Source organism: Ruditapes philippinarum, unplaced genomic scaffold, assembly GCF_026571515.1.
Source record: "Ruditapes philippinarum isolate M1 unplaced genomic scaffold, ASM2657151v2 ctg123_1_1_1_1, whole genome shotgun sequence".
Taxonomy (NCBI): Eukaryota; Metazoa; Mollusca; class Bivalvia; order Venerida; family Veneridae; genus Ruditapes; species Ruditapes philippinarum.
In genome coordinates this window covers 515,592-587,680 of record NW_026864861.1, presented here as the reverse complement: position 1 = coordinate 587,680, position 72,089 = coordinate 515,592, and the positions used below count along the sequence as shown (strand labels likewise).

At 33.1% G+C, this 72,089-nt stretch overlaps 3 protein-coding genes across 4 annotated transcripts; 1 reads left to right on the top strand and 2 right to left on the bottom strand.

The window, feature by feature from the left end:
* Positions 1 to 9,603: 9,603 nt before the first annotated feature.
* LOC132727077 (protein rtoA-like) lies at positions 9,604 to 12,762 on the bottom strand. The gene is made up of 2 exons (XM_060712491.1): positions 12,497 to 12,762; positions 9,604 to 11,728 (listed from the first exon to the last, which is right to left on the bottom strand). Exon 2 carries the CDS (start codon positions 11,725 to 11,727, stop codon positions 10,276 to 10,278), a length of 1,452 nt encoding a protein of 483 aa, XP_060568474.1. The 5' UTR covers position 11,728; positions 12,497 to 12,762; the 3' UTR covers positions 9,604 to 10,275.
* An 18,403-nt stretch (positions 12,763 to 31,165) lies between these two features.
* On the bottom strand, positions 31,166 to 39,813 carry LOC132727066 (metalloreductase STEAP4-like). Of its 2 annotated transcripts, none has more exons than XM_060712477.1 (2): positions 39,758 to 39,813; positions 31,166 to 33,985 (listed from the first exon to the last, which is right to left on the bottom strand). In XM_060712477.1, the coding sequence occupies exon 2, from the start codon at positions 33,975 to 33,977 to the stop codon at positions 32,478 to 32,480; it is 1,500 nt and encodes a 499-aa protein (XP_060568460.1). In that variant the 5' UTR covers positions 33,978 to 33,985; positions 39,758 to 39,813; the 3' UTR covers positions 31,166 to 32,477. The 2 variants fall into 2 exon arrangements, with proteins under 2 accessions (XP_060568460.1, XP_060568459.1); XM_060712476.1 differs by lacking the exon at positions 39,758 to 39,813 and adding an exon at positions 39,450 to 39,702.
* A 6,470-nt stretch (positions 39,814 to 46,283) lies between these two features.
* Positions 46,284 to 68,437, top strand: LOC132727075 (cullin-4A-like). The gene is made up of 21 exons (XM_060712488.1): positions 46,284 to 46,739; positions 48,094 to 48,314; positions 49,357 to 49,425; positions 50,451 to 50,524; positions 51,626 to 51,788; positions 52,546 to 52,635; positions 54,004 to 54,086; positions 54,765 to 54,832; positions 56,194 to 56,312; positions 57,405 to 57,480; positions 61,490 to 61,618; positions 62,039 to 62,143; positions 62,493 to 62,603; positions 63,481 to 63,566; positions 64,318 to 64,425; positions 65,277 to 65,390; positions 65,788 to 65,893; positions 66,403 to 66,476; positions 67,017 to 67,115; positions 67,730 to 67,882; positions 68,262 to 68,437. Exons 1-21 carry the CDS (start codon positions 46,460 to 46,462, stop codon positions 68,355 to 68,357), a joined length of 2,424 nt encoding a protein of 807 aa, XP_060568471.1. The 5' UTR covers positions 46,284 to 46,459; the 3' UTR covers positions 68,358 to 68,437.
* Positions 68,438 to 72,089: the final 3,652 nt, after the last annotated feature.

Here is a 72,089-nt window from a genome sequence, read left to right as displayed (position 1 = left end):
TTAAATTGACATTATCTTTCGTATGTGTAACTCAAGAATTGGAATCTATTGTTTATGCTGTTAATATAAAACGTAAAAGTCTTTATCTTTTCGGAACGATTGTCTTTGAATTATGAGACCGTTACACGGTTCTTCTCCATTTTATTTTTAACGATCATTTTCATTTTTTAAAATTTATTATAATCTAACAAACGAGAATGCAACACAAAATTGCGTAAAAATATTCATATTTCCTTATAGACTACAAATGGTAGTTTTTACGTTTGACATAAATGGAAGCCAGAACAAAGCAGCATATCTCAGAGAATGTAATTGCTGAATGACACACACTGTTTTATAAGGAAATTGTACGGGAAACGGATTTAAATAAATTCCCATTAAAATAGTTCATGTGACAAAGCTAAATCAAAAGATTGTGCCAACATATTTTATTTTCTAAGAAATAAACAGGATACTTTAATGGCATACAACATTTCAAGCATTTGTAAACTGAAAAATGATTTCTATCTGTTCAAAATACAAGCTAAGCATTAAACGTGCTTTTTGTTGCAAGCCGCAGAAATTTTATGCAATTCCTTAAATTAACAAGTAATAATAAGTGACTAAGTCTATAACTTGCTCGATCAAAGGTAATTCAAGGAAATTTCTTTTTAAACCCTTCATAAATTATGCGCTATAGCTGGTGATTTAAAATAAGGTTACATTTCGTCTCTATATTAATTTTCTTGAAAGCTAAGCTACTTTTAAATGATAATTTAATATTTGCCTAAACAATAAATACAAAACCTTGGTTTTATCTCTTACAAAAAGAATGCCTTTATTTCATTGCATTTCCTAATAATTGCATCTTACTTTATATGTATTATTGTCTCTTTTCAACGTCCAAATTGGCTTGAATAATTTAAACTCGCAAACCAACAATTAACTTTTGTTGTCTGTCAAGGTGTACTTATTTCTTCTGATGTCACCTGACATACTGTATTTCTGTCATCTTTTCTTTCGACAATATCCATTTTTATTTTTTCTTAACTTCTTTTACATGATGACGATAAAAGAAGTTCATTAAAACAGAATGTGAACTGATATTAAAATATTTAATTATTTTAGAAAAGAAATGGCACTTTAACAACCAGTAATAATTTCATACTACATTTCTGTCGTCTATTCTTATAAAAATGTATTGGAGCTTATTAAATTTGAAAATCATATAACATTGCAGACGAATTTGGTCATAAATGGTGAAATCTTAAAAACTAAGGAAAGCCTAGCTGTAGTTTTATTTCTCCAGTTTTTGAAACATTCGGGGAAGAAATAACTTTTGACGAGGATATGAAACAAAACTACGTCTACCCACAGACATATACTTCAAAAAGGATATTTTGTTTCAGAAAAGGAGACAATCATTTTTATATTCGTTCAGTCTAGAGGAATTTTTTTTTTCAGCATAAAAAATGTTGGTTTTCTACCGAATTCCTAATTAAATATTTTGTGTTTGATCGCAAATTAAAGGTAGCAATTAATGACTAATGAAAAGCGGTCGACATGTCGCACTTTATACCTTGCTAAATGCTCTTGCAGTGTTTTTGCCTGCATATGACTTGAACGTTCATTTCTATATTATTTCAATATATTTTATTGTGGCAGAAGAATAATTTAAACGACTTATGCCATAAGCTCAGCTGCAGCTGGCATTATACATTGTATGTTGCAATTGCAATCCTTTTTATTACAGTCTAAGGGGGGTAATTCATTCCGATTAACATTCATAATAAATTTTGATTTCCCTCCCTTTGAAAATAAGCCTGATAAAACATATTAATATAAACAGTAGTTAGTATTATTTACTTATTATAGAGTGTGTATCACTCAAGGATAAATAGTAAGTGTTTTAAATAGAGACTTATGCTAGGGTCAGATATAGACATATAGCAAATTGAAAAGTACGTAACCGTATTTTAATAAACTGTGTGATCTTAGAATAAGATAGCATAAACATTTCTAAGCTAAAGTTAAATGGGATCAACGATCCGGTTTTCTAGTTATCTTTGAAAGTTTTATAATGAGAAATCTTGATTTTTGATTTTTAAATGGCCGTCTTAATACCCTTGGATACCTTTTTTTCAAAGTCCGTTATCGTAAGTTTCTCGCCTTGTACCTTAGCACAAAGACAATCTATGATTAAGAACCATATGCCACTTTTTTAATAATGGCACTTATGTGCTACTTTTTGGTTGTATGATCTGTGCCATATGTACAATTTTGGCAAGATTGACTTTTAAATCATGATGGAATCAACAGAAACAATTAAACCGAGAATGCAACATATTTTATTCTGCCATGTGGGAAGATTTTAAAGGATGTATTTAATGTTATACTTCCGCAACGCTAGTTGGTTAAGATAATAAAAAAAGCCGAATGATATATATTTTGTAACTATGTAAAACCGTTCAATAATTGGGACTTGTGCCAAGAGTCCTAGATCAGAATCATTACAAGGCTGCAAATGATACTCACCTACTTGTGACATGTGGCGACCAACGTGATGGTATAAAGCGTACAATGTACACATATTATTTTCTATACCCATTAGAAATGGGTTGCAGCAGGTCCAAGTTAGTTCAACAAATGAGCATGAGAGTAGCGTTTATTGTTCAATATGAAAAAGTACAATACAAAAATGCACAGACACAACACAACATGGATATGGATACATAAATATTTACATGTAATGTGCAACTTATTTGCATATTTTATGTAAGAGTTACGTACGAGTTATGCCATTTTCATTTCATATCATGTCGTGTCAAATCATATATTTAAAACATATTAAATATATATAAATAGTATACTATACTGGGAATCTGTAATACATGCATGTTAATCAGTGATAATGTTGAAACAATGCAAGCACACAAATACTAAACATTTGAAAAAGTGACGCATGGAATTCAGATTTTACAATAAACTATACATAAACATCACTAAACTTAAGCTAATGCAGAAAAATATGTACCAGAACTGAAGAGATGAATACACATATAATTTACACACAATACTTTTTGAACAAATTAAAATTTAAAAATCCATAAACTGTACGAAGGAACATTTGCACATCCAATTCACTTTCAGTTATCAATTGCCTAGGTTAAAAGTAAAAGAAAAAAATCAAAATATATTAAATATTATAACTATAATTAGATTGAATTATTGTTCAATAAATTCTAAACAAAGACGTTAAGTTCCTTTGCTCCCGTTGATTTAGAAAAACATATCGTCGTTTTCACGATCCAGAATCTACATAACTCACTCATTGTCAAAACAGCTAGGCAAACATTCTTTTAATTTTGATCAATAGTTTATGGAGACCTTCTCGAACCTCGGGTAGTCTTATCGCATATATCAGTGAATCGGTGATTGTGTTGAACATAAATAATGTCTGAATGATTGCCGAAATTAGCTCTGGTTGCTTTGTCTCCAATCCTAACACGTACACCCAGATGAAAGGTAAATTGCAAGCTATGAATTTCAATGTTATGGCCAATGCTGTGATAGTAGCTTTACAGTCGGATTTAGAGCTAGCTCTACTTGTGAATTGTCGCCGATGAATTTTCCAGATGATAACAACATACAATGGCGGGATCGATGTAAAGCCAAGTGATGTCACTTGCCAGATAAGAAGATTTGTGTTAACTATATTAATATGAGCTTTATACTCAGGTTTATTGAAATTGAAAATAAATGTCACTGTTGCAACAGAACATGCCAATGCCCATGACAATAGAACAATGGCATTTCCTCGGCATTTAGATAATATTATTTGTACATGTAATGGTTTGACAACGGAAATTAAAAGAGATATCGTTATTAACCATATTGATAAAGGAGAAATTATGCTTGGTATCAAATATAGACTAGCGAATATATTATCAGGTACATTAGATAATTTTAGTCCTTCTTCCATTATATAGTCATTATATTCTGCAGTCATATTATTAATCCTTCCTGATGTTGACGTTAAATTCAAGATCGAAGTGAAATAATCACTTATAGACATATCAGCTGAAGATGGTTCCTTAGAAGGTATCCGCTGTAAAAGTTCGTCAAGCATGTCGGAGTAAATAACTCCAAGAAAGTCATTATTGTCGAGCTGCAGCGGAGAAAATGTTGAACCAAAACTTTGTATCTTGAATGGTGCTTCTAGCTTTGTCCAATGAGATGGAAAATTCCTAAATTTTAAAACAACGTGACAAACTGAAAGAATCATATCCGAAAATGTCAGACTCATCACAAATTTAAGGTGGGTCCTCGTGATATTACCGCATAGTGAAATGACGAGAAGAAGATTTAAAATGCACGATATTACAGCCAACAAAAATGTTGCGAGAAGGACCTGATCTATTGCTGATTGATTAAAAGATACTCTGTGAACTTCTCCGTTGATCTGTACATAATGTTTTTCTTCTTGGTAAAAACTCATGGTTTACTGTGCTTAGTGTCTGTAAGTCAACAGCCTAAAATACAGAATTGTCGCTATATTTTATAGTTTTGTACACGTGTACGAGACTCCTCCTGTGACTTATAACGGTTATTTCCATTGGCTGCTTCCAATAACCAATCAAAATAAAATACGACTGCCGTTCACGCTAGTTTTAACTGTTAATTTCCATTTTCTCCAAAAAATCTTTATAATTAACATTTGACTTATTAAAATGGTAACAGTTTTCTCTCTTATGTCATCCCATATTGTCGATTTTCGACACGAATATATGAAAATGCGAAACAAAGTCAAATTTGTGTTTTCGCATTCTCGAAGTAAAAAACACAAAAAGAAAACAGAATAACGCAAATATACGAAACATAAAATTTGCTGTGTTTTTTAATTTCATCAGTTTTGTTGGCGAAATTGCAATTATCAAACTGTTTTGTGTTTTTGCATTGCTCCATTGTCGCATTGTTTCATTTTTACATTGTAAGGTTAAGCATTTTGCGTTCTAGCTATATTCCACAGTGCTCATGTGGAGAAACGCGTAATAGAAATAAAGGCATGCTTCATTATGATGTAATAATGGAAACATGGATGGATTTGGTAATCTTACCAATTTTATTAATTTTACAAACATCCTGAATGAAACAATGCTAAAATTGGAAAAGCGAAAATGTAATAATGCGAAAAAGCAAAAATACGATTACACAAGCACTTGTTTTTCGCATCTTTGTTAAAAATAAGCACAGGCTCGAAAGAGGAAAAAACAAGACATTTTCTACGTGTCGTATTTTGCCTGATTTTGCCCTTTTTGCCTGGATAATGCGAAAATGGGAAACACAAAGATACGATGAAGTTAATTATGATAGATTTAATACATATACGAAGCTCATAAAGGTATCTAAATGATATTTTGACTTCCTTACATTGTTATTCTTTCAAGAAATACTGTAAAATTATTTACATAATTAATCATAATTTGAATAAAATAGGATCAAACAAATAAATAGCATTAAAAGGGACTTACTCACTTGCATACGACGCGTTGTCTTTTATAAATGTGTCGGAAAATTATTATTATTAAAAACTTAATTTTGGTAAGAACAAATTTCAAGCTTACTTCTGAATTTAATGTTCGGCATTGACTACTGGTATATTAGAATTGCTTTACTCTTTCTGGTTTAATCCAGTTTATCAAATCCTTTCAAGACATGACCTAAAATTAGAAATGCTCATGCACTCGCAGACCATTTTTTTGGCATTATATACGAAAGCATAGATAGCAAGATATACCTGAATGCTCAGTATGACAATGCATGAAATAACTAAGAAAGTTTTTAAATGCTAGGAGCCTATTCATATGAAATTATCATTTTATAATAAAAGATAAAATTTTAGATAAAAGTTAGTTAATTTAATTTAATTGTCAGTACGAATAGAAAATAGAACGCAATCCATAGATTCTTATTGTTGTATGGAAGCTGTTGATGGTCGTCTTCTGGCTGTAAAACTTTATATCCAGCCATTGTTAGTTGCAATGTTTCATCAAGATAGTTATGTTCATCAAGGTGAAATGGGTAATTGTGCTTACAAATCAAACTTAAATGGCTTTATATTCTGTATAAGCAATTAACCATGTATATTATAACGAGGTAATTCTATTGGACAACACAATTGTCTGGTATAAAGCATTTTTGTTTAATACTTTTGTTAATATTCAATATTCTCACGAAGTTTAGTTGATTAATTAGTGTTTCTTATAAAATACACTAAATTGGCCTAATAAGTTATTATGCTTACAATGTTATAATCATTTCTAAACTAATCAAACTATATTATGATTTAGAATATTGTATATGGAATAAAGAAAACAAATCACAAACACCTGTGTTAATTAGATATATTTCTTTATAAAGATCATGCTTCTTTGAAATTCATTCTCTATTTATATTTAAATTCAATTATAACAAACAATCATGATTTTTATATCAAGTCATAAGTATCTAATTAAATTTATACAATTCAAGAATGATTACAGTGAATAGAATCTAATGTACACGGAGAACTTTATTTGCGCTAACTAGCGTGTCAAATTCGCCAAATTCCTGTATCATTTACGCCATCTATTTTATAATTATTTTCGCCAAGGTTTTTGCATCATTTGCAGCATTTTGTCAGTTTTCTTTTATGAATATGGAAAGGTTATATATTTTGCCGCTTCTGTTAGCATTTGTCCATTATTGTCGTCTCTTCGGGTATATGTTATATGCTGATAATATTGTTTGTTTGTTTGCATACTGATTTCTCTTTTTTCCTCTGTGAATTTTATTTTAGATTCAGACAACGCTTAAAGTAAATCGCTCTAATAATTATCATGTTTAATTACTGCTTGATTGTGGAAATTCACACTTTGGTTCGGCATGCAACTTACATTATAAATATTTATGGAAATACTATTGTTTTAACCTGTAAGAGGAGCTGGTTTTAGAAATCAAATGAACCATCGAGTATAACTTCGCTATGTTACTTCATGCTATAACATTATTTTCAGTCATTTTGAATAGATAAAAAAAAACTTAAAACAACTGTAAAATGGTTAAATATAAAGAGCTTGGTTCATTCAGCATGTTCGTGTAAATAATTTCCCATCAACGCTCTCTATTTTTAAGAGGAACATACAGAAAAAGGAACATACAGAAATGTGGTGTTAAAGCAAGACAGCAGTGACCTTCAGAGGGAAAATTTAGTGTGACACTTCTATATCATGAAGAATAACCTAGAATGTTTCGATTGCCAAATCCCGTGAGTCCAACTATTGTCCTCTACAACCACATGGGTATAAGAAATAACCATTGCCGGTGCTAAAAGGCGAGGACGGTAGCTTGCACTTCACTTTCCAGTACTGTCCATGAGCATGCTCAATCAAGCCGAGCCTGCAATATTTTCAATTTTGCCTTTTAAGATGTACTTTAGGGACTGTTTTCTATTTTATCTCCTTCCCGCAAAACTGTTATAATTAGTGTACGTTATCATAATCTGTCATGCATTTGTCAAGCTGCCCCTTTTTCCGCTTAAAGGTGGCCACGAAAGGAGCGGAGCCCTCTTAGCAATAAAAAGACATTGAATTGTATGTATGCAGCTATTAAAATATGACTTCTAGTTATTCCTTTGACAAGACCTTTGTTCTGCTTTAGCCTTTTCAGCAGTAAAATCCGTCATAACAGTACGGATTAAGGTTTACTGAATACCAAGACCTTTTAATTGAAGGACCTAAGTTTAGGGTGCAGCGGCCGTTTTCATGTTTAAATGTTAGGTTATACTTTTGCATTGAACTTAGACGATGAAATATATTAAAATCTGATGTGATTTAACAGAGGTGATTGGGCGATTCTGCAACAGTTTTAATTTTGTTTTAACTAGGCGATCTTTAAACCTCTTCACCTTTACTAATTTGTTAATTAAGTCATTGTGAAACGAGAATTAACAAGCTACGAATAAATATAATTACATGTATGTCTCTTTTGAAAGAAAAATGTAAGAAATAATCAAATCAAATGTTTAAGGGATTGGACAAGATACCAGTAGGTAAGCATCATATTTATAAAAATGATGTCACATGATCACATTGAATGCTTTTATGACTTGAATAATAAAATATCTAATATCTAAGAATTGGAGAGAGAGAAAGGACATTCCTAAAAGATATCTATTTTCATTTTATTCTATCAAAATCTAGGTAAAATACAACTCATATAGTTAATCTGTTTGTAGATGCAATCAAGTTAAGCTGTTCTTTCAATATAGAAAAAGATATAAAATAGTGTTTCCTTTTATTTACATTTATTAAGACAAACCAAACTTTTAGAAAGGACAATCATACAACAAACTTTTAAATTCGATTTATTTCATTTACTTATTTTATAGCGAAATATTGGCTCGATTATTTTCAATGAGTTATGTCAGTGTCTATTTCTTTTCTGTGTCCAGTTGTTTTAACCATGTCATGAACTGCACTGTCTATTAATTGATGGTCGTTCTGTTGAAGTGAAACGAATTTCCATGATGATACACAAAGATGACGTAATGAATGTGTGCTTTACACTTTTCAATTTATGGGCTTTTATACAAATGACAAAATGTGTACCTATAATAAAAATACTTGGTTTAATCAAAGGAAACAAACTAAAACGGCATTTCATTGATATATTAGTGTATGAATACATAGTACAATAGTAATGACATCAAGACATGAATTTGGAGAATTTTTGATTTTATGAAAGGTACTTTTCATTCTGAAACCAGATTTGCTTCAAATACAAGTCATAATTGGTACCAAAAAGAGCTTAAATGTGTTATAATTCAACGACGTGGCCGTTGTTTTACAGTTGACTAGTTTAATAGTTTAAATCTTTAATAAGCATATCTTCTTATTTTATTTTGTCAAAAATCATATTTTATATATATTTCATATTTCTAATAATCGGGTGTTTGCTTAATTTGTGTAATAAGAAGATTAATTCAGTGAATTGGATTTCTATTTCATCATAAATCATTTCAAAACCGATGTAATTACCATAGGTGGGTCATCTTCTCGGGCTTGAAATCTGGCAACGCCTTTCTTTTCATCGGTATTTTTGTTATGCTCACCGAATTCTATTTGTTAATGTGTTAACCACGGCGATGGTGATAAATGCTGAAATTTAGAGAAGGCACAGAAAGCAAAATTTAATGTCACACTATATGATCAAAAATCCAACATTAGTAACATTCAGGTGATTAATTTTATTAGTTTAAATGTGTTATGAAAAGCTTATTAAATTAAGACAAAAGCGTAAGTTCATTGGTACTATGAATCCGAAGAAAATTCTTTTAACAAGAGTTTGTATTAACAAACTAACTAAAATTTTAACTGATTTGTCATGTTAAGACATCGTTTTTGTAAGCACAAAATGTAATAATTATAAAACAACGATTATACCACTGGATATATTTAGTCCGATATGTTCAGAGTTAGGGAAGCAGGTTCCGTTGTGTAACATCATGAAAATTTATACATGCGCTGCACTTGTACCCACTCCAGTGCAGTGTCCAATTTTGAAAGCTACATTTGTTATACTGATTTTGATAGACCGGGAAAAGTATTGGCACATTCTTGTATAAACTCTTAGTAAAGTGTAGGAGTTTTTTTAAGTTATAGAAAAGTTCACGAATGGAAAACCTTCAACAATTAACAATAAACAAAACATTTTATCACGTCTATTTTATATATATGGTAAACCCTTCCATTTGAATACTCCTCTTTTTTCATAAAACTATACCCACGAAAAGAACTATCCGTTTCAATGAAGAAGAACTTTCTGGAATAAAAACATAATATAGCATAAATTTTATTGGCATTAAATGGTACATATTTATAGACATAACAAAAATGATAACTAATGTTAGAAACCTAAAACATTGCACAATATAGATTACTATAACATTATAGATGTTGTACTTACATTGCAAAATATCTGGCTCACATTCGCTGTTATCCATTCCCATGTGTTTCCTTCTATCTTAACCAACAAAGGATTTTCAGCACCACGAATTTATTTTCCTGACATACGCGTTTTGAAGAGTATTCTCCATTGCAAAGGTGTAGTTCATATTAAAGATTTATTTTCCTATAATCTTTATATCTGATGATACTATTGTAATATGAAATCATTATGTGACTATGGATTGTTTACATTAAATATGATATTTTAATGGACTATAATACAATTTATTAAGCTACATGATGTTTTGTATTATATAAAAGAACTATCCATACCTTTTATTGGAGGTTTGGTTGTGGTAATTACGGTTGTAATAGGGGGTTTTGTCGTACTTCCAGGTGTAGTTGTAACATTTTTCACGGGTTCTTGAGTTGGTGTGTTAGTATCGCTGCTAGAGGACTCACTAGTATCGGATTTGATAGAACTAGTTTTGTCAGAAGTTCCACCGGTACTTCCCGTTGAACTATTAGATTGACTCGCCGACGATCTTGATCCTGAATCTGAGCTTCCACCATTAACTCCACCCGAGGAAGTCAAGCTTCCAATATTAGAATCACCAGACGTTTGTGAACTTGTTTTGTTAGATGTTCCATCATTACTTCCCGTCGCACTGTTAGTATCGCTGCTAGAGGACTCACTAGTATCGGATTTGATAGAACTAGTTTTGTCAGAAGTTCCACCGGTACTTCCCGTTGAACTATTAGATTGACTCGCCGACGATCTTGATCCTGAACCTGAGCTTCCACCATTAACTCCACCCGAGGAAGTCAAGCTTCCAATATTAGAATCACCAGACGTTTGTGAACTTGTTTTGTTAGATGTTCCATCATTACTTCCCGACCCACTACTAGTATCGCTTCCCGACCCACTACTAGTATCGCTTCTCGACCCACTACTAGTATCGGCAGAGTTAGATTGGTCGTCGGACGTGTGAGATCCAGAAGATTGAATGCTTAGCGAATTCTCCGCTGTTCTGACGGTTGCCGAATCAGCACTTAAACTTCCACCATTGAATTCACCCCAAGGAGTCCAGCTTCCAATATCAGACGTCCCAAAATTTTGCGAACTTGTTTTGTCAGATGTTCCATCATTACTTCCCGACCCACTACTAGTATCGCTTCCCGACCCACTACTAGTATCGCTTCTCGACCCACTACTAGTATCGGCAGAGTTAGATTGGTCGTCGGACGTGTGAGATCCAGAAGATTGAATGCTTAGCGAATTCTCCGCTGTTCTGACGGTTGCCGAATCAGCACTTAAACTTCCACCATTGAATTCACCCCAAGGAGTCCAGCTTCCAATATCAGACGTCCCAAAATTTTGCGAACTTGTTTTGTCAGATGTTCCATCATTACTTCCCGACCCACTACTAGTATCGCTTCCCGACCCACTACTAGTATCGCTTCTCGACCCACTACTAGTATCGGCAGAGTTAGATTGGTCGTCGGACGTGTGAGATCCAGAAGATTGAATGCTTAGCGAATTCTCCGCTGTTCTGACGGTTGCCGAATCAGCAATTAAACTTCCACCATTTAATTCACCCGAGGCATCCCAGCTTCCAAAATTAGAATCCCCGGATGAACTGTCAGACGTTCCAGAAGTGTCAGATCCACTTGTTCCATCATTATAGAGATTTATATAAGTACCCCATGTTGAATGAGCCACAGCAAAAATTATAAAGGCTCTTAAAATAGTGTTCAACATTCTGTAAGTAATTAGACAATGATTTTAAAAAAAATAATATTTAATAACATGTGAATTAGTGAAAATATGGATATTTATTTTATTTTACCCATGCAATATGGTGCTATGTCAGTCAAATATATTTCAAACTTTTTAAAAATAAATATGAAATATAAATATGAAAGTGGGCGGACTTCTTTCGCAATTTTGTTTGAAAAATCTGATTAATACAAAACAACATTTTTGTTGAATTTTGTTTTGAAAACTATCTAGAATGATAGAAAATGGTCTAGCTAAGAAAATAAATCCGAACACTATTATCTTTGATTCAGTTATTAACGCTGCACAGAGTTGTTTACGTAACGTCACAATGAAGCGCCAAATATCGCGTGCAAAACAAGACGCATCTCTAATTAAAATATTACTGCGCGCTGTACAATTGCAGCAATCAAGGTGGTTCGTAACCCTTTTTCTTTGATAAGGAAATGAAATTAAAAGGTTATTTTTTCGTTTATCATGAAATATGGTATATATTTTCACTCAACATAATAAAATGCCACATATTTTCACTTGACGTCCCGGCATGTGGCAATTTATCATGTGTCGTGAAAATATCTTCCGTATTTCACTCAAACGAAAAAGTTTCCTCTTAGTATTGTTAAAATATATCACAAAACCAAAGCTTTCCAAGTGTTTCGCTGCAGTTTGAATTAATTTAAAAGTATTCCTTGTGTTAAAGAATTGTGATAAAGCAACTACAAAATAATCAAAATATAAAAAAAAATCTTACGTTTGCAAGCTAAGGTCCACAAAATGGAAACCCACTCTAAGGACTGCCAGGTTTCAAATCTGTACACACTACGGCTTTTGGGGTTGCATTATATGCTATTTGATCAACAGAAATCTGCATGCTAGCCAATCATTCCCGTTACATATGTTACACTGCTCAATGACCGCTGTTACTGGCGATAATACCTTGTAATTCTCTAATTACAAGGTATATCCCTGTATAACAAGTGACTATTTACACCACATTGAACAAAAACAGTTAATATTCTTGTAAAATTTTCAGTAATCTCTTATAACGAGGCAAAAAAATCCTGCACAACAACTGATTAATCACGTCACATTGATATGCTGGCAAGATCTTTTGATCTTATTTACATTATGAAATGAATCGCCAACGACAAAAATTCAAACAATGAAATTACTTGTATTCAAAATTAAATTGAAAATTTGTGTTTTAATTTGAATCATCGTGTGCTCAAATTTGAAATTTCTTTCGATTCTTGTTTTGTATATGTGCATTTTTATGTGACAATTTTTAATTTATGATAAATCAATATCTTCTTATGTTACACATAGATATATCTTAAGGACTTCGGGGTTTGCTTTAACTCCTTGTTGAGTTTAATCTAGGGGTTTGGATCGTCGGACAAGTGACGATCCGATCCAAACCACGATTCAGCAGTTACAATTCACAAATCGAACCACAAATCTTTCGTTATTAAGACACCCATAAAACATGTACATAAGTTATAAAAAAAACATGTTTATTTAAAAAAAAAAAACAATACTAAACATTAAATATATAAATTTATAAACTAGGTTTATGTTTTTATTCTTTGGGTGAGTATTTATGTTTTGATTTTTAAAACCAATTACTTCCTAGCTCAGCATCATAGTACATGGTCTTTAACCGGCAAATTGTATTTAGGTAAACTTCATATAATTTATACTCCAATCGTATTTTTCTCGATTTTAACAGTGTAAGAAACAGTAAATGTATATAAAAAAATAGATCGCGATCCACGATCTCTGGGATTACGAATATTCAAACTCGATTTTTCACTTTGATTCGTGATTATCCGAGTACTCGGATATTCGCCCCAGCCCTAGTTTAATCTCTTGATAAATCATGAATTTTGCATGGTTATCTCTCACTAACAAACCCTTATGAAAATTCTAAATATAAAATTGTTTAGATTGCTTCTGACTTTTGAATTTTCTGTTAGACGTCACAATCAAATCAAATCAGATTTAGGATAAATTAAGTTCACATAACTAAACACATTTTCATGTTCATGCATTATCAGATGTGTTGACCTAAACAGAATGATAATTTATTTCGCGTTTCCTCTTCATATTGTTGTTGAAGATGGAAAATGATTACAAACATTCAAATCTCAGATACTGTCTTTTTATATATATTTGAAATATTACAAAAAGAATACAAAAGACCTTTTTTCTTGCTGATAAATAAATTGCGACAATTTTACAACAGCTGTTCCAATGATTTTTATGTTAGGCCGGTTGGTAAGGGGGGAATCTTTAAAAAAAAAAAACATATTTTGTTCTTAACATAATTTGATACTTTTTAGTTTTTACCGTCAACTTACGTGCAATTGTCCATTACCGACTACTACATTTCTGTGATTATCATACGCAGAATGCGCATGCGCGCGAAAAGGCTTCATCGGGTCAATTTACATAAATCCGAGTTGAGACATAATGTTGCTCAAGCCTCAAGCAAGCGACCGTACAGTTAGGAAACAACACCAATGATGATTTATTTGTCATTTTTTCCTCAACCACTGTATTTACACCAAAAACTGTTTAATTTTTTAAGCTCACATGATTATTTTTCAAAGTATCAAAAGGATTTGCTCGTATATTATATGTAAAGCTTAAAATCGGTGTCCGAAGTCAACAATTGTGGCCTTTTTTTAAGAAATTTCACGGACAATTACGCTTTGTCGTAGTACTTAAGCCAGAAATTATATATTTTATGTAACTCCTAGTTATAAAAGTAACAATTCCTTAAGTTTATAATTGGTCTTTATTGAACTTAGTTATCAATTTTCAGTTCAAATCGGCGATTTTTCGCGTTTTGCTCGCTCGCAAGCGGAAGTTTTAGTGGACAAGGAGGGTACGCCGTGATAATACTTTGAAAAGGGGACATGATATTATGACCGGAAAGTAAAAATCTTTAAAAGATATAGACCGCGTGTCATAATTGTATAGGGGGTCCGTATACTTTGTAACACAGGTGCTAGGTGAGTTACTTCATAATTGTATAGGGGGTCCGTATACTTTGTAACACAGGTGCTAGGTAATGAGGACACTAGCTTGTACTAGTCACTTCTGTCTGTTAACAATTAAGTCGATCCTTTAATATTTTAATTCTGCCGCTATTGGCTTTCTTTAAGGATGCCGTCTTTTTTCTATTTGATATAATAAAGAAAGCATAATCCGAAAAACTAATGTAAATAGCTAATATTTTATTCAATATGAAATACAGTATTTGATGATAGCAACTGATTTGTACAAACTGTAAACTTGTTTAACACAACAGAGATACAAACACATAAACAAATAATGTCTCATATTGTTTACCTACAATTTGTAACAACCAATACAAACATTACCGATTTTATATTAAATTCAAATTAACTCAAACTTGTAACACTAACACAATTTATACAAACAAATAAAACACTAACATTTTGCAAAATAGATGGATGCTAAAATAGTATTAAGTGTGAACTAGGTAAACGAGAAAATGCCAAGTGTACATTATATATTTCTGTAAAAATATCACGTTAATAACAATCATTTGTAACAAAGAAATCAAATGGATTAAATGCATTAAATGAAATTATAACCACATAAAAAATGAAGAATACATGCGTGCAGCACAGTAACAGATTGTTTCATTACAATAAAACTTTATGACATACATTTTCATAATAATACCAATTCGCCATAGGAGTATGTATTCTAAAGATTATCTACACATTATAACAAACTAAAAACATGATCGGAAAGAAAACAAAAATCTAAATTGTTGACAAAACTCTTGCATTATCAAAAAAAATGATATCATTAATACCGTTCATTTAAATTTCCTCTTCAGTTTTCATGGCCAAGAACCAAAGTAACTCATTATATGTTCGGACAGCGAGACAAACGTTCTTGAAAAATTTTCAAATGTTTCTTTAGACCTTTATGCACCTCTGGTAGTCTTATCGCATATATTAGAGAATCGGTAATTGTGTTGAACATAAAGAGTGTTTGAATGATCACCGCCAATAATTCGGGCTGTTTTGTCATTAATGATAACACGTATATCCAAATGAAAGGTAAATTGCACGCTACCAATTTTACTGTGATGATTAATGCTGTGAGAGTAGCTTTACAGTCGGTTTTAGATCTTGCTCTACTTGTGAAATACCGACGATGAATTTTCCAAATGATTAAGACATACAAAGGTGGGATCGATGTAAAGCCAAGTGATGTCACTTGCCAGATTAGCAGATTTGCATTGAATATAGTAATGTAAACTTCATACTGAGATTTTTAAAAGTTGAAAATAAATTCCGTCGTTGCAACCGAAAATGAAGCTGCCCATAACAACAGAACAATGGCATTTACTCGACAGTTAGATAATATCATGTGTACATGTAATGGTTTTACAACAGAAATTAAAAGAGACACTGTTATATAAACCATATTGATAAAAGAGAAATTATGATCGGAATCAAGTACAGGCTAGCAAATATACTATCAACTATTAGATAAAATATCTCTATTTCCATTCATGTATAGGTTATAGGTTATACAGAGTGTTAAGAAATTAATTTTCGAGCGAACGAGGTGAAGCGAGAAAATTAGTTTCATAAAACTGTGTATATAACCTATAACCGACTTACAGTTAGCCCCGCCGCACTATGTAAATAGGCGAGGCCCATTTAAACGGCTCATTTAACGTATTTAATACATACAGTTGAGTTATAGCACAGTATGGAAAATATAATCTGATTTTATTGACCTGTCAATTATGAATACATTATAGCACTCATTTACATATTCGATCCCACTTCGGTTTTTTACGTTTATTTTACGAGAATTAATATGGAGTGTATCACTTACGTTTGGAAACCTCTCACTAGATTAATGTAGGTTCTTGTAACATCCGCAATAGCACAGTCGGTTAAGTGATTACCTAATGCATGAGGGGTTCGAGGTTCGATCCCCTTTTTTGACATTCGTTTTAGACTTATTCTTTCTTTATTTTTAAGTATATTCTAATGAAAATGGTCAAGCGCTTGCAATTTGTCTACACGGATATGAACCAACTAAGACACTGAATTGTCACATTATATTGTATAATTACATTTATTGATTTTAATCGGAATGAATTTTCAGTATTAATTCTTAAACATTGTTGTATACAAATGTATAGTATTTACAAAAAGGTGCAAAACATATCAAAAACGGAACAACCATAACTTAAAAACATGTTGAAAATAGTTATGAATAACAAAAATACTGGACATACTCTGTCTCGATCCTACAACACGTTGAACATTCAGATAAAATATACCAGTGGTTTACACTATAACGGTCAGTGTAAATATAACTTCAAAATAACAAGATGAATTTAATCACATCTTACTGCGCACATCTCACGGAATTTACCGAACATTTATCGAATATTAATATATTCTGTGCATTGACCATATAATCAGTATGGAATTGACAGGTTAATAAAATCAAACAATACTTCGGCAAAATTTAAACAAAATAGAGCGATTTCATTGGTATACAAACTTTGGCGAACTGTAAATAGCTATTATAGTTGACAGTTTTATCATTGTTCATTAATTCTGCTGAAGTTAAATTCATTATTAAAGAGAAATCATCCTTAAGTATATATCCTCCGAAAAGGAGTCCATTGAAAATATATTTCGTAAAAGGTCGTCAGGCCTGTTCGATTTTAAAAATCGAAGAAAGTCGTTTTCGTCGTCGAGGTATAGTGAATTTCTTGAAGAAATTATCCCATTCGTTGGCAATGGTGTTGCTTTGATGCCACTTCACTGAGATGGAAAACTTCTAAATTTCATAACTACATGACAAACTGAAAGAATCATATTCGATATTGTAAGACTCGCCACAAATTTTAGGTGAGTTTTTGAGATATTACCGCACAATGATATGATGAGAAGAAGGTTAAAGATACACGATATAACAGCCAACACAAAAGAAGCGAAACGCACTTGATCTATAGCTGGTTGATTTATATACACTTCATGAAGTTCCCAGTTGCTGTATGGAGCGACATCTTCAGTATTGACAGAGCCCATAGTTCTGTGTGTTCAGTGATTGTATATGTCAACACTCTTTTACAAGTAACTCAAATGTAATATTATCACAGACTGTCAAACACTTTCTCAAAACCATTCCTTGCTCTAGCGAGTAATTTAATTGGCTGCCTCCAATATCCAATCAAATAGTATCCTGTTCTTTCTATTACATTTGAGATGGAAAAAGATATGGTAATACTCAGTGGAAAAAGAAATATTTCTTAATTCTGAAATTCAATAAAATTAGGACAAATGCATTAATCTGAGACAATATATATATTCTATTTGAATCATCCATATAACAGTATTGCATAAGCCACGTGAAGCACGAAATTTTGAAAGTGATAAAAGTATTCGTTAGGTAAAACTGAGATTAGATTATGTGTGAAGGAAATTATGTAATTAGCCATAAGCTTGTTGTCGGGACAGAATTTACGCATTTGACCTGTGCAGACCAAGGTCACCGTTCATTATTCATTAAGTACATATTTTATTTTTTTTTTTCGTAACATTGATTAATTGTTATGCCCATGACCTGTTAAACATGAGCTGCTAAATACTGTGTGTGATATTGCCGACATCAACTCGTATATATTTAACAGACCGAAGGTGTGGTTAATAACACGCTACAACTTTCAATGTTATTACAGAGATGATGTCGTAGTAGACACAATAAGAACTGATTACAAATACTTCTGTAATCAAAGATTTGCTAATGTTAAAGGCAAAAATACGGTATATAATATCCGGTATTGTCAATGAAAGTACAATGAATTCCGCATTAAAAGCCGGCTGACAAATGTGTTGTTCGGTATTTTAGATGAATAGTTTGCATATTTAGAAATGTATGCATCATTGCATAAATAAAGATGAGATTTGTCTTTTATGTACTTTTGTTGATGTTGAACTTAAATTTATTAAATTCCTGCAATAAACCTTCCATCATGTCTATGTAACCGCTTTCAGCAAGATCGTTTGGTGACAAGTGTTCATCCGCAACAGCATTGAAACTTAAAATTCACTCAAATGCGGTGCAGCTAAATCCCAGCATTATGTGATAAACTGAAAAGATTGAAATCCACAGCACAAATGTTAAGGAACGTATTTGATACGTTTCTGGTTCATGTGATAAACTTTATAAATGATAAAACCGCATACACTTTCTAACAATGGATTATATTAGCTGATACAAACTTCAATTATTTGATATAAACATTGATGTTCAATATTTTTCTTAACATCCATTATGTACATTTAATTGTATTTCTTTAATTAATGTTTTATTTCCATTCACATCATGTCCGTATTAATTTATACACGTATAATAGTAATGATCATTTCTAATTAATTTATTTCTATTGTTAAGAATATTTCATTTATTATAAAGAAGCAAAATAATAAACACATGTTTTTATCATATCTATATATCATTTAAACAGGAGAAAATGGATCATGTAGCGAAACAAAGAAGCTCTTTTTACAATTGTTAATTTGTTTTCGAAAATAAATAATCAGATATTTATCAGTTTGCATATAACAATGACATCATACAAATCATAAACGCCTGATTAATTCTTTATAATAATATTTAGATGTTAATTTTCAAATGACAGTATAGTATCCAACAATCTAATATAACTTCTACATTATTTGAACCTAATCATATAGTAGTAAATCGGATATATTGTAAGGAAGGTAAATTTGAATTGTATATGTTTATAATATGTTTATTGAATGTCATAATCACAATATCACCCGGGACCAGCTACCAAGATATTGTTTCTTTAAATACAGATATTTTCTATCCTCCGTTACATTAGGTCCACATAACGCCCAATGATAAATATTCAAATCTGTTTTGATTGTCCTTATTTTATGTTTAACATGAAACTTAATCGTGTCCTCTAAAATTGTAGAATTTTCAGAAAACAGTCAATACTCTTATATATGTAGTAATATTGCCTCCTTTACATCTAATAAATGTTTTGCCGTGTTTTACATAATTATGTTAAAATCATATATTTTTTGAATTCGTTTGCTCATATTATTGTAAAACTGATGACGGATGGACCTCCGACACTTAATAAGTCATGTGACGGAGGCAATAAACGAGGTTACTTACGGGGCCCGTAAAATAACATGAAATTTATGTTCTTCAAATATAAAGGATGTCTTTGCATCTTTACATCACTTGATTAGACACTACAGCATATTTACTTTTAACCCTTACCTTACTAGAACGGAAAGAGGTGTACCATTGCCATCAGTCAGTTAAGCTTTATGCTGTTGGTAGCTCACAAATCCCTTAAACCTTGAATTGGATGCTTCAAATTCAAAACAGGACAAACCATTACTAAATTCAGAAGGTTTATAATTCAACACGTGTTTCTTAAAGCAGTGCTCCATAACAACGTAAGTAAATGAAATTGTGGCTTCTAATAGCATTTATTATTGGTTCACTCTTTTAATATCTTCCGTAAAGCATTCAAATCGTGTGTATGTTTTAAGAATTTCTTGAGCACATATTTATCACTGTTTGTTATGGTGGCTGATTTGGTAAACTTTGTGCGCGTTGCGTTGTCGATAGCGACAACACAATCTATATGTCGCTTCTTGTCGCTAGCGAAACGTGTCACACTGTCCTCTTGTCGTCCTGCCTCTAGCGAAGCACGCCAAACGATGCGTTGTCGTGCGACGCGTTGTCGCGATGTCACCCTGTCGCTTAGATTATAAGCCAATCATATGATTTGAACCGAGCGACAATGTGACATCGCGACAACATACCGCACGACAACACGCCTTCTGGCATACATCGTTAGCGACAAGACGACAAGACGAAAGTCCAAAATCAGCCACCATAGTTTGCTCTGTTTGAAAGAGAACAATAAGAATCTATTTGATACAAATAATTCAACATGCAGTTTTGAATGCTAGCACGATCGATTGTATATTATCATTATCACCAGATGTATCCATGGGAGTGCGTGGCCGAGTGGTCGTTGACTTCAAACCACTTACCTCTCACCTCTAAAGGTTCGGGCTGCGTAAGCGTCTTCGGATTCCTTTATATGAGAAAGCTATCCAGTTAGCTTACGGAACGTCGGAGCCCTTCGTGCTTGAAATAAAGCACAGAGGGGCCCCTGGGATATTTCTCTACCAGTTAGACTGGAATTTAGCTATAATGACCTTTACTGTGTTGGTGCGACTTAAATCTCATTTAATAAAGAGATATATCCACGATAAATATGGGTACGTATTGTGATATTTTTCTTCGGAAACATTTGCTTAAAGAGACATTCTGTTTGGAGATATTGTGACTACACAGCTGATCATATTCTACACAAGAAACTTATCCTAGTGAGTAATTAATTAACCTTTTATCAATGCTGTTTTCATTTCAACAAAAGTTAAAATGTAAAACATGTAGGTAACTGGATATTTTTTTATCCAATGTTTTCATTGGTATAAAAGTATGATTTTATTTTATGCTTTTCAGTGGATTACCGATCTATCCGTGAAAATGATATTTGATAATTTTTCAGTGAAAATTATCAAAATATAATTTCACGCTTTTCGATGACGAAACTACTTTTTTTTCCACGTGGTTCCTCAATTTTATTTTTGCTGACAAATCTGACATTGTCAATGCTATTTAGAGAAACACAAAGCTAAACTTGATATATAACTTGAATTTCAAAAGTAATAAAAAGAAGAAAACCTACTTCAATTCATTCAAATTACCAATCACCAAATATCGTCTCTAAATCTTTGGTTTAATTTTTACAGTCTGAAAAATACAATTCCTTCCACATGCAAAACTGCTCTTGGTGACATTTGGGCATATTTAAGTATCCTACGAGCAATAACTGCTTAATTCAATATGGAAACTTGAAAAGCAATGGCAGCTATCAGCCCGAAGAATAAGTAAACAACCCAGCGTTCGTAAGGCAACAATGTCTGTAACAATCCTCTAGTTTTCTTTCTTCTAAAATGACATAAGACTAACAAATCCAAATGATATCCCACTGAATCAAACACAATTATTTTCCTCCCTTTTAAAATTGGCGACATTTCACAAAGCCGGTTCTATATAAATTCGCAGTGTGTAACGGAAATAAGGTCGGATGGAGGACCAATCTTCTACTAGAATTGTTTGTTTTTAATATTTAAACCAGCGATCATTCATTATTTTAATAAAATTTATTATATCAACGGCATTTAAAGTTGTTTGTCGAACTTATCTTTCAGCCGAAGACTTCTTGTATTTTATGAGAAATTCGACTAATAGAGGCTTCCAGTGGGGAAAACAGATTTCAATATTAAAGTTAATATTAAGGAAATTCCGTTTTAACTTGTTTTTAAGCATAAACTAAAAAGAAAATGTGTTTGCTTGTTGTGTAAGATGTAATTTTATTTCATCTCGTGAACTTTAAAAACAGTATTCGTACTCGTGAGAATACTGTTTTAAAAGCCCACTCGATTAAATGAAATAACATCTTACACACAAACAAACAAATATCCTCTATATCTGTACGAGTGATGAACTTTATATTCTTTAGCGTTGAAAGATCATAGTTATTACACTTAATTCTAAATCAGTTACGTCAATCTTTACAATGAATATATCTTACATTAAAGCTGATGAATACAAATGTTCCGCATTTAAAAGCATTTATTTCAATCCAAGTATGCCCTTTATATTTCAAATTTTGTTTCATAACTCCCACATGTCAATATTTCTAGATGCTATTTATGACATAAAAGTTGATACGTGAAAGGTTGACAATGTAAAGAGGATTTAAAGGTCGTGTAGCGTGTACAGTGCAGCATCTGCAGATCACTCAATATGTTCGTTGTTTCCCGTTGTTTCCTTAAGTCATATGGCGCCGAAACAGGACAGATAATTTTGGCTACCCTTTGGTGTAACAAACTGTAACAATCGAACCGTCTTCGGCTAGTATCTATAATAACCTCGGAGTTAATATTTTTACCACGTGGTTTCAGATGTGAGTGTAATCTGTTTTATAATGTAAAACGAATGTATATATATGACAAATCCGACTCAATATCAACAGGTTGACATTTTGTACTTTCGGCTTCTACAACCATAATAATAAATGTATGAATAATGTATTGTTTGCTTTTGTATCTATAGATCAACTTATTTTAGGTGGACTTTTACTTGATATATTGGAAATAAACTTGTCAACAACTCCCAGCATTAAATTACTATTTGTTTACATGTTTAGTTTCTTAGCGTATGTTAGACCGAAATACCGTATCCGTTCTGTGTATTCATAGTTTTGTGTTTGAGGTCCTTATCCGAGGATTTACGGAAAGGGCCGAAAAGTTGCGATTGAAATTGTAAGCAACACCAGCGGTCAAAACCATCTCACCTGTTTGAGCTAAGAGATGGATTAACTCCAATAATTCGAACCTATTTAGTCGCCTCTTACTACCAAGCAGGGTTAAACGTTGGTTGCAATTGTGATACCTCAACCCGTAAAGCCAACCCCTTAGTCACAAGGGGCCTAGAGTGGTCTAATATACTGTGAAGTCTGCAGGGATTGCACTTTATATCGGAACTTCCAAGATAATCATATGTTTTTGCAATTATTGGCCATACATATTATCATTTTAAACTCGTAGGTTACAATACTATATTCTCTATAAATCTAAATAATACGCCCACAATGAGCAGCAATTCAGTAAATGTCAATGCAACATGTGTGCGTTTTGAAATTGCATGTTCCAAACTATAATTATTTCCTCTACGTATTTGGAATACGTTATCTTTTTGACGTTTTTTTACCGTTTTTTAAATCAGTGAATAAAAAGACTTATAAAAGGGAAGATCTTTTACTTTAGTTTGATTTTTGTATTTGCGCTATTCAGATTTTCCTCTTTAATACGGAAGGTACTCAATACAAACTTCAATGTCATTAATTATTTTTTCTTCCTGGACAGAATAATTATCGCTTTTTTAACCAATACCCGAACTTCCCCCAGTGAATCACCGCCGTTTAAACCAAAACCCGTACTTCCCCTGAGTGAATCATCTGGGTTTTTTTTTTAATATTTAAAAAAAAATGCATGTCCTTTCCTTTTATGCATATGAATGTAATATAATAATTTTATTTAAAATGTAAACGTTTCAATAACGTTTAATATGCATGCGGGGAAACACATTGTATACTTTGTTTGGGGAATATTTGTCAAATTACGCTCTCTACTACTTGTAATGGGAAAGGTAGGCAATGTGATTGGCTGTAAGAAAAAAAATTAAACTTGAGCAGTCGACAGTGCTGACTTTGGTAAGACATATGTTCAGCCTAGCGTGCCTCTTTACTTGTAAATTAGTTTCGCAGGGTAAAAGGTGCAGTGTTGTTTACAGTTTTGTCTTTTTTACATGATTACTTTTGATCACACGTGTCGGGCTTGTAATGTAAGAATTACTGGATGTGTGGGTTCAAGTCCCGTCAGGGACAAGTCGTGATTTCCTTGAGAAAGAAACTTTAATGTCATTGCTTAGAGCTCATAACATATTGCCAGGTTTTCGCTAAAAATGTATCTGTCATCATATTCTTAGCTTATTCAATGTTTAACCTATTTTATTCTACAGTTTTCAGTTAAGGCTTAAGACTTACATTTGTACTACGTTCTCAAGATTTAAAAGTGATCAATGCGATAAGTGCATCAAAGAAACACTTTTTATGGCACAGCACACGTTATTTAAATCACACTAAGTTCATCAATCCAATGCGATTTTACATTGAAATGAAAATACAAAACAGAAACTCAACATTGGGTGATAAGCAGATAAGGCTTACATACAAATATAGGACAATAGATGGTTTCATATAAATTGGTCTATTTTTTAAGGGGAATTCTGTGGTAGTGAGTCTTGTTTCGTCCTATTATTGCGTGTCAATAAATCGCTTTTTTCGATGCACCTACTGCACTAATCACAAAGACTAGACCATTTTTGTCCTTCTTTGCCACTATTCTCAAAATGCTTGAATTTTTTGTCTAGGATAATTTTTGTGAAAACAAAAAAAAAACAATGCTTTCCGAAATGATAGCATTCGCCTAGACAAGCATATCGTGAAACGTTTTAGCGAAATAAATGTTGTTTTTTAATCTTTGTGAATAAAATAGATTGATTTGTGTTAAAACGTCTTTATAAATCGAATTAAAATCAGTCGACTTACACATCATGATCTCACTTATCGGAAACCCTTTTACATTTCCGTTTGATCCTTTAAACTTTAAATTAACGTTTATAAATTTGCAATATTTTTTTTTTGGTGTGTGTGTGTGTGTGTGTTTTTTTTTGTTTTTGTTTTTTTGTTTTGTTTTTTTTTAAGTCGCTAACAAGTTGTTCCAGCCAAAGAGGTTATATTAAAAGATATATCATACAGGTTCATGACCCTGTCAAAGTTAGTGAAGAAATATTTCTTTAGCTGATCAAGCGATCTTGTGTCGCATAGGGAAAACAAATACTCTCTATTTGAACTGTTTAAAAAAAGTATGTATTTGATTGAGGCATTTAAACGTTTGTGAAAAAAAAATGCATTTAAAAAGATGCATTAAGAAGATTTTTATAATTTAACGAACCGTACAGAATGTTTGTATAAGGCTAACCTATTTCTCCGTATTACGATTGACGTTCGCTGAAAAGTGATATTGACCTGGTGATATTCATAAAAACAAATTATGTCAGAAACACAGTGTATAAACGAAATCACTGAACCCTGTCTTGCTAGCCTATTCAATTTAATGTGTACCACAAGCAAGTGTTCACTTTCGATCACTGTTCCCCTCTTTGGGGCATATATATTTCAACTTGAATCTTTCTTGCTATAACAGGAAGCAGATTTGTTGATTTACTATGAGGGGTTAAATCTAATATTTCGGTCTCGTCACCTTATGCTGTGTTCTCACCGCCGATCAGATCAACTCGATCAAGCACGATCAAGCGATCGGGTACCGGTCTAGCTCGGTCTGCATGCGTGATCGGGGGTGGTCGGAGCGGTCTACCTTGGTCGGCATGGCTCGGGCTTCCTACCCGAATTTTTTTGACATGTCAAAAAAATTCGAGTAGCGATCGAGTAGATAAGCGGTGGAGAAGCAATCGTATAGTGATCGAGTAGAAGATCTTGTTGATCGATAATAAATCGTGTAACGATCTAGTTTGGTCGGGTATACATCAAATTGGAAGATAGAGCAACTTCCAAATTCTGACAACAAAAATTCCTAGAAAGGGCAAAAGGCAACATGCAGTACGAGTAATAGGACTATCTGGACCACAACTGCAACTGCTCAATCTCCATCATGAACTAATTTGAACTAGGAATGTTTGAAGATTTATTCTAAACAATTCGGTACACGACTATTCACGACTCGATTACGATGATTACGATCTGGTCGGGTGGAAATCTGGCAACGATCGAGCAGAGGTCCAGTTAGTCTAGTTGAGATCGTGTATGACTCGCGTATAGGTCTGGGTGATCGAGAAGAAGTCGGGACTTTGATCTTCACCTAATCACTATGCAAAAATTGTTTACTAATCTTTAATTTCTTAATAAACCGTATAAATTACTTACATGAAATTGGACGTTCTACTTATTTCATATGTGAAAAAAAGATCATCCGAAGATACATGTCTCTATGATTTCGAGCACCTTATGAGATATATTTTTTTCAAAACACTTCAATTCTCGTTTTATCTTTCCCGATGTTTTGATAATTTAGTATTATCTCAATATTCAAGAGTTTGCTTACTGAAAGGTCACCCTTACTTTAAAATCATAGGTCAACAATTGAACTTTTACGGGTCAAAATGGAATACTAGTAAAGATCCGGTTAAAAAGTATGTACTGATATTTTTCAGTTATTCCAAAATGTAATATACTCGTACCCTTATAAATATATATTTGGCTCAAGTTTGTCCTAAACTTGTAATGAAATGATTTAATATTGGATGAAAGTAATCGGTATGAAGTGACTATGATCTACTTTTATCTATTTTTTTGTTGTTGTTTTGTTTTGTTGTGTTGTTTTTTTTAATTGTGTTCTGTTGTTGTTTTATGATTGTTTGTTGGGTTTTTTTTATTTATTTTTTTTTTTTTGGTTTTGGGGTATTTTTTCTTGATTTAAACGCCGAATACCTGTTTTTGGCTATATCTCTTTCCTGGATAACTTACCAGTAATGTCCAATTTCTCCGCAAGTACCACCAGTCTACCAGTCCCACGAGATTTCAGGTTCAGCATTCAAAGACTCAATGTTCGAGGTCAGTTGTCACGGAGAAATTACGCTTCACCTGAGGATAGAATCCCCGTACCCGGTATGAGCCACGTCACGACAAAACCAACATAGTGCGTTTGCGACCAGCATGGATCCAGACCAGCCTGCGCATCCGCGCAGTCTGATCAGGATCCATGCTGTTCGCTATCAGTTTCTTTACTTGTTATAGGGTCTGTAAGCGAACAGCATGGATCCTGATCAGACTGCGCGGATGCGCAGGCTGGTCTCGATCCATGCTGATCGCAAACCCATTATGTTGGTTTTGTCATGGCATGGCTCATATTACTAATCTCCCCATTGAGCTAAGCGGCCGGACATTCTTTAATTTTGATAACCTCCCTTAAAGCTGCATGTCTCAAGATGAGCCCATTATTTAAAGAAAATCAAACTTGAAAAAAATGTACTAAGATTTTAAGAAAAGTAAAAAAGATTCATGATTCAAATAATAATTTACCTTTTATGTGTGCTTAATCACAGACTTTGCAGGAATTTCTACTACGTGACTAACACAGTGAAGGACACATAATGAATGTTCCGGCCTCTTTTTTTTTTTTTGGTAATTTACGAGGATTGTCACTGCCGTTTGCACTTTTTTGGTTCACTTCACAATATTTTACTTTTTAACAGATTCTTTAAATTTTCATGAAAATTATCATGAATTTGGAGGCATGCTGTTTTAAAATCAATAATTTTGATCACTTTTTTAAAAATTTATAATTTGGATCACTTTTTAAAATCTATAATTTGAATTACTTCCTTTAAAACGGTTGATGCACTAATTAAGTAGCGCATGTAGTACGCGTTAAATTATTGATATATTTTTCTAATGACAATGTGGCCATACCACGTGACTACTGACTAACATGTATTTTTCTATGAAATAGTGTCAAAAAACATATGACTTGCTAGAAATCGCCTGTTATGCCAAATGAGTGTGTACCGTTCCCCTCGGCCCAGGCTATGAAAAGAAAACTGTACTCGAATGTTCTCAAAAACCATTCAGGGGTTTTCAGAATTTTGATATACCGTGGATAACTGATATAATTACGGGTACTCTGCGCCTTATCTGATCAAAATCGGTTGAGTAATAAATAAGTTATGAATAAAAAACATACCTGAATCGGGTGAAAAATCGGCGTGTTCCGTACCCGAAAAGTCACGTGGTATGGCCACATTGAATGAGCAATATCTCCTCGAGATTTTGACCCAGAACATGAAAATATCTCAGAATCTAGCTTAAGCTACAGTCTCACTTATATCCCGACAGAGCCCCGGTAGACGTTCGGGCGATCCGGGAACGACCGGGAACAACCGGGGTACATCCGTTACTCTGCCGACAACGTCCTGGATGATCCGGGAACATCCGGGAACATCCGGCATTCGACCCCGGAATAAAATATTTAATATCACCGGGGTGGTCCGGGATGATCCGGGAAGTATAGGTTTGCCGGCTTCATCCTTAGCTCTGCCGGGAACGACCGGGGTTACACCGGGGAAGCACCGTAGCTCTGCCGGCACAAATCGGGTATGATATAGCCGGTAGAGCCCCGGTGAATGCCGGCAGAGCCCCGGAGGATGACGATGGAGCTACGGTTGATCCCGGTAGATCCCCGGCAAAGCCCTGTTCATTTCAAAAGAATCACGACAATTTGCGATGATTGCACTTGTTTGTATTAAAACCCTTATCCAGTCTGGCATAAGGATTTCTCAGAAAAGCATCATGAATTACTATTCTGGAACAATAGATATTATTTAAGATAAAAACTATGTATCAATTTTATCATTTTCGCGCGTTTTCAATCCACCGGGGTTCTACCGGGGCTCTGTCTGGATCGTCCTGGGCTCTGCCGGGGCTCTGCCTGGATCGACCGGGGCTCTGCCTGGGTCAACCGGGGCTCTTCCGGCGTCATCCGTGAACTACCGGGGAAGCACCGGCATGAACCGTAGCTTCACCTGGGCTCTGCCTGTATGATCCGGAGCGCATCCGGGATGGTTAGTTGGGAACTACCGTAGTGCTGCCGGGGTTAGTGTGACGGCAACAATAATTTCACCCCGGATCGTCTCCCGGATCATCCCGGTAACTTACCGGGATGGTCATGTGCTCTGTCGGGAGTAAGTGAGACCGCAGCTTTAGCACGTCAAACTAATTTGACTTGAACGGAATGGTAGAGTAAATCAAGTATTTTTGTTAGCTTTTTGTGTTGACCACATACAATAAAGGTATTAGGCAAGAAAAGGAATATCATTTCTTTATTCATGGCTGTACGGCGATTCAAATCATTTTTGGAAATGCTAATACTTGTAGAATTTAACTCATTACAGTGCTGGAGCAGTGACTCCTAGACGCTTGCAGAATTCACGATCACAAACTATTTTCGCAATTCTGCGGATGAAAGGCGAGATTTTAGCGCGCCTTGTCCAGTATATTCCGGAATTCGGTATTTAGTGTGGTGCTACAACACGTTTGTTTAGTTTTAGTCGTTTTAAAAGTGCTCTCCCATTCTCTATATTTGTATTTCTTTTTATCTTATAAGTTAGTAACATGCTTTCCACTTAGGAAATAATGTAAAGTCTATATACCAATTTAAGCACAGAAAATCGTATACACTTTTTAACCACTTGTTTCATCTCTAAAAAATGGTTCTATTTTAGGTATGCTAATACATAAAGACGTTTCAAAGGAATTAGATCTCCTTTCTGATCAGTGTGGACACTGAGTTTTGATAGGGCGTTGGTTCAAACCCCAAAATATGCAATTTTCACTTTCCGATTTTTGTCTTTTTTTTCCTCTTTTTGTTTGGTCAGATTTTGATTTTTTTTTCATATTTTTTTTATAATATTTTAATATCTCAATATCTTTCAAACAAGATGGTAAACTTTTGTAATTTTTTTATTTATGTCCAGAATATAGTACAGTTTATTAATATAAAGTTTTAAATGCCTTTTGAAAAACAGTTTATCATCAACCTTCTACCTTAAACGCCCGCTTCGTATGAAACACAATTACATTTACATAAGAGTTATAAGATATGAGCCGCGTCACGACAAAACCAACATAGTGCGTTTGCGACCAGCATGGATCCAGACCAGCCTGCGCCTCCGCGCAGTCTGATCAGGATCCATGCTGTTCGCTATTATTTTCTCTACTTGTAAAAGGGTTGATAAGCGAACAGCGAATGCGCAGGCTGGTCTGGATCGATGTTGGTCGCAAACGCACTATGTTGGTTGGCTCATATGATCTGAATCTAAATCTCACATATAGAAAGAAATTTGAATGCTTTATTTGATAGCATTGAGAGCAAGACTGATAATTATCATCTGTACTCCTAAGAATAATTACAAGCATTCTGACAAATTCTTTAAAGCTGTAATACAGAGCTGACATTGTGATACATTTCTATGCTTTATTCAATCAATAATTATTTATTTGTTTGTTAGCTTACGTATTTATCTATTTACCTTATCTTGAAATATTGTAAATATTGATTTCTAGATTGCTGTGTTCTGTAAATTGATATAGCTTTATGTTTACAGTTATATTTGACTACATGTTAATATTGTATCTAGCTGTTTACAGTGTTTTGCTAATTTTGTAGTTATATGTTTGTATATATGTTCAGCTCTTCATGTACATTGAAGGATCTTACTGTCTTACTGTCTTAATGTCTACTGTTAGACATTAACGTGACATTTACATCTTTTAAATGCTCACTGACTAATGGCTGTGTCATTAATGATACATCGTAAATTTTCGTAAATTATCAACACTATTTATACCGTCAATTTTAATAAGAATGAAAGTGTGTTATGTATTTGATAACCTTTTTGCAGTTGCCTTAATATTTTACTACCAATATAAATTTTCTTATGTAAGATTTTGTTTATATAAAAAATAGAACATTGTGAGCCTGTGTGCGAGATATTGCCCTCTCATTCTCGCATACTTCACCAGTCTTTCCACAAAGCACACATCATGCGTGCATAGGATATTAAAATAAACGATTACTTAATACAAAGCTTTATTATTCATTAAAACTGAACATGTGCAGGGCTGTAATACAATATGGGTTGAAATTGCAAAGAAAATACAAGAGATCTATCATAAAAAAAGCTAAAATAAAAGTAAAAAAAATCTAGCAGTAGCTTTTGCAAATATTGCATATCATCAGATGAAAAACAACAAGAATGCCAAAGGCAAAACAAAATTATTTTAAAAATATATTGAAATTGTTAATGATTACTTATTAGTTAAATGGATTTTTGGGTATTTTTTGTCTTTAGCCCGTCAGTTATCAGTTGAACTTCCCGTTAAATTAACATGGAAGGACTGAAATAAATAAGAATTTTCATTTATCATTTTAGAATTGCAAACTGAAGTCGGTGAATTTCATTGGTCATTCTTAAATAAAATGTAAAGGACAGTTCTAACCATTCTAAAATAAAATGTAAAGGATAGTTCTTACCATTATAAAATAAATTTTAAGGATAGCTCTAAAATAAAAATTAAGGGATAGTTTTTGCCACTATACAACAAAATGTAAAAGATAGTTCTAAAATAAAATGAACAAGAATGAGAACAGTTCTTTAACTTTTTGGTTAAGTTAGAAATTATTAAAAAATGTATAAAGTCAAACGTAAAACAAGGTAAAGAGACAACTAAAATAGAAGTTGTCCTACTTTGAAATATCATCGATATAAATATGGTATAATTTAATTTCAATGAATACAAAATAGGAATTTTCTTAGCTACAAGAAAAATTATTATGTCCTTGTTATGCAAGCACTGCTAACATTTCTTTGTGTATTGAAATAACATAATTTGCATGCTAACCAGTTTTACTTCGGCCGAGTATTGTTTTGTTTTTTTTTAAAGAAACTTCTTGTTTGTTGTAGTCCATGTTTTCTTCATTAGATTTATACCTGCGCACAGTTTGATGTCTCATCTATTTAATTGCAAAATATTATCGATCTATTGGCATCCAGTACCGTCTATGTCGTCTTAAATTACCATGAAAACGCTACAGCGGCGCAGCTCAAAGAACGCAGAGATCGTTGACATTTATAATACACCAAAATGCTTAATACAAAAATTGATCTTGACCAAAATTTGCCAGAGCTAAGTATATATTTGTACGGTTTCATAGTGTTTTCCTTTGCTAAATATATCTCCATTTGGCAATATGAGTCATTTAATGTACATGAAAAGCCAGGAGAAGAAGTTGTAAAAGTGACTAGCACGATTCATCCTGAAAACATAATCAAGGAAAATGAAGTCAATTTTTGAAATTAAGTAGTATAGACATACAAATAAAATGATTTCAGTTTGCACATGCGCAATTAGGTTCATCTAATTTGATCATTGTCACTGTATCGGGACATTCATGGACTATATCTGTCATTCTCCCATTTCTTTTTTTATCCATTGACATTACACATGCCTTCATACAGCCATTGTTTGTAGGACGGACGCATTTGCATCGTTTCCCTTGCCTTACCCAGCCTTTCCGTATCTTCATGAGATGGTTATCAATACATGGTAAAGATAAGCACAATTTAAGCAGTATAGTTATCCATGGAATGACTGAAGACAAAAATGTGATTGATTTATAGATAACTTGTGGCGTTTTACCCCATCCTGGTATACCCATTATAAGCACATGCACAATGGCAAGCGTCAATGCAGCGTGTCCGATCTTTGATTGTATGAAACGCCATTCTCGCCAATTCAGTGTGTTTGTAACAGACGGTAACGTAGAGACACAGACAAAGCATAACAGAATGAAGGAAAAGATTCCTGTCATGCAGGCAGCTTCACCTTTCCAGGTCATCCAGTTGATGTTCTGATATTCATACGTTTTGGAAAGGTTATAAGGAAAGACAATTTTGGTAGAATGATACCAAGATCTTAAATAGGTTGGTGACATTATCAAAACTGACATTATCACGTGTATTGCTATAAGTATGAATGATACCAGTCCAAGTTGTTTGCGAGTTTTTAACCATTTGTCTAACCATCTTGGAAAACGGTTGTATTTTGTCCCATTATACAGTTGAGTTATTCCTGCAAAACTACTGGCTAAATATGTAACCGACAAAACCGTGATCCCTGTCATACATATTGCCTTGTTTAAGACTTTCACAAAAATTTGTTCCCATTCATAAACAGTTTTTTCTATGAAATATATGTATATAAGAAACAGTTGCCAAATGATGAAAACTACAAGAGTGAACGCCAATGGTCCTCTCCATCCTGGTAATAACATGAGCGGATGCTTTTCGATCCGCCTTGCTGCTGTCAGGCTCCCGAAATCAACAGGAGTGAAGCCCATCATTCGGGCGATATTTGCTACCGTTTCTCTGGCAAAGGTGTCATTGCCTGCAATGAAGACTTGACGGTTATTCGTGGCATAATCATTTTCCATTGTGTAAGCGGAAATGACGTTAAATGCTTTAACTACTGATGCGCACGGAATGATTGTTTGAAGGTCTTCTGAATTTGAATGAGTCTTGCTTGGCTTATCCCTGTTTGAAACGTCCACAACAACTTTTCCCTTTAAAAGCTCGCCGTGATGCTGAAGCAGATCTTTGAAGTGTTCTGCATGAATTGCTAAGAAAATTACTGTTGCGGTTTTAATGCATTCTTCAGTAGATACAAGATTCATATCGCATGCGCATTCCTTCTCCATTGATAATGAAATTTCGTCTGGTCTTCTGCTTCCTATAATGACGTCATATCCGGAAAAGTATAGTCTTTTCGCCAAAGCAATTGCAAAGTCACCAGTACCAAGTATACCCACGGATTGCCTTTGTTCTGCCATTTTTGTGTCTGGAAAAAAACAAGAATATTAAATATGGAAATATTTGATTTTGAAATTATCATGCTAAGTTAAAAGATCGGTACTGTTTTAATAAGAATGTATGTTTCACAAAAATAACATGCTATCAAATGTTTCTTGTCCATGATCATATTTCTAGGTATAAAATGTATTCGTCCCTGATTAAATTTTATTACTGAATAACTTAATAATAACTGAATAACTTAATAATAACTGGAAAAAAACTACTAAATTATGACTGAATAACTTAATACTAACTAAATAACTTCCACAATGCTTACTTTGACCGCTTACACTATTTTACACGAAACAAAATTTTGTTCCACTTAGCGATTTATTTTTAAACCAATTTCAGGATAATTCTTTCTTAACCGATTTTTGAATTTGCTGTAACCTTTAATTTTTGCATAGTATAATATTTAAATTAAGCATACGATTCTTACAAAAAATAAATTTTAGAAATAATTTTATAAATTGTTTATGTTTAACATGCATTCTAAAAAATCATTTACAAAAGAGTAGAAACTAAGCCATATTGATACATAATTTAAAATTAGATACAATGAAAATATGAACCGATAAATGGTTATATAAATATATCTGTACAGGCTATAAAAACATGGTTATAACTATTGAATGTCATTATTGATAGTAATCAATCATACATTGAAGTAAGACATAACTAGAGTTGTCAGTAGGACAGCTTGCTCGACTATTCATTCTCAATACTTGATAGTAAAACAAGAGCCTGGTTAATGTAGAATTTTCTATGTTCAAAATAGCCATAAATTTTGTCAGAATCCATGTTAAAGTTATCTGCTTTAGCTGGTGACATGCTAGTATGCTTATATACATGTGTAAATAAGTGTGCGCAGTTTCAACCCATTCCCTTCAGTATTTTTGGAGATATCTTCTTGCACGCAGAAACTTTACCAAAGTGTGGCGCAGACGCCGACACACTTGTGAGTCTATTCATCGAATAGTCAAACTAAAATCAGATGAACGCATGGATAAAGGAAACCACGCACGCATTGGCCATTGAATTAAACTCTCCTTTAAATTATCAACAAAGTAATGTTATCTATAAAACTTGCAAAAATATGCTTACCAAGCTAATCTCTTGGGGGGGTATTTTCAAGTATGCATTTTGTTGTATAAATTTGCATGCATATTTATAATGTCCGGATGAATCCACTGATTGTTTTGCTGATATAAATTTTGTGAATTCTGTTTCAAGATGAAGTCGCCATGGTTTATATATGTACTGTGTTATATTGACGATGGGTATTTATATGGTTTGCCGAATAAAATTGATTAGAATAACTGATTTATTCATGTATTATACTTTTCAAAAAAAAACTGTTAACAACGCATTGTTTTGTTTGTTTGTTGTTTGTTTGTTTGTTTAATTGTTTGTTTGTTTGTTTGTTTGTTTGTTTGTTTGTTTGTTTGTTTGTTTGTTTGTTTGTTTGTTTGTTTGTTTGTTTGTTTGTTTGTTTGTTTGTTTGTTTGTTTGTAAAGGTATGTTAAGCCTAAAAAATCAAAAGGTATTACATTTGATGCCATGATCCAGTTTTCAAAAAGTTACTCATTGGCAATTTAGTAACTGAGCCATCTGTTGTTTCTTTTGCATTTTGGCAATTAGTACAGTTACAATGATTTCAGTATTTTGTGTGGAAGTTAAAATACTTCTTTGCATTCATTTTTACGGTGTTCCGTTTGGACAATCGTGATTTTTTATTTAGTCTGTAACCGGGTTGCACGATGGTACGATGGTGAAAACGCGATGGCACGATGGTGAAAACGCGATGGTACGATGGTTAAACGCGATGACACGATGGTGAAAACGCGATGGTACGATAGTGAAAACGCGATGGCACGATGATGAATACGTGATGGCGCGATGGTGAAAGCGCAATGACACGATGCTGAAAACGCGATGGCACGATGATGAAAACGTGATGACACGATGATGAAAACACGATGGTACGATGGAGAAAACGCGATGGCACGATGGTGAAAACGCGATGACGCGATGGTGAAAACGCGATGCTACGATAGTGAAAACGCAATGGCACGATGATGAAACGCGATGGTACGATGGTGAAAGCGCAATGGCACGATTGTGAAAACGCGATAGTACGATGGTGAAAGCGCGATGGCACGGTGGTGAAAACTCGATTGTACGATGGTGAAAACGTGATGGTACGATGGTGAAAGCGCGATGGTACGATGGTGAAAATGCGATGGCACGATGATGAAAACGTGATGACACGATGGTGAAAACACGATTGCGCGATGGTACGATGGTGAAAACGCGATGGTACGATGGTGAAAACGCGATGGCACGATGATGAAAACGTGATGACACGATGGTGAAAACACGATTGCGCGATGGTACGATGGTGAAAACGCGATGGCACGATGGTGAAAACGCGATGGTACGATGGTGAAAATGCGATGGCACGATGATGAAAACGTGATGACACGATGGTGAAAACACGATTGCGCGATGGTACGATGGTGAAAACGCGATGGTACGATGGTGAAAACGCGATGGCACGATGATGAAAACGTGATGACACGATGGTGAAAACACGATGGCGCGATGGTACGATGATGAAAACGCGATGGTACGATGGTGAAAACGCGATATAATATCACGTTTTCACCATCGTACCATCTTGATGTTACCGTCGTACCATCGTGTTTTCATCATCGTGTCATTGTACCATCGCGTTTTCACCATTTTACCATCGTGCATCGCGGGCAAGGACGAAATAAAAAGTCACAGTTGTCCAAACGGAACACCGTACATTAGCGTTAAAAATTGTATGTCCCTTGATATAATTACTTTACGAGATGCCTATAGCAACGGATTAATAGTTCGCATATGCGTGTTATGAATGAATCAAATGAATACATGTTTATCAATAAGTGCTATATTTAAGAAGCACACACCATGTTTATATTTTTAATTCGAATTCAGTGAATGTTTAAGTAAATGAATAACTTTGTCCAAGATATAATGTTTGTAAAAATTAAACAAGTATAAGTTATAAAAATTTATTCTTATAAAAATACAACAACAATCAAATACATGCAGGTATTTAACATTACGCTATTGAAAAAAGTTCTTGCCTGCTTGGCAATGATCTGAAGTAATGATATTTAAATGAGTTGTGCGCAGAGCTATAATATGCTGTACATGTATTTGTATTTGTGAACATGATTTGCCCATATATGAAAAAAAACATTCCATATCACATTTAGTTAAAAAAAAATCTAGATATTTGTAAAAACTGGGATGGACGGATTATTATTCCGGAAGTACGACGATACAAAATGAATTGTGCCTTATTGTTCTCAAACTTCAAATAAAATGGCATACCATACAATTTTGCCCTTTTTAACTATGCGACATATGTAAATATTTATAAATCAGTTGTATACTGTACTACTTTAAATGGTTTATGATCTTATATAATTTTGTTAATAAATAAAAGTTAAATGAGCCGTGTCATGACAAAACCAACATAATGGGTTTGCGACCAGCATGGATCCAGACCAGCCTGCGCATCCGCGCAGTCTGATCAGGATCCATGCTGTTCGCTTACCAAGCCTATTACAAGTAGAGAAAATGATAGCGAACAGCATGGATCCTGATCAGACTGCACGGATGTGCAGGCTGGTCTGGATCCATGCTGGTCGCAAAGCCACTATGTTGGTTTTGTCGTGACGCGGCTCATATAAATAACAAGGTTAAACCACAATGTCCTTGTAATCAAGTAATAAAAGTCCAGCCAAATCTTTGAAAGAGACCACCTTGGTAAAGAGACTTTTGTTGCTACATTCCTCTCATTACTTGAAAGATATACTATGCTCATATTAAGGTGACAGATATTTATTGAAATCTGGGAATTTCTTAATGGATATGACTAATTTGAATTGAAAGCTGCACTCCCTTTTTCTGGTCTTTTGATCCTTTCTTAAAGTTTAAAAAACCGCCAGTTATTTAATGACGCGATAAATCGTACCATGTTAACCTATAGTGTGTAGTATTTACAATGTAACATATCTGCTCTGTTTGTGCTCATTAAATGTATATTAAAAAAGACTGTATAGAAATTATTAGTATTTTGAAATACCAAGTTTGAGCATTATAAATCTTTAAGTCTTATGATTTCAATGTCTTGTTATTTCGTTTGTGAATTCCTCTATACGTAAACATATATCATGTATGAATGTAATAGTAAACTTTTATACATTCAGTCCCAAAACATGAATTCCATAACGTTTAAAAACATTCTTTGTAAAGTGCAAACATAAATCTTATAACGTTATTATAATGTTTCTATAGCATGTTAAATACTTTCTTCACCTGAAAATAAATAACCTTTAAAAGATCCTGTATGTTGAAATTAATATTGTTACCACACTTTATTGAAATTTTACATATGCATTATGCTTCTTAAACAATTTTTAAAAAAAAATCATGAAAATAAGGATGAACCATGCTGCTTTAAATCCACATACAAACCAACCTGGAGGCGTGATGCTTTAAATACAACTTACAAATCAGCCTGGAGGCGTGATGCTTTAAATACAACTTACAAATCAGCCTTGGGGCGTGATGCTTTAAATACAACTTACAAATCAGCCTGGAGGCGTGATACTTTAAATACAACATGCATTACCATGTATTACTTTCTATCTTATATACGTGACGAAATTGTAACATGTGTTTAAATCCGTCACAGCTGATACACACTATACATGATACATTGTTATTATTATAATCATGAAAACATATTCTACCGAGCGCTTATATACAGTTTCGCAATCCGTCGTTCTTTAAAAAGATAAAAAAAGGAATGACCGATAAACCTGAACTTAATATAGTAACATGTGTAGTTAACTATGGGTCTATTGATAAATAATAAAATTAAATTTAACTTAAAGGCGCATTAAGCCAAAGAAAAACAAATATTTTTTTCTTTCTTTTTAAAGCGCAAACATAAATTTTATAACGTTTAAATAATGGTTTTAGAGCATGTTAGACGCTGATCATCTGATGAAAGTAGTTTAATGTAGCAAAATGTAATTTGACTTCCATACAAAATAATATATCCCTATAACAGTACTAATAATAGCAAATAATTTGGTTCTGGTAATTAGCAAATGAGTAGTTTTTTGCGTTTTTTGTTTGTTTTTGAAACTATAACATGACACTAAAAGTCAAAAGATGTTAAGAAACAAAAAATAAAGCATTTCTGGGGAATAATGGGGCCTCAAGTGCTTTGCATTCGATTACATTGATTACATTTTACTTTCAGATAAAATGATAATGATATATTAAAACTTGATATTAAATATATCAATTGATACAAAATAAATATAAAATGTGATATTTTACAAATTAATACATAATTAAAAGAAAACGAAATTAATTACCTTTTAAAACTGAAATGTAAATCAAATCACAAGAAGAGTAAGTCACGAGTTTCAGTAAGATTCCTTCACAACAATTTAGTATGTATATATGTATACTCTATTATTTTATCATAAAATAAAAGTTTGAATAAATCAACGTATTGTTTCATGTAAAGGAGTGTTAAAATAAGACTAAGTAAACCTTCGCAAACGCAATACGAAACGCAAACTATCTATATGTTTAAAATCAATACTATAAAAATGAATCTGGTTTAAAAGATCGGCCAATCAATTTTCAGTGGGCGCTATCAACCTGTGGTGGTACTTACTGATAAACGTTATAAAAAGAAGCGATCTGGATTGTTCCTCGTTCCCTTTATCCTTCCTTGATACGTTTATAAAATGGCCTTCTTTTAACACTGTCAACATGACAACGTTGTGAAAACATATTTTTTTATTATTTACTTAACCAGGGTTAAACGTCGGGTTGCAAAATTTTATTATTTACTTAACCAGGGGTAAACGTCGGATCGCAAAATTTCTTACGAAGAAGACATCATCAGGTAAAGCGTTTAAAAGCATTTCGCTGCAAAATAAAATAAAAAAGTCTGGCAAATAAATTATAAAGTGTTTATCTCGGTGACTTTTGCTATTACAATGACGGAATTGTACAATATGGGGCACATTATATTTGAATTTGGAATGGTGCAAGGTTTAAACGTTTCCACTGTGTAAAAGAGTTGTATCCACGCATTCAGCTGCTACTGAACGTGTAGAGCTCTGTCAAACTATACGGATATCCGAGCTGCGTCTATTTCAGGAATGAAATCGCAAAGATTAAATTACGCTAACCCTTAAACTGAGAAATGAAGCTATCCTGCTTGGATTTCTAACTTTCTGAATGAAAACAAACCCGTTTTAATATCACATCATTACTTTTAACATATTTTTCAAGCTCGAATGTTAAACAGGTTCTTGACACTTATATTGTACACCGCTGACATAACCGGTGCCGGTGTCAGTTAAGAAATCTTAAGTCGTAATCAGAATAGGGCTCGAAGCTACGGTACAGAGACACCTTAACAATTCAGCCACCACTCACCACTTCTTAATGTAATGTATTGTAATGTTATGTTATGTTATTTTTGTTTGTTTTGTTTGTTTTGGGTTTTACGTCACATCGACACAGTATAGGTCATATCGCGACGTTCCAGCTTTACTGGTGGAGGAAGACCTCAGATGCCCTTCCGTGCATTATTTCAGGCACGAACGGGCACCTGAGTAGAACCACCGACGTTCCGTAACCTAGCTGGATAGCTTCCTCACATGAAAGAATCCAAAGTCCCTGTCGGGATTCGAACCCACAGCGGTGAGGGGCAAGTGGTTTGAAGTCAACGACCTCAACCACTCGGCCACGGACGCCCCTTGTTATGTTATGTTATGTTATGTTGTGGGACATCGGTGTAGAGCAGTAATGCATTAAAGCTGTATGCCTCCAGATAAGGAAAAATGTTTCAAGAATGTCAATCTTGAGAAAAATGTACTAAAATTTAAAGAAAGGTAAACTTTTCACAACTCAAGAAAAAATCTACATGTTCTATGTAATTAATGACTGGTATTGCTGTATTTATCACCATATTTCTACTGCGTGACCTACGCAATTTTGCATATTCTATTCTTATTTTTGGTAATATTTCGTAGATTTTAAGTGCCGTTTTTAAAGTAAATTATATTCATTGTTCACTTGAAAATATAATTACTTTTTAATACATTTTATGGTTTGATTTTATAAAAATTAGTATGAATTTAATAAGAAATAATAAACAAAACAAAAACAAAAGAGAAAAAACACACTTAAAAGAGGATATCCTTTCCGTATACTATTTTAGCAGTTGCATGGTTGGATAATGGTTTGTCGAGCTTTTTATTTTTCATTTCTTCTTCCTTCAGGAGAAAAAACCTATGTTCATTGCCATATGCATGATTTAACCACATACGCAACGTAATCGTACAGTGTCTGTCAGATTGATTTTTGTATTTTCTGATCGTAAGATCAGTAAATACATAGCTAACATTTACGGTCTAACACAAAATTTCCTAACAGTCCTAACAACGCAAAGTAGTTCTCACTCAAAACTGCTTAAAAACCAGCAATTTAAAAGAAAGAATAATTTTTAATGTAGGCATTTAACGAATTACAGTGCATTAAAAGTTTAGATTAGTCAATAGAAATGTGAGGTTACAATCACAAATTTCGCGGATGAATATCTTTTTTACCCAATGAAAAATGTTCGGCTATTTCCGTAAAGCTTCGGATTATCATGAATATCATTTTAATCAATGAAAATGCTATTTTTAGCTATGTCGCTTAATGAATACTCCAGAGGGTAGTACACAAATAAATCTGACTGCCGAGTAGTGGAATATATACATGTCGGACTGTTTTGGCGAGAAGATTTCCGCTAAATTATTTTCATCAGTGTTAAACATTAGGTTTATCGTGAACAAAATACCTCGAAATTAATAAGGATTGCAAACACGAAATGGAAATTCTCAATTTAGAATTACATAATGTATTCGTTTTTATTCAAGGTATATATGTATTACTTCTCCGTGGTGCAGAGATAAGCGGTCTCGTTGAGGGTGTGAGAGGCCTATGGTTCAAATCCTAGTCGAGGCAATTCTATTTTTTTTTTCATGCAAAATTCCATATACATGTATCAATCTCAAACTGTTATAGAAGAAAATCAAAACGCTGTCGCTGCGTTAGATGAATTATAGTATATAAAAATAAACTTATATAGGAAAGTACATACAGATAGTCAGTATGATTTAGATTGCAAAGATCAGAAAATACCATAGAGCTGCAGCCCTTTGATTTCTAATTGTCACCACACGTAAAAGTCTGAGGGAAGGCTTGAGTAGTAATTACTGATACTAAGATATGTAATTAAGTTTAGAACAAGAAACAGCAGACTTCCTCGGAAGTTGGAAGGGTATAGATTTAAATTTACGTAAATGTACACTTTGTAACAGCTCCGGAAGAATTGGAGATGAATTTCACTATCTCTTTACATGTATCGGTTCTAAGAAAAAGAATGTTAGATCGTAATTATGTTAGACATCCAAATATATTAACTATTAAATCTATTATGAATATGAATATAACTCATTGTAATGAATACAGATTTTTTTTGTTTATTTGTTAAGGAAATAATCACAAAATTTGAGAATAGGTAACATTTCTACATATTTGTTCATCATGTTCTTGAAAATGCGTGTTTCTCTCCATTTTGTTAAGTTGGATTGTATTAATATTATTATTGTTATGTGTATGCTATGCCTCTTTATGTAATGTACGTTTATATGCTATAGCTCAAATTGTCATGTGTGTACTCGTACATGAATTGAGTTCTGAAATAAACTTTGAAAACTTTGAAACTTCGATAAATCTGTGTCTTTTATATGTAAAATAGCTGTACATCTAAAAATATAATGAAACTCATCACCTATTTTTGTGGACTACCTATTTTCCAGTATTTGCCAATCGTATATTGTGTGTCAAGAAGAATGTTGATCAGTTTCATATTACGAGAGCCTATATTATTATATGATAAAATTACATTTCTAACAGTAGGCTTACAGTTGCACATTGAAAACAATTTTAGCATGATTTCGCAATATATCTTTTCATGTTGGGTTGTTTTTTATAATACACATTGTACAGATTTTCGATAGGTTTTATATGGTTCAGAATTAACGGTTATAAGCTTATATAATTAGAGCCATGCTTAGACGTGGTTATATTACAAACAAACTTGTATACATTACACGCCATATAACCTGTCAAATTCTTTATAGCGAAATTATTATACAGCATGTTTTTGGGGTTTTTTTGTTTGTTTTTTTTTAATTTATGGGAAAATGAAAATTGCTTCAAAAATGAGCAATAACCTTCTCTTTGGTTAATACAGTATCCAATGAAAATGGTCATTAAAACCGTACAGTAGGAATTATATAAATTAATTTGGTTTTTTTCCTTCTCTTTCCTTAAACTCAACGACATTAATATGTTTTATTAATTAACAAAACGCATGGTACTTGAGGACATAAGTGTTGACAAACAATATTATAAATAATAATACAAGCATGGCAAATATCGAATGAGGAAGATGACTCAGTTAACTTTCAGCATTATTGCTTTAACAAATACAGCTAGATTACGTAACAGAACATTATATGATATCCGCACAGGGCCCACGTTATTACAACGCCATTAAAATACCCCCCCCCCCCCCTAAAAAACAAACAAACAAACAAACGAACAAAACAAAACAAAACAAAACAAAAACAAAAAAACAAAAGCAAACAAACAAACCAAAAACAAAACGTCATGCGAAACAAGTTTTTAAAGATTTGTCGCTGCATATAACTTAACGCCGGTGTCTTGGTGAATATTTGATCTTTTAGCAGGCTTTACTACATTCAAATGTTACCATCACATGTTAAATGTTGGAAACAGTGTCTCGGTGCAAAGGCACTAGACACAATTATTTTACCAACATACGCTCATAATACTATCTATAAAGAATATTCTTTATAATTATATAGTAATATGAGCGTAATACTATATATAAAGAATATTCTTTATAATTATACAGTAATATGAGCGTATATGGGTAAAATAATTGTGTCTAGTGCCTGTGTCTGGGTGAAGGCGGGGTGGCTGTAACTTGCATTTTTCAGTACCGACCATGAACAAGTTCAATTAACCAGAGTCTGTAACATATTCAGTTTTGTAATTTTTTCCGGTTTCTATGTATTCTTCTTTTCTCTATGAACAAAATATTTGCACTCATTTACTTGACACTAATCTCGCGGTACCACTGGAATACTGTTTGGGCGCATACTAACCCCCGGCTCTTCAATAAAAAGCTTTTTCGATTCACCCATCGCATTTATATCTTTTGTGTCAAAATTAGAAATATTTCAAATGATGAGTTGAAAGTTTCATTTGTGGATATAAGTAGGATGCGAATAAAATAATAATAATAATGAAAGAGTGGTCAGAAAGTTCGCCACTTTTAGACCGTTTTTGTAAGATTTCATCGTTTGGGCGCATGTAACATTCTCAAGAAAAGACACACTAGGTTGATAATTTACATCCGTTACCCTGAGTACTAGTGGTGAGTGTTTACGTTAATAAAACGAAATCCTTTCATATATATATTTCAAGCTTGAGATTTAAAATAAAACAAACCAACACCCCCCCCCCCTAAAAAATAAAATAAAAAAAACAGCTGCCATTTTGTCTCGCTCAAAATAGTATTATAATTGAATGGGTAAACGAGTCAAACAATATCTTATGTTATCTCTAGCCAATGTACATTAAGTCTATAGCAATGACCGTACATGGGTAATAGAAATATACCAACCCAGTTAATAAACGCCAGTTGTAATCAGTAAATTTTAGATACAGCAATCTGTTATCACTGGCGCCGGTAATACTGTTAATTACATGTTTTTCGATTTTTTATAGAAATATATCAGTGAGTTAAAAACTGGTAATTTCACTGTTTTAAACAGTGAAATTATCAATTTGATAATTTCACTGTTTTGAATTTAAGCCTCTTACGTTGTTTCAGTGAAATACAAGCGTGCACCGTAATGGGAACCAACTTAGAGACGTGACGTCGTAAATGACGTCATGTTGTATCATTTTTAGCGTGCTTTTCATTCAGTATTAGGTTTAATGTCATCTTAAAACGTTTCTTGCATATAATAAAAAGAAAATTTGTTTAGTTTAGTGTAAGATCGAAATATATTTCACCTTGTGAACACCAAAAGTTCATATTTCACTCGTGGCTGCGCCACTCGTGAAATATACCTTTTGGTGCTCACTCGGTGAAATATATTCCGATCTTACACTGAACTAAACAAATATCTTCTATTTATTATATGTTTTTCGGTGGTTTATAGAAATAAATAAGTGAGTTAAAAACTGATAATTTCACTGTTTAAACAGTCAAATTATCAATTTGATAATTTTCACTTTTTTGAATTTAATTCCCGTTATTTGTTTCAGTGATATACCAGCGTGCACAGTACTGGAAACCAATTTAATAACGTGACGTCGTAAATGACGTCACTTTGTATTATTATTTGGCGCGCTTTTTCATTTAGTACTTGGTTAAAATGGCTTATTAAACGTTTCTTTGCATGTAATAAAAAGAACATGTGTTAAGTTTAGTGACAGATCAAAATATATTTCACCTCGTGCGCCACTCGTGAAATATACCTTTCGGTGCTCACTCGGTGAAATATATTCCCATATTACACTGAACTAAACAAGTATACCCTCTATGTAATACATGTACTATATGTTTAAAGTTTCAATAGTTCTACATACATTTTTTCATAACTTTTACACAGTGCGATACAAAAGAGCACATATTGCATGAGTTTTATCACTAACTATGGTCCTTCTACATAATTAGTCTAGAGATCAAAGACATACTAATTTACTCCAAAAATTAAACATTCTACAAATTAATAGTAGGGAAACGCACTTTATTCTCATAAAACCACCACAGAACGAGTTGACATTTTGTGCATAGAGGATATTTCAGTTTTTCTTTTTTACTATAATCACGGATTTATATTGTAATATAAATCCGTGCTATAATGCAAGATTTATTTCAGAGTGGTATGAAAAATACATTTTATTGAGCGACGGTAGTATGGGCATGAAGCAAACAAAAATTAATAATTTAGTGGTGTAAACCTTGCAAACATTTAGCCACTTTTACATAGTCACAAATTTTACGTATACACCGTCGAAACAAAACAAGGAACAGTAATTTTTTTGAAATTGAGTTTTGTCCCTTGGAAGAAAAAAATACACGAGAGATCCGCCATTTTGCACTGTATTTATGATTTCTTTCTGTGTATTATGATTGAAATCTTAATTGTTCAATTGTGATCTTAGTTTCCTGTTTGGAAACGGCCATCGACTGGCCATAAAGAGATGAATGCCTCTCTCAAATGCAAACAAGCGTGTTCTGCATGAACCACAACGGAAAGACGAAGAAAAACTCCAAAAGAAACGAAGGCTTAGCGATCAAAATTCATCGGCTACGAAAAGGAGTAAAGTTAGTCCTACGGACTCTCCAACAATGACTGATTCTCAAAAACGCGCTAATTTCTCAGCTTTGCCAAGCCCAGGAAGTAACGGTGTTCATAGACATACATCTCCACTAAACAGCTCAAAACCGGGGACAACAAAAAAGCTTGTTATAAAAAATTTAAAGGGTAAACTTATGTTATTGGTAAATTTTTAATCGAGGACATTTTCAGAGATTTTTTATTTGTAAAAAAAACTTATTTCTTACTGAATTTGATGCATTCTAAGTAAGTGGGGGAATAGAACAGTATCAAAATTCGGGTAGACCTATAGATCTATCTTAGATAAGACAGTGACCCCAGGATCTAATTGAGTTAATGGGATTTAATTGACCTTAGATTGGAGTGGAGGTTGAAATACAAGGACCTTATGTATGTTAGCAGATGTTGCGGCTAAAATATAAATGGCATAAAATAATTTTAAATCTTGATTCATGATTTTGCATATCACTGCAGTCAGTCATAATTATAGAGCTACAGTTCATTGTTCAATATTGAAAGTTACGCGGTTCAAGTCCACCTAATAATCGCGTTGTAAAACATTTTTAATATAAGTGGGAATAAAAGGACAGTGCATTATTTAATTATCAATTGGCAAATAGATATGTGGCTTAAAGAGCTCTACCAAGGTCATATGGCCTAAATTCATTAGATTTTAAATTAGGCGAAACACTTAAAACAGAAAAAAATCTGTGCAGATTACAGAATAAAAAAGTATATTCTCACATATAATTATATTTAAAGAAATCATAGTATGTGCTGTCCGGTTAGCTCAATAGGTAGAGCGTTGTACTGTGAATCGGGCGACCTAGGTTCGATTCGTGGATGGCACAGGTCACTTTCATTGTGATTGATCATGGAGTTTTTTCTACAGTCATACGCACTGTACTTCAGCTTTGGTATGTACAGAAGTTTCAGTTCCTTGCGAAAGTAGGGCAACTAGTACTTGTAAACTGCTTGACAGCCTGCACAGGAACAATGCTGTAGCTGAACTGTGTTCTGGTTAATTCAATGTGTCAGACTGCCATGATCCGGAGTGAAAACTACCAAAGTGGAACCCAATGTGCATATTAAAACACTTTGAGATCAAAATTGAGAAGTTTGATCCCAAAGATCAATAAACTTCACTGTGAACTTTGGGGTCCAACTAAAGTATGTTAATCATGAAATTTGAGTGAAATGTGTTGCAACACTTAATTTTTGTTTCAATTTGCACAGTAGATTATATTGAAAAAATAGAAAGTGGAAATGATTTTAAAATTTGCACAAAAGTTATTTTTCAGACCTTATTCAATGGTACGCAAATCATGGAAAAAAATCCAGTCTCGTCATGTCAAAAAACAACAACAAACAGCAGAGTCCTTTGAAACCCAACAATCTGTATAATTATGTGATATGGCTGCATGTCAATATATGGAAGTCAGAAGTATTTATAACAAATAAACATGTAAGGGATGAAATGTTATTTTACTTTTGTTTTCAGAAAAACCGAAGCTCCCTGAAAATTACCAACAAGTGACGTGGGGAAAGTTGCGCGAAGCTGTTGATGCTATCCATACCAGCCATGCCATTCACTCGAGCCTCGAGGAACTCTACCAGGCTGTGGAAAACATGTGCTCCTATAAAATGTCTTCAATGCTGTATGAGCACTTGAAACAAGCATGTGAAAATCATGTGAAACTGAACATTGGCCAGCTTTTAGAATATCCTTTCTTTATTACATATATCTGATTAAGTTTTGATTATTCTCCATACAAGTGTTAATGTAAGTCTATTATGTGTATACAGGGCTTTTTTTATCCTTCTGTAACAGGGGCCCATATAAGGCCCCTTCACAATTCAAAATTGCACTTTTTTTTCACAAGAGTGGCAGAAAAAAATTCACAATTTCAAAAGAAATTTCACAAAATACATTGGGAATTTGTCTTTGAAATACATTGTTAACCTTCCAGTTAAACATGATTACGCCAATTTCATGAACATAGAAATAGTTTTAATCAAGTTAAATGGTTTAAGCACATGTTGAACAGGTTAAAGTACCGACTTGAAGCAGATATCCCGGTTTCATAATGTCGCTAAATGCCAAATAATATGTAATTTTTTTCACATTTCTATGACAAATCACGCTTTATTCACAAAATGAACAGGTCCAGACCCCTTCACAATTTTGACAAAAAATGCCTTGGTACTATATTATACAAACATATTGTTATCCAAGTTACTTATTATGAGGATTTAACATTTGTATATGTTCATTATGATTATAGAAAAGAATCCATCTGAATGTCATTGAGACATTAACATCCTCTTCATATTTAAAGCAGCATGCCTCCAGATGAGTCAAATTATTTCAATAAATCAAACTTGAGAAAATGTACTAAAAATTTAGGAAAAGTGGAAAGATTCAATTTACAGGTTATGAGCAGTTAAGGGTTAATTTTTCATTATGTGTAAATATATTTCTACTGCGTTACTAACGCAGTATTTCTACTGCATTACTAACGCAGTAAGAGCATTTTTTGCATATTTTAACCTTTTTATGAAATTAATCGTGGGTTGTTAGTGTCATTGGTAATATATGTGAAATGCTTCCTTTTGGTTTCTATACAACATTAACTTTTCAATTACATTTTCAAAGTTTTCATGAAAATAAGCATTAATCTGAAGGCGTGCTGCTTTAATATAGTGTTTTGTACCTGTAGTTCTGGAGCATGTTCAAATTATTTTAGCCTTAACATTACATACAGAGAACATAGGGTATGAAGAGTTCTTAAAAAAGATAGATTCTTGCTGGCAGTCACATTGTAGACAAATGGTAAGTCTTTCTTCATGAACTATTCTGTAAAGATTTTCCATTTTACTGGCCTTGTCAAGGTTGGTATCAAAGTTAAAGATATAGAACACAAAGGTTAAGTACTAAGTCAGCATCATGTTAAAAGATGGATCACAAGATGTTAAGAACTAGGTTAGAATCAAGTTTATAGATAGCTAAAAGAGGGTTAAGAGCTAGGTCAGCATCAAATTGATAGACAGAGCTCTCAGTAGGGTCAGAATTTCACCAGTCGAACACTCTTCGGCCAAAATTTTCGTGAGTCAAACCTGTTTTTCCCTGTGTCACTTATTACTAAGAATGGATGTAAAGCTGATTACTGTATGGGATTTGAGTAGATTTTCAAGTTTAAATAGATACTGTCTAACATGGATAAAATTGCTAGCTACAGTCCTTCCATAATTCAATAATAAAAAAAAATTATATATATAAAAAAAACTTTACCAAAAAAACAACAACAATAGATAGGTCACAAAGTGTTAAGAACTAGGTCAGTATCAAATTTAAAGATATAGAACACATAGAGATGAAAACTAGGTCAGTATCAATTTCAAAGATATAGGTCACAACTCACAAAGGGTTAAGAACTAGGTCGGTATTTAAAGATATAGGTCACAAAGAATAAAGTAATAAAAGTATAAAGTCAGCATAAAGTTTAAAGATGAATCACAAAGGGTAAAGAGCTAGGTCAGTATCAAAATTAAAGATATAGGTCACAAAGGATTAAGAACTAGGTCAGTATTAAATTTAATGATAGTCAGAATCTCAGGTAAAAAACTAGGTCAAATGAAAACATTCTTCTGTTATCGTAATATCCCAATATCAGCCATATTTTGATTCCTGGCATTAAGTTTGTAACCCCCAAAATCCTCTTTCCTGTTTTGGCGCCTTGTGACCTAAATTGTGTTGGTGTGCAGACAAAACTAACTATAAATAATGATAATACAAGTTAAGGCAGATTCTTAGGTTTATGCAGCGTTATCTTAAACAGTAATATTGTACATTTTCAGATCATGATTCGGAGCATATTCCTGTTCCTGGATAGAACCTATGTGCTGCAGAACTCCACTATACTTTCCATATGGTAATAAAAAGGTTTTATAACTTATAATGTGCAATTTTGTTGCTTACTGTACTCAGTACTTATTATGAATAATATAAATTTAAAAGAACACCCCAATTATATCCTAGGTTTTCAAATAAAAATAACATCACCAATGAAATTTATCTTGGTTCTCTATAATAGATATCATTGATAAGTTATTTCCAATTGGACTATTTTGATTATTTTGTTACATGTGACATATTTGTACGGACAGATCATGAAATGCAACTGGCCATCTGTTCACAGTAAGATTATCATAGACATAATTGGCAAAATGAGTGAAAAATGATATTTTGCTTATTATAAAGAAATATGATAAAATGAGATTTGTAATAAATAAACATGTGTTAACACTTGCAGCATGAAACTGTGGTCCCCACAGCCAGATGGTTATAGAATCACTAATGTCTTGCCATTCCTCATTGTAAATTCAAATCCTTTCAAAAGATTGAACGCATTTGCGGAATTTTCAAAATTCTAAATTTTACCAGTGCATGTTAAACGTTGAGTTCTGCTTAATTAAGTTGGTGCCAGGGGGCGTGGAGCCATGGACGGAAGCTTGGGATTACCACTACCATACTTCAACAAGCTCAATCAAACTGAGACTGCAACATGATTGTATTTGCTTTGTTGGGCTTTCTTTAAAAATGGTTACGAACCCAATTGCTTGCTACGCAACTGCATTGTACAGCGCACATTAATATATTATTGCGTCTTGTTTTGCACACGATATTTGGCGCTACATTGTGACGTCACATAAACAACTCTTTAAACGTCTGTACAGCATTAATAATTGAATTCAAGATATTGGTGTTCGGATTTATTTTCTTAGACCATTTTCTATCAATCTAGATAGTTTTCAGAGTAAAATTCAACAAAAAGTTGTTTTGTATTTATCAGATTTTTCAAACAAAATGGCAAAAGAAGTCCCTTAAAATAAATATGAGTTTTGACTCCGCCCACTTTCATATTTATATTTCATGTTTATTTAAAAAAAAATATGAAATATATTTGACTGATATAGCACCATATTTCATGGATAAAATTAAATAAATGTTAATACTCAGTCATATTTTACAGGGATATGGGCTTGGACCTTTTCCGTACACATATAGTAGGGCATCATATAGTACAGAGTAGAACAGTGGACGGTCTGTTACAGTTGATTGACCGAGAGAGAAGTGGGGAAACTGTTGACAGGGGACGACTTAAAAGTCTACTCAGAATGTTGTCTGATCTCCAGGTACTGTTTATATACAAATTTTGTCTTCACTTGCTTATATATTTTTTTTGTGTAGTACCTTTTGAAGATTATTTGAAATGCCTTCGGCTTGTTATCCTAACTTTCTTCAAGAAAATCTACTTATCTGACTTTCCTCAAGAAATTGCTTTCTCTTCAGAGCTTTTTTGGCAGACTCTTGTAACATTTATTTTAGGGGCGCCCATGGCCTACTCTTCAGAGCTTTTCTGGCCTACTCTTCAGAGCTTTTCTGGCAGACTCTTGTAACATTTATTTTAGGGGCGCCCATGGCCTAGTAGGCTAGTAGTTAAGGTTGTTGACTTTAAACCACATGTTCTCAAAGCTGAGGGTTCAAATCCTGACACTTCATGTTAGGAAGCTATCCAGCTATGTTATGGAATGTCGGTGGTTCTATTCAGGTGCCTGTTCATGCCTGAAATAATGCAAGGAAGATCACCTGAGAGTTTTCCTCTACCCCCCAGTAAAGTTGGACAGCAGCCATATGACCTTTACTGTGTTGCAATGTAAAACCAATTCCCATGCCCCCCCCCCCCCCCCCCCCCCTTAAAAAAAAACAACATAAGAAATAAATTTGGATGTGATAAATTTGAAAATGGTTTGTGCTCTGTCTCAAACTGCCTATGTATGTGTTAATTATCTTTACTCTGTTATCAGAAATATAATTGAACAGGAAGGAAAATATTGTATGTAAGAAGGCTATTATAACAGCACTACTATATATTCAAAATTTCACTTTCAGATTTATCAAGAGGCATTTGAGAAAAAGTTCCTCGAGGCAACAGACAGTCTATATAGGGCAGAAGGTCAAAGGTTAATGGAAGAAAGAGATGTAAGATTTTTGTATTTTCAGTCTATGAGCTTTTTGTGTCGCCTCTACGGAGTAGTGGCGACATATAGGGATCACTTCTCCGTCGTCTGTCTGTCCGTCTGTCTGTCTGTCCGTCCGTCCGTCACAAAACTTGTCCGGACTACTGCTCATAAACTACTGGTGCAATTTCATCCAAACTTTACAGGAATGATCAGTACCAAGTCTAGTTGTGCATATTGTCAGCATTTTCCGGTTCAATGATTTTTGTCAGAGTTATGGCCCTTTAATAATTTTTAATTTTAAAGTTTGTCCGGACTACTTCTCTTATACCACTAATGCAATTTCAATGAAACTTTACAGGATTGATCTGTAGCTCAAGTCCTTGCGCATATTGCACGGGTTTTCCGGTTGAATGATTTTTGGCCGAGTTATGGCCCTTTGACAAAAAGGTGTTTTTTTCTGTGTGTTGCCAGATACACAAAAGCTTGTCCGGACTACTCCTCATAAACTGCTGGTGCAATTTCATCCAAACTTTACAGGAATGATCAGTACCAAGTCTAGTTGTGCATATTGTCAGCATTTTCCGGTTCAATGATTTTTGTCAGAGTTATGGCCCTTTAATAATTTTTAATTTTAAAGTTTGTCCGGACTACTTCTCTTATACCACTAATGCAATTTCAATGAAACTTTACAGGATTGATCTGTAGCTCAAGTCCTTGCGCATATTGCACGGGTTTTCCGGTTGAATGATTTTTGGCCGAGTTATGGCCCTTTGATAAAAAGGTGTTTTTTTCTTTGTGTTGCCAGATACGCAAAAGCTTGTCCGGACTACTCCTCATAAACTAGTCTACTGGTGCAATTTTATCCAAACTTTACAGGAATGATCAGTACCAAGTCTAGTTGTGCACTGTCCGTCTGTCTGTCACAAAAGTTGTCCCAACATGAATTTGGCCATCATGAGGCGACACATGTGATTACTGATCGCTCTTGTTTTAGAGACAGAAATTGGAGAAGCAGTTGATAAGATGGGGCAACAAATGTTGCAAATGTTAATCGCTAATACTCCAGTTAACTGTCACCCTAGGCTCATTTTCTTTAGTAAAGAGACTTCCAAATTAAATGAGAAATTGTTGAAATTTAGTTTTCAAATAATTATTTCAAGCTTATCATTTTGTAAACTGGGGACCTACTATTTTAATATATAACTGATTTTACATGGGTCTGATATTTTTAACATTTTTGGCATATATCACAAGTGCGTATGTTGTTCTATTAATCAGGATTCCCACATAACTGCTAACCAACATTTTTCAGTGAAGGCATAATGTAAAATAATCATATACAAGATGTTATTGGTTGTATTTTAAGGTATATGTTTTAACATTGCAGGTACCGGAGTACCTTCAACATGTAGAGATGCGTCTAGAGGAAGAAAATGAAAGAATTCTGCATTATCTTGATCAGTCCACAAAGTGAGTACAGACATTACAAAATACATACCCACGCTAAGTAACATAACTCTTATTCATGTCATATCACTTAGGTGAAGTTCTTAATTCTGGCTCATATTATATCACCCAGGCCAAATTGTCTTACTCTGGTTATATTTTGTCACACAGTTACTTAACTCTGCACCAAGGCCATGTTTTTTTTAATTCTGGCTTATATTATGTCTTTGAGGCCAGAAACAACTTGAGCCCAGGTGTCTCAGACAAAGTTGCTTAACTCTGGCTCATATTTTTTTACCCAGGTCAAGTAATGTGCCTCTGGTTCATTTTGTCACCTAGGCAAAAATAACTTGAACCTTGCTTGTAAAGTGTCATTGTTTTTAAACCTTCAAACTTTGTTACTGTTTAACAGATTTGGGACAATCCAAATTTGAGCCGTGCCATGACAAAACCAACATAATGGGTTTGCGACCAGCATGGATCCAGACCAGCCTGCGCATCCACGCAGTCTGATCAGGATCCATGCTGTTTGCTTACAAAATCTGTAACAAGTATAGAAACTGATAGATGATGGGTATGGATGCGCAAGCTGGTCTGGATCCATGCTGGTCGCAAACCCATTATGTTGGTTTTGTCGTGACACGGTTCAATGGTGTTTTACATAATCACCTTGGTTTATATTCATTCTTGTGAAATTTTCAGAAAACCTTTGGTATATTTGGTAGAGAAGCAGCTGTTGGAACAACATGTAACACAAATGCTGGTTAAAGGTAAGTTGATTAATAAAATGTCATGTAAATGTTACGTTGTAACAGTTCAGTATGTAATAAATGAATTTTTCTTGATTATAAGCTCATCTGTTTGGAAGAAAAAAATCACGCTTTTAAGATAGCTGTGGTTTAGTTGTCATTGTATTGCAAAAAACTTAAATATAGCCCATTATTCAAATATTTCCAAAATTATCAACATAAAATTTGGAATACTTGTACTTCCTTATCATGATAAGATGCAGTTGTTAGACAAGGGGCATGATTCTGAAAGCAATACTTTTGAAGTTAAGCGGCCCCTTCTTAAATTTTTAATTTTTACAGACAAGCGTTAACTTGGTATGCTGTGCTCTTGTTTTTAATTATACTGGTTGGGGAGATAACTCCGACACTAAATCACATATTTTTTGCAATATTTTAATTATCTTCCAGTATATTTTAAATATTGAACCACCTAAACAAAGTTCAGTTCAAAGATTTTACATTACACCACAAAAACTATGTATGAAAATGGAATCTGGTACTTCTTTAAGGTCTTGAATGAGGTATGCAAAACAAGGTCTTTTTAACCCACAACAGTAGATAAAGTCGACACTTAAAATTTTAAGTAAAAAATGACTGGAAAATCAGCATCAATAATTTATTTTTACATCTTATATGGTTTATCTATTTTTTGTAAATATTTAAACAATTTTTCAAAAAAATTTCCCAAGTCAGTGGCCTGTGGTCAATACATTTCTAACTACCTTACTGTAATTTAGTAAAAAGAACGTTTTGAAGCAGTTTTTGCCTACAAAAAGTTTAGGTTATTTGAAAAACATTAAAAAGTCTACCAAATTATAACAAATCATCACATTCTGTCCTGTTCCTATACTGTTAGGTGATCATGTGCTTATTTGTTGAAAAACAAAGCAAAAACAATTATATTTATCAAGTGTCGGGGTTATCTATGCGTCGGAGTTATCTCTCCGACCAGTATTGAAATTTTAGAACTTTGATTTCAAAATTTAGTGACAAAAGATGGTGAAAGTTTGATAAGTTACCAATTATGTCTGTGCTTGCTCAATGTTAACTTGTCTAGGCTATCAATTGGGTCTAATCAGGCATTTGATGCATATTTTTTATGTCCCTGTTACTAAGAGGGTGGCATATATATAATATGATTTTGTCCATCTGTATGGCTGTCACAGTGTCCATTCTTAAACTGACAAAACAGTGGAATGTTGGGGTTATGTATGGATCCCTCTACATCTGCATTTTATGTCAATGGTGCATACCAAATCAAAAGTGAAATAACCTGTTAAAACATATTGAGGTGAGTAGAAATGAATACTTCTGAACAATAATAATAATCTATATTTAAGGATTGGACCAGCTGTTGTCTGAAAACCGGATCAGTGATCTGACGAGAATGTATAATCTGTTTACACGAGTACAGAAAGGTCAGAAAGAATTGTGTGCTTCATTTGCTACTTACATTAAGGTAAGAAATGCATTTTAAAACAGTATAATGTTATAGTGTCCAGTCATAAATGGAAATGGATTGTAGAATTGTACCATGTAAATGTAGAAATAATCTTCTGAAATTGTTTCTCTTAACGAATATTAATATGCAAGCTTGAATATAATATACATGTAGTTTATTGTCAATGTAATACATGTATGTGTAGTTTATTGTCAATGTAATACATGTATGTGTAGTTTATTGTCAATGTAATACATGTATGTGTAGCTTATTGTCAATGTAATACATGTATGTGTAGTTTATTGTCAATGTAATACATGTATGTGTAGTTTATTGTCAATGTAATACATGTATGTGTAGCTTATTGTCAATGTAATACATGTATGTGTAGTTTATTGTCTATGTAATACATGTATGTGTAGTTTATTGTCAATGTAATACATGTATGTGTAGTTTATTGTCAATGTAATACATGTATGTGTAGTTTATTGTCAATGTAAGACATGTATGTGTAGTTTATTGTCAATGTTAGACATGTATGTGTAGTTTATTGTCAATGTTATACATGTATGTGTAGTTTATTGTCAATGTAAGACATGTATGTGTAGTTTATTGTCAATGTAATACACATATGAAGAATTTTACAAAATATTCTTAATGTTATACTGTACATTATGTATACACATCATCTATTTGTCTTTTGTTGGTTCCCAATATGAATTGGGAATTATTTTCTTCATTAGAAAAAAAAAGGTCAAGATTTTAATAGACCTGATAATCTGACAAGTTAAATTTGAATTCATTGATGTTTCATTTTTTTTTAAATTCTATTGAATTTATTTGCTTGATTGAGAAGGAAGCTATAAGCCTGTAGACACACATATAAACTTATTGCATGGAATCAACAAGTACTAAGCAATAAGTGTAAAGTTTTTACCACAAGGAATGAACGGCTTGCCCTTGACAGGGTTTGAACCTACGCATCATGCAATCATTACATTACTAGGCTAATGCATTAACCACTCATCCAGTTGGTGCCACCGCCACTTTTAAGGTTACAATTTTATTTCATATGTTTGTATTAAGATGGTATAATTTTGATTTTTACAGGGAACGGGTAGAATTATAGTCCTAAATGTCAGTAATGATCCAGAGAAAGATAAAGATATGGTCCAGTCTATGTTAGGTAAGCTGGTTCTCATATTTTACGTAACATTCTTTTAGTTTCATTGAAACATTTTCCGAATGTAAATTAAAGAGTCCCAGGCTGTCAACCAATTCCTATATTCCTATAAAACTCCTATATTTTGGGTTGGATTCCTATATTTTAAAAAACCTCCTATTTTTCCTATATTCTCCTATATTTTGAATATTTTTCCTATATTTTTTTAAAAATATATTGCCAAGGAATTCAAAGAGAGTTAAATTTTGGTACTGCTTTTGGCCTTTTGTATTTTACAGGTAAGAGAATGTGTATGCCTGCATCACATTACTATGCTCAAGGCTGCTGTGCTCCACATAGCAATCTGCATGGTCACCATGAAAAGCAGTGCATCAGTATGTCAACTTTATTTCAGGTGACCATTCAGATGATGGTCATGCATTGCTGTAACTTTCTGCCGGGATGCTGATGCTATGGTTCAAAGCTAATGCAGGCTGTCCAGGGTCCCTAAAATTCCTAAAAAAGTGAAAAATTCAAAGGGAATTCCTAAAAATGCCCTATTTTTTCACTGAAATTCCTAATTTTTTATCTTTTGTTATAAACATACTTATAACTTGTAACCCTGTCAAAATAATCATGGACATAACTAAGTCGACCATGTTTTGAAAATGGTCAAAAATGATTTGGGCATGATTTGCCAACTTAAAATTGATGACATTGAAATGGTTTCGTTTTAACTAAAAGTCACTGACTATGTCAGTAACATTGCTATTTCATAATCAAAGCAGTTGTTGATAATCATGTTGACAGTTAACAGCAAAAATACTACCATATCATGGTCCTGAAACTCAAATCATAACCATAAGAGTCCACTTATTCTGGAATATTTGACACTGTTTTGCCAACTCCAGATATCTTGAATTTTATGTTTGTTCATTTTATCCAAATTTCTGAGGTGGTCCATTTATATCATATCATATTTAAAAATGATCATTATGAAGCTGTTGTAACACAATCTTAATTAAAAACATGTATAAATAGTTGTCAAAAATTAAAGTACAATTTGTTTACTCACAACTCTTTTATTTGAATCTGCATAATATCAAAACAGCATTGTAAAGTACTGAATGGGTTAACGTAGACTTTTAAAAATTAATTCTTTCCCTCATACTTATTTATCCTTTTCGATGTCTTTGTAGGAGAAATTGCTTATTTTGCCACAAAGTTATCAATTTCATTCAATTCTTGTTCTTTCATTCATATTGTGCAATTTAGGAAAAGGCAGACTCATATAATTAATCACACTCAAAATAATTTGGCAGTAATATAAAGCTCATTTTCAATTACAATGTACACACATTTTGCAATTATGCAATCTAGATAAACTGCAATTGAATGGTCTGTGTGATGAACTTTTTTGATATGCAATTCTTTGTGTTGATTATAGATGCTTCCCATTTATTCAAATGACTGTACTAAGGCAAATGCCTTTTTTCTTCCTACTTGTACAAAAAATTTCATTTGTCCATATTCAAAAGCTGCATTTTGCAAGAATTTCACTGTATAAGAATTCCTTTTAGACACTTGTGGTTATAACGTTCCCAAAACATAGGTAGAACATGTTCTTTTTGACATGTTCAGCCATTTTAAAAAATATGGTTTGAACATGATTTGACTATGACCATTTCCGCAGGGAAGGCAGTTGACCAGTGAGTCCTCACTGGTAGCACCTTTGCTCTAACTAATTTAGAGCATTATTTGTGAGTTACTTTTGTGTCAAATTTGCAAAGGTTAGCCCACATCATGGTCCTTTGGGACCTTAGTTTATTTAGTTATAAAATTGCAAATTTTAGTCCAAAAATTTCTATTACGTACCCTAAAATTCCTAATTTTAGCCCTAAAATTTCTGAAATATTACCCTAAAATTCACCCTAATATATGTTGAAAGGTGCTGGACAGCCTGCTAATGGTGTCCTTCACTTACCGGTATACGGTAGACATTTTATTGTAGAAACAGCATGTGTTAAAGTAAGAATAATTTACAATTATATAAGCATTGTTAAGTTAAACAATTTAAGTTGAAAACTCCTATTTTTTACCTCAAAATGGTCCAAAAACTCCTATATTTCCTGCTAAAATATTCCTATATTCCTCCTTCATTTTGGATAAGACCTGGTTGACAGCCTGGAGTCCAATGCCAATGTTAGAGCTAAGAGGTGTTATTTTCAGTTACTTAGATACAATAACAAAATATGAAAAGAATCATTATCTGAGGTGATACTTTAGCAGATTAAAATTTAAACTTTATTTCAAATAATCGGAGAATAACCATTGTTCATCATGAGGAGGATACATATTAAAATCATCCTGTATTATTTGTTTAAAGAATTTGTGCAGAAGAGCTTATAAATTATTGAAAGCTTTCACATTATGGAATAGATATAATGAGCCGTGTCACGATAAAACCAACATAATGGGTTTGCGACCAGCATGGATCCAGACCAGCCTGCGCATCCGCTCAGTCTGATCAGGATCCATGCTGTTTGCTATCAGTTTCTCTACTTGTTATAGGGTTTGTAAGCGAACAGCATGGATCCTGATCAGACTGCACGGATGCGCAGGCTGGTCTGGATCCATGCTGGTCGCAAATCCATTATGTTGGTTTTGTCATGACGCGGCTCATATTTTGAATGAGTTGTTGTAATGGGGAGACATTTTGTCAGAAAGAACCACATGACAACAAACACCTGTCCACAAATTTTTAGGTTGACTATTCAAAGAAAAGGAGAGCTATTGTACTCATCCCAGCATTGGCCTCATATTTGGGTAAAGTTTCTGCTTGCAAAATGGTATCTCCAAAACTACCGAAGGGAATGAGTTGAACTTAACGCACTTGTTTGAGAGGATAATAGCAGACCTGTTTACCTCTATGGATTGTCTGTATTTCCTACGGATTCGCCACATAAACTATGCACTACGAATTAATGACAAAAATTCTACGGAAATTGGTCATAATCGGCAATTTTTACTCTTTCCGTTAATTGAGCACTTTCCGATAAATTAAGCACTTTGGGCTGAATAGTGTCATTCTGGGTGATCTGGACGCTTATAAAGGCGTATAGGAATTTAATCGTCTCTCCTTGAGTTAAATTGGCATTTGGAATACTCGGCGTTTTACCTTGGAAACTGAAAGGAAAAATGGTAAAATGGGGAAACGAAAATTGAACGGCCCAGCAGGTGAGGAATCGCCAGTAAAATGCAAAAATTAGCTACTGTCTGTTCCCTTTTTGACTTAGATTAGTGACCAAGTGTGGTTGTAAATCTGGGGCCTAAAAACTACTGACAAGTGTCTAAAACTACTGATAAACCACTTTCCGACTACTGACAGGGCATTAATGGGGTAAACAGGTCTGTAATAGGAAGTCACTGTCCAAGGACCATTACTACAGTGTAAGAAATTAGGATTTGAATCGACTAGGCTGGTCGGACTACCAGATTGGAATATTCACTAGCCCAAAAGACATTTCACTAGCACGATTCATTTGTTCAAAACAGTTGTTTATATTGCCTCTGAAAAAACAGTAGCCTGGTCAGGCTTGTAACTGTGAAAAGTTGGTAGCCCGATTAGAAATTTAGTAGTCTGAGGCTATCGGACTACTGCTAATTTCGAACACTGTTACTATATCATGGGTTTTAACATAATTGTTGAACTTACAACCTTTTTGAAATTAGAACATTATTTATTATCCAGGCCTTTGTTTAATCAAGCACTGGGAATAGTGAAATACCCTGTCCTACCAATGACTCTCGTTATTATCTAACTAATGCCAAATCATTTATATTTGTGGTCCATGAATTGAAGAACCCACAAAAATGTTCTTTGTGACAAAACCATGAAATTTCATGTCTAAATGAATTTAATGGGTTTTTTTTTTTTAAATATTAAAAATATTTTAAAAAATTGCAAATAACTAAGCAATTTACAAATCTGATGATTAAACTTTTAATAAATATGAAACTTACTCTTTTGCAGACTTCAAGGACAAAATAGACAATATTATAGGAACATGTTTTGCTAAGAATGAACAGTTTATTAATGCAATGAGAGAAAGTTTTGAGAACTTTATAAATGCACGACAGAATAAACCAGCTGAATATATAGGTAAAATATCTGTTATTTTTCATGTATCGTGTTTTCTTACAGAAATGCTTGTAGATGAAATCAGTCATTCTAGCCTCTTTATTAGTATCCATGCAACTGTAAGATGTACATAAATACCAATTTTTTCAGCTAAATCAAATATTATACATGTGGATTGCCCCTCACCTCTGTGTGTTCGAATCCCGACAGAGACTTTGGATTCTTTCATGTGAGGAAGCTATCCAGCTAGCTTACGGAACGTTGGTGGTTCTACTCAGGTGCCCGTTCGTGCCTGAAATAATGCACGGAAGGGCACCTGAGGTCTTCCTGCACCAGTAAAGCTGGAACGTCGCGATATGACCTATACTGTGTCGATGTGACTTAAAACCCAAAACAAAACAAACACAAAAATACATGTGGATTATTTTTTTCTTATTTCAGCAAAATATGTAGATAATAAATTGCGGGCAGGAAATAAAGAGGCTACTGAAGAGGAACTAGAGAGACTGCTTGATAAAATCATGGTTCTCTTTAGATTTATACATGGTATGTTTAGTGATTTTGATGAAAATTAATTGTTTAAAAAAAAATCAATTCTTCCATATAAAAGTCATCTTCAAAGCAACAAAATATTTACCCTTTTTGGCTTAGGATGATAATTTTGGAAATCTTAAGGGATCATTTTACCATCCTCCACCTCAAATTGACGTCCTTGGTCTTAATTTTGTTAACATCAGTTGAAATCTCATGTATATTCATGAGTCTAAAATCATTTCAAATATTTATTTGCATAGAAGTATCATAAATAAATTGGGCGTTTTTTAGCTAAGGTGTAAAATGTTGGCAGAAATCTTTGATACAATTAATATTTTCACATTTAAACAATGTATTACAGGGAAAGATGTGTTTGAAGCCTTTTATAAAAAGGATCTTGCCAAACGTCTCCTGGTAGGGAAAAGTGCATCAGTAGATGCAGAGAAATCTATGCTGTCAAAGTTAAAACAAGGTAGGTTTTGTTTGAAAAAGATGACATTGTCCAGTACTTTGAATGCTGTTGTATTATCCAGCGTTAAAAATAAACTTAAGTTTATTTTTAATCTGAGTGGTAAAGGCCTCTGACTCAAAATCATTTGACCCTCACCAGCATAAGTTTAGAATTCAACAATGGAGTTTGTGTGCTTAGGTTGCTTACCCTTGCCACCAGAAAACTTACCGTATGGGCAAGCAGATCAAAAGGTTGTTTGGTGGTATTGGTAGTTTTCACTCCGGATCATAGCAATAAGCCACATTAAAATTACCAGAGCACAGTTCAATCACTGCATAGTTCCTGGGCAGGCTGTGAAGCAGTTTACTAGTACTGGTGACATTCACTTTTCCATGGACCTGATAAATTCTGTACATGCCAGAGCAAGGGTACAGAATGAATGATCGTAGCAAGGATTTCATGATCAATCATAAAGAAAGTGACATGCACCATCCGGAATAGCCCACTTTACAGTGAAACATTCTACCTATTGAGCTAATCGGATGGTGCTAACACAAGGGGGTTTAGACTTGTTTAATCTTTTATATAGGCAAGTTATTCTGCTAGGTTATGAAAGGTTTACTTGTTTAACTTTATACCTCCCTTGTGTTTGAAAGAAACATAGTATCCTGTTCAGTTCTAATGCTGATATATGTATAAAACTATCCTTTATCAATAAATCTTTAAAATGCTTAACCATTTACAACTGTCTAATAAAAACTTTTATTTCCATAAAGATGTTGATTTACAAACTTACAGGTACAAGATGCAAAATAATGGTTAAAAAAAACCGTTTACTGAAGATTTTCTGATCTGATAACATGTACATGCAGTTATATGAAGATTATTACATTTTCAGAATGTGGAAGTGGTTTTACAGTGAAGTTAGAGGGAATGTTTAAAGACATGGAGTTATCAAAAGATATTATGTTAGCCTTCAAACAGGTAAATAATTGTAAAGATACAATGATTTGATTCATGGAGTCAAATGAGTAAACAAATTCAGAAAAGAAAAGTTATGGAAATTACACTAAAATGTAATAATTCATTGGCACTTCACATGTTTGATGTAGAACTGAACATGACAAAATTTTACTATTTTCATCACCATATTTATACCCAACAACTTATCTGAAGAAAGGCTTCTCTAAGATGTTGTGAGATTTGAAACGCGTCTTGGTATTGGGTTGTTTTGAAAACTTTAAATATTGTTTGTTATTATTAAAAACTTTGTCAAGTGTCCACAAAGTACAGAAGGCAAGCCTAAGGCACCAAATGTCCATAGGAATTACCAGTACTGTTAATGTATCAAGATATACAATAATCACCATTATTGTAGTAGTCACACAGTAGAAATGTGGTAATATAAATAGAAAATCCAGTCAGGTTTTGTATTAAACTTGCAAATTTTTCTCTCTTTTTTTTTCAATGAAATTAATGATTGTCAGGATAATACAAAATAAGAAAGAACATAAATTTAAATTATTATGTGATGCATATGTACTACAAATGAACGCTTAAACATTTGATGAACCACTGTATTTGTACTAACACTTAAATGTTTGATTTACCACTGTATTTGTACTATACAGTAACATACAAAAACTTTCATCAAGATACACTCGCTGTTCTCTTTCTAATTTCTTGTCCTCTTTATTTATTGTCCACTGTATTTGTACTTTGATTTATGTTTTAGTCTGTACAAAATGAGAGGGCATCAAAGAATTTGGAGCTGACAGTTAATATCTTGACAATGGGATACTGGCCAACGTATACCCCTATGGATGTTCATTTACCCAGTGAGGTAGGGTACATTAAAAAATTTTCTACTTTCAGTGTTTTTGTCTCCCTTTATTGGGGAAAAAAACCTTAGCCACATGATTTTAGGGAAAATTATTGCTAAAATTGCTAATTTGGGAAGTTAAAAGACTGATGTAAGTTCAGATTATTGGGAAAACTGCATAATTTTATTAAAAAATATTTCCACTTGGAGGAGGTCTTTTACAGGCCTCTGTAATATAAGTATAGAAAAAATTAATTTGCAAAAAGTTAATTTGCAAAAAGGATAACTATATCCACCCAAGACTTGAAGAAAGAAGCCTGTATGTTTGGTGCTTTACTTGTGGTAAAATTCAGAAATAGCTGTGACTTGCTTGACTGGTGGGTTGTAGGTGATAGACATGTGCATATTATTTGTTTTAGACCTTCACACAATGTAATAAGGGAATCAATGCTGTATTTTACACCATATTGTTACAAAAAATTGCATTCCCAGTAACTATGATTGTCATCAAGTACCAGAACATATTGGATTTTGTTGTTTTGATCATTTAAGCTCTTCTGTTTCAAAGAAAAAATCAAGCTATTATGATAACTGTATTGTCATTGTCATTGTCATGCTATCTTTTATTGTAGCCTATTATAGAAACATTTTAAAAGTCACAATGACACTTGGAATACTTGCTTTTCATGACAGTTGTTAGACAAGGGGCATAATTCTGAAAGCTATATTTTTGGAGTTATGCCCCTTTTTAACTTAGAATTTTGTCAAAGCTGGTTTTTGATAGTGGTTACCTTTAACAGATGAGCTTAAGCATGTATGCTTATATCTGATATTCAAGGAAAACCTAAAACTATGTTTATTTTTATATCCAGATGGTAAAACTGCAGGAGATTTTCAAGACATTTTACCTTAGTAAGCACAGTGGACGCAAACTGCAGTGGCAGCCGACCCTCGGACATTGTGTACTAAAAGCAGATTTTTCAGGGGTAGGAAAATATTTTCTACAATGGTTAAATTTTATGTTTTTTAATAAAATAGTGTAAGAATGCTTTAATACCTGCACAACAAGTTAGGTAATAACCTTGTTTATTGTTTGTTATGTCAGTCTATTGGATAGTTTCTGGAAGAGAACTACTAAAAGAGGTGACAGATTTTAGTAATTTTGAGTTAAATTAATATGAAATTAACTACTGGTAAGATCACTAAATTTTTGACTTAGTTGTGTCCATTTTCATCCTTTACTTCTACAAATGTACATAATTTCAGTATTGATAACTTCTCTGACTGGGGATATATTCCTGAGGTTTCTAGTGATAATTTTAGAAGATAAATGTGCATTGTGATTTATTTTATAGAGAAATGAGATGTATGTTTATATTGTAGGGTATGAAAGAGCTGCAAGTTTCGCTGTTCCAGACTTTATGTTTGTTGCTATTTAATGAAGGTGACGTTTTCTCATTTGAGGAGATTAAACAGGCCACAGCTATAGGTAAACATTTCTAACATTGTTTATAGCTTGACTATATGAAGAATAGTCTTAAGTCACAGACCAAAACCCATTCTGATAACATGGATTATTTACTAAATTATACCCACTTTTTGAATGTAAAGATTTTTTTCTGCACTACCTATCAAGTATTCAATAGAAACATCGAACATGCCTTTTAGTTAATCATTAATCACTGTCTGACCAAGACCCATAATTGTAGCATGGACTTTAGCAGAATAATACTCCTTTGTGAAATATGGAGTTTACACAGGCTTACATCACAGTTGTAACCTTGTTGTATCTACATTGCCACCATAAAATCGAGAAACAGTATTTGACAGTATGACCACCTTATAGCAATAACAGGTTAACTTGGACTATTAAATTATGTAAGGAGTTAACCTATTACTGCTCTAAGGTGGTCACCATGTCTTTTCACTTAAAGTTAAATTTCAGCAAAGCATACATTTGAAGTACAATGTTAAATGTGATTTGTATATAATATATAGAGGACAGTGAACTGAGAAGAACTTTACAGTCATTAGCCTGTGGCAAAGCTAGATTACTTCTGAAAGCACCTAAGGTAGGTAAAATGTTTTGCTTTAATACAGTAGGTACATGTTATTGTGGTCATTTTGTCATTCCTCAATCTTCGGAGGTTCAATCTTTAATTGTCAGTTTTCATTGTTTGAGTATTCTAATCAGCAAATGATTTTGTTGATTTTTTCAGTTCACAGGTTTTTTGCCTTTTTGACAACTAACCTTGCCCATAAAATCTTCAAGCTAAAGCGTTTTTTACTTTAAATCAGTAAACCTATAGCAGAGAGCTTATCTCCTATATGACCTTGACCAATTGTAACCTTGACATGGTCAAACTTAAAAAAGTTAACTGTAATGATTTTGTTTGTCATTTACAGAACTATTTAAGTGGGTGTATTTTCATTTGACCAGCATATAGTGTTTGTGCATTTGGTTAAGCAAACATTGAAGGCTAAGAGATGGGCAAGAATTGTTTGTACTCAAGTGTTGAATTGTTTAATATATTATGTTTTAATTAAATTATTTCAGGGCAATTTGATGTTATATAATTGCAGGGCAGTACTATGTATTTATTTGATTTCAGGGCAAGGATGTTGAGAATGATGACAAGTTCAAGTTTAATGATGATTTCAAACACAAGTTGTACCGAATCAAAATCAATCAAATACAAATGAAAGAAACAGTATGTTAATATTTTTGTTTCCCTTTTTTTGATGGCATGATATATCAAATTTATATTCACACAGATTTTTGTTTTGTTTTCCAATTAAATTATAGTCATAACTAGATGTCAATAAGCTTGTGACATATTCAAATACCCCTTCACCAATTAGAATGATAACAATTTAAAGCCTCTTAGCACACATAGGTACACATACAAAGGTTGTCAGAACACACAACTCTGTATTCAATTCGTCATACAAGTTGATCGGCAATCATTTTCATGGCAAGAAAAGTTGTGAGAAAAAAAAATCTGGATATCAAATAAGTCGGTGGTCTTCGACTTCTTTATAGTAAACTGTTCTTCAATTATTCTTTACAGACCATGTAGAAACACATCCAAAAATGGACACATACAATTTTTACTATGATAAGAGTTTTTAATAAAGAATATATAATGGGAAAAAAACTGGACTTTCATTTTACTCCAACACATTGAGAAAATCACCTAATTGAAGTTTGACAGATAGAAATTTAATGTATTTACTACATTAAACATGGAAATAATTACATGAAATACTTTACTATTTACATGAAATATGTGTAATATTTACATGAAACTTATTTTAATTACAGCAAGAGGAGAACGTGAGTACAACGGAGCGAGTGTTCCAGGACCGACAGTATCAGGTTGATGCAGCTATAGTGAGGATCATGAAAACACGGAAAACTCTCACCCACAATCTATTGATATCAGAGTTATATAATCAACTCAAATTTCCAGTTAAGGTAAGATCTATTGTAGACAGTGAGGGCTCGACATTGAAACAGAAAAGTGCTGTACTTTTGCACATTAAAGGAACTCAACTTGGGTCAAAAAGCTTTATAAAAAGATTAAAATCTTACAAAGATTAACTGGGACATCTGTACCATTTGATATTGGTCTGCACTGTTTGCTTTTCATACAGTTAATAATATTTCTAAAATGTTCAAATTGAAAGATACTCAAGTCCTTTTAAGATATTTAGTGTTGTAAAAGTTAAAAAGAGTCGAATAAGTTGATAAAATGCAGCTGCTTTGATGCATGTTTAAAAAAAGAAAGAAAATTAAATGTTGTTTAAAAGACGTTTTAAAATTGATCATGTGTAAATATTTTTGTCTTTTGTAGCCGGCAGATTTGAAAAAACGTATAGAAAGTTTGATAGATAGAGACTACATGGAACGTGACAAAGATAATCCAAATACATACAACTATGTAGCATAGAATTCTCTCAATGCGCGCGTGTGATATACTGTGATTATAAAAACAAAACAACAAGACATTAAAATAATTACAGAAAACAACGTTGTATCCCTTTTCATACTTATTGTGTCTGAAAATGGAGGAAAATATTCCTGGATATTGGATTAGTTAGTTATTCAAGCAAAACCAGAAAATATTTCATTATTTTGAAAGTTTTGCATCATTATGCCCTATTTTTATTTCCTAGATTAAGGGACTTATTGGCTTTTTTCCTGTCTGTCTGTCGGATAACTATAACCTCGGTCATGACATGCTCGTTTTAAGAACAAGTTGCACTGCATACCACTTGTCATAAATGACATTGAAAATGAGACCTAACACCTTGACCTTCAGAAGGCATTAATCTGTTAATATTTTTATTGTAATGTAAACAGATTTTGGATGGGAGCATCTTTTTTTTTTTTTTTTTTTTGACCACATCTTGTTAATAGTTTGATTCATTGCTGATCATCATAACTTGATGAAAAGATAGTGAAATTTTGTATCATACATCATCAGTCATATATTAAAGGAGAAAAATTTTAAAAGACGCAATCCTGCATATTACAGAGTTCATAGTGCTAAGTGTATAATTACTAGAGTTCTTAGTGCATAGCGTTTTCAGTTTTCTTTTATTTCAAGTAAGTTATAATCATTTTGCAACAGACTCCCAATTAGATTTTTTTCGTTTTTCTTTTCTTTCTTGAAATATATTTTTTAATTGGAAAGAAGTATTTTAAGGCCTGCATATAGAAGAGGAAAAATAATATTTTAGTTATGCATAATTGAGTTGACTTAAACAATATTTTAGTTATGCATAATTGAGTTGACTGAGTGAAGAGCGAGTCTCTTTAGGAGTACCTGACCTAAAATAAAAGATAAAACAATATAATTTGAGCTGTGTCACGACAAAACCAACATAGTGCGTTTGCGACCAGCTTGGATCCAGACCAGCCTGCGCATCCGCGCAGTCTGATCAGGATCCATGCTGTTCGCTTACCAACTCTATTACAAGTAGAGAAACTGATAGCGAACTGCACGGATGCGCAGGCTGGTCTGGATCCATGCTGGTCGCAAACCCATTATGTTGGTTTTGTTGTGACACGGCTCATTTGATTTTGTGTACTATATGATTGTTTATCAGGGAGAATTGTTTGTATACAAATTTCAGAGTAAAGTTGATTTTCTCTTTTCAGAACCTAAATTTCAATGAGAAATGAACTTGTGCTTAGTATTCAATTTATCATCAGTGCTATTTTTACAAAATATGATTTTGTTTTTGTTGTAATATACATGTATATATAGGTCGATGAATTATGACTGACAAATCTGATATGACGACAGCCATGTTAGAAAATGTGTCCATGAAGTTGTAACAGCATATGAACATTTTCATTTATTCTTTATTTTGTGCAACTATTGAGATACTTTGTAATGGTTATTTATTTATTAAAGATGCTGGAATACCCAATGTACATGTTATTTTTGTAATATTTAAGTCATAGTTCAGGAAAAATTGATAACATAATTTGTCACCTTAGAGCAGAACACATTAAACTCCTTATATAGTTTATAGGATTTAGCATGTTACTGTACTAAGGCAACAATTATTACTTAATGATAGAAACAGGAAAATTTATCTGATGTTTGTTGGTCAGTTTTCCTTCCGAAGTATTAAAGTCACTATGTCAAATTTTCTGGATGTACTTCTGGCTCTATTTACTTGCAAACTCCCTTGACTGTTATTTTAAAATGTAATACATAAACTCTGAGTTTAGCCACAATATTTGTGTAATGAATTTGACTTGAAAGTAGCCGATGTTATATGAAGGCGGATTAATATCAGATTGGTCATTCTAAATTACTTAGAACTTCATCAACATTTTTTTTTTTCAAGCAGTATTTAATGATTATCAATATTTAAAATACATAGGGAAATGTGCCCATTGTAACTTATCCTCTTTAAATTAATCACCAAACAGTAGAGGCTCCAGTCAGTTTGCATGGCAGTATCTTGGAGGCATATACTGTGTAATTATCATAATCAAAGATTTAAAAAAAAATAAAACACTTGACTTTCGCTTGACTTCTGTAATGTAAATCATGCAAAGGTTTGATTCTTGTGTCATACATGCTCATTGAGGGCCAGCAGCTCCACCTAGGTTTATACTTTTACTACAATAATTCTTGAAGAACCACAACGATTCTCTTCCAGCAAGGAGTTGTCTTGATGAAATTGTCAGCATGTGCCAACGTGATCACCTTTAAAAATTGATTTAAAACTGCCGTTTTATAGCTACATGTAACATTTATTAAGTTTAAGAGGCAACAAAAAAAAACTTTTGAAAAAATACTTTTTGATGTAGCAAATTATTTTCTTCAGTTTTTTTTTTAATGATTAGATCTGATCCAAATTTTTACTGTCCTTAATTTCTGTTATTTGTGTATTTTAACAAAAAACATGGATATAACTTTTACTTTTCCAGAACTTAAACAGAAGAAATGTGTGAAAAAAACGTTCATACCAAGTTTAAAAAAAATGCAAGTGCTTGAAAACATATAGCTACAATAGTGTCTTTGAAGCTAGCCACATGGGTTCAAACCCCGTCGGGGGTCAAGTACCGTTTCAAGTAGTTCCCTTGTGCAAGAAACTTTAGCTTTATTGCTCAGGACTAGTTGGTTCCAGGAACGAAAGTGTGTCTATAATCTTATTGCTTCCTACACAATCGTGTATAAACCAAACAACCAATAGACAAATAAGTAAGTCTTGGAATTTTGAGATAAAATTGGAAAAAGTTATTGTAGACCTTTAAAGCAATTTGTAGCCTGATTCATACTTGTGTAACTATAAAAAGTTTATTTTCAATAGTAAAAGTGGTGTCAAATGAACAAACAAAAAAAGTTCAGCTATTGGAAGTGGTTGACGATCTATGTAAAACTTTTTAAGTAACAGGGTTTAAATGTGGTACAGATAGTAATGAATTTAGTCAGGTTCTTTTTTTATTTTTTGCATGTTGCATACAAAGTTTGACATGGATTCTAGTTTTCTAATCATTTCCTAACACGGGCTGAATAACTTAAATGTTTAACATATATATTATTGGATAGGCCCCCTATTCGAAAATACTGATGATTGCTTTACAGTCTCTCTTTTAAATGTAAAAAAAAATCTTATGAGTACTTGCAGAGACAGTATGTTACGTTCTAAATCCTACACACAAAAGGTTAACGCTTTGTGAATGCATAGAGTATTACAAAAACTAGCAGTTTTGTTTGTTGTTTTCCTTTGTGTGTGTGTGTTCTTTTTTAAGAAAGGGCCACATTATCTTGACCAGAAATAAGGAATGCAGCTTCACAAACATAGTTCTTACATTGTCCCATTCAAGTTTGACATGTCCAGTAAGAATTTCCTAGTTTTCATTAAATTTCTACATGAACATTACATGTATTTTACTCCTAGATGAGAGTAGTGTAACATTTTTCTTCTTCTAAAAACCTGTACTGTTAGTATCTTAATAAAAAATTAGGTCTTTTTAGGCAATGATATTGGAACATGTTTTTTAACTAAACTACATCTTCTGACAGTTACTCATGGAATCATTTTCTCATCTATAAATAGCATCATATGTTTATTACTGACAGCCAACATGGACATTTTTTGTTGCAACTGTTTTTTGTTTATTTTTTTGCAAACTGTAAATTTATCCATCATAC

Bases quoted from the DNA above. Each gene is read 5' to 3' on its own strand.
- LOC132727075 (XM_060712488.1), top strand. From the start codon at position 46,460: ATGCCTCTCTCAAATGCAAACAAGCGTGTTCTGCATGAACCACAACGG. The intron at 62,604-63,480 runs GTAGGTTTTGTT...TTACATTTTCAG, and splicing joins GCTGTCAAAGTTAAAACAAG to AATGTGGAAGTGGTTTTACA. The intron at 67,116-67,729 runs GTATGTTAATAT...TTTTAATTACAG, and splicing joins AAATACAAATGAAAGAAACA to CAAGAGGAGAACGTGAGTAC.
- LOC132727077 (XM_060712491.1), bottom strand. From the start codon at position 11,727: ATGTTGAACACTATTTTAAGAGCCTTTATAATTTTTGCTGTGGCTCAT.
- LOC132727066 (XM_060712477.1), bottom strand. From the start codon at position 33,977: ATGGCAGAACAAAGGCAATCCGTGGGTATACTTGGTACTGGTGACTTT.